Raw genomic sequence first — 72,089 nt, 5'->3', positions numbered from 1 at the left:
GTGGCATCCATTTTCTAGTTACGGAATGGTGAAGAAAACAAAGAGGAGTCAGTTGAGGGACAGTATGTCTCCCAATCATCTCCCACCGATATTTTATGTATAGAATTGTTGATTTACCTTCCACATCAAAACTAAGGGAACTGTTCCGGCTATCTCTTGCTAGGTCACAAACCATCTCTAACTCTGTAGCTAAAAATAATAATTTTTTGTTTATCATGATTTTATATTTGGCTCCCCTCCCTGCTCCCGTTTGTTTTTTTCTGGGCTCAATCACGAGCTGCATTCAGCTAAACGTTCTCCCAGGCTGGAGGTTCCCAGTGGCTTGCATCGCGTGTCTAGCAGAGTAGCTTGATTCTTCCACGTGGCCTCTTCTCCAATAAATAGACTGGCTCAGCTGCCTTACCCAGTGGGCCCAAATCAGAAGCTACAAGATCTCTTGAGACCTAGCCTAGCCCTGCGACTGGATTTGAGCAAGACAAAGCAGCAGAAGAGACAACGTACCGATTAGGGTGCGAGAGCAAGCGCGGCAAAAGGGCGAGAGGTGAAAGCAATTCTGTACGCTGTATTACCTCTTTAGCCATTGTTCTCTTTAAAATCTTTCCACTTACAGGGGTCGCCTGCTTGGCTCGTTGAGCTCCAACTTTGGTTCAGGTCATGCTCTCATGGTTGGTGGGTTGGAGCCCCACATGGGGCTCTATGCTGACAGCCCCTAGCCAGATTCAGATTCTCTGTTTGCCTCTCTCTTTGCCTCTCCCCCACTTGCATTTTTTTTCCTCTCTCAAAAATAAACAAACATTAAAATAAATAAATAAGTAAACAAAGAAAATCTTTCCATTTCCAGGGTATGCACTAACTTCAGGAAATTTATTTCCCCTACCATTTGGAAACCCTTCCTTCCTTCCTCCCTGCCTCCCTTCCTTCCTCTTTGTCTTACACTTAACTGAAACACAGGCTGGAAGGACTAATCACTTCAGCTGGCGGAGCGCAGGTCCCTCCGCAGCGAGTAAACAGGCGGCTGCACTAACCCCGGCAGCCTCCGCGGACTGCGCACCAGCGCAAAGCATTGTGGGAGGGACCGAGTGAGCTGCCCGCTGAGCTTCCGCTCTGCTGTGTGGTCCGGGCAAAGAACGCCTTCTACTCCCGTGACTCTAGTACCCTTAGAATGAGTTCGTGGCTTTAGCAATTCCTGTGTTTCCAGCTCTCTGGAAGGCATATTCCAGGACAGGAAGACAGGTAATTGAGTTTCTATTCGGAAATGAGGGGCTCCTCTCTGAGCAGGTCCGTTGTTGGGGTCAGGTATGGAATGAATGTGGTGGTCTCAAAAACCGTTCTTTGTTGGTTTCCAAAGTCCCCAGAATTGCAGTGACATTTGGCGAGCAAGAGCCTGCCCGGGTTAACCAAGCCTGAACAGGAATAACTAGTGAAGATGATTGCGTTTAAATCATCTCAAGTGAAGATGATTGCGCACACCATCCTTCGAGCCTGGGCTTTAATGAGACCCCAATCTCAAAGGTTGAGGGAAAGGCTGGCAAATGGCAGAAAATCTATTAGTTCTTCCTTAGGAAGCCAGGTGGCTGCAGGTTCGTATGCAGCTGTCATCAGTTTGTCATCCTGCTTCAAACTCCAGGGACACATAGGCAGGAGGTAACTGTACTATATTGATCTCAGAGGACTATGAAACATGGCATTTTGGTGAGCCTTCTCAGACCCCTGCAAGGGATTTGTTAGCTCTAGCATACAGGCCAGCTATCTATCTATCTTCTATTTTAATTTTTTGTATGGCATTAGAAAATGGCAAAAAAGTACCCTTTTTACTGTTGTTTTTCCACATACTTCCTGTGTGTTGGGTTGGTAAAATAGAGCTTCCAAAACGGCAGCTGTAGAATGGCATGTGGCTCATAGATTTGTTTTATCTGGCTTGCAGAAGATTTAGCATTCCTGCTGGTGGTGATGGGGTGGGAGGTTAGTTCCCAGTTACTAAGGTGGTGATGGGGTGGGAGGTTAGTTCCCAGTTACTAAGTGGGAGATTTCACATAAAAATGATTTTTAACTTTTTCTGAAAAGTCAGTTTCCTTTTGGTGAGTCAGCTACAATGGGCAATGGCTGCCTTTCTTAGATGAAGCATTTGCTCACCAGTTCGTGGATACTTCTCTGCCTCGGATTTTAGGCTGCACTTGAGCTCACCTCTAGAGAGTTCAGGGGAGGAGCAAACAACTGCCAGGCCAGACACATGTGGGTAGCGCTCAGAATGAGCATCTGTATCCGGCAGTAGTCACCCCAATAGTTATGTAGGGTCAGCATTCAGCTTCCCTACTCCTTCACTTGCAACAAAGTCTGCAGGTTAAGAAAGCACAGAACTCTTCCCCAAGAAGATAACAGGGGGCTGCTGTACAAGATCTATTACAGGGGGACACATAGGCCAGTCTCACTGAGGGATCTACTGAGATAGCAGGGGTTGCAAGGAAGACTGAAAAGTGTGGGAGCTGGGGAGGAAGGTGTATCAAGGGCTTCAAACTCAAATGTCTTCTAGGACAGTGAATAAAACTAGACAAATGCATTAATATTTTTCACAGATCTGAGTCCTTAGAACACAGTTTTGTGTGACTAGAACAGTGTACAGGAGTATAGTTTCTAAGCACTATAATAAGGAGAGGAGGAAATGGAGAAAAGTAAATAAAAATCCATACTGTATTTTCTCAGCAATTACTTTCTGTTTTAAAATTGTTCATATTCTGAGATTCTGAACTTTTAAATCTTGGCATTTCCAAAGACTATGAGTTTTGGATCAAAGTGTACCTGGATCTGAATTTCATTACTGCCACTGAGAGTTACAGTTTTGCTATTTAAATTATTTTAGGCTGACTTTTTCTTTCTAGTTATAACATGAGGTATATCAATTGAGCAATAAATGTTAAAAGCCAGGCACTCGGTATAGGTAATATATAGTTCCTGTTCTGAAAGGGCCACTCGTGTAGAGTAGGTTAACAGACAAGTCCATAGATAAATATAATATATTTCACTATTATGTGGATAAAAATGTGTACCTAGTACAGTAGGGCCACAAAATAGTAAGCAGTCACTTCCACCTGGGAATACTGATGGATTAAAAAAGGCTTGACAGATGTGGTTCTTGAATTAAATACTGCACTATAGTATATACTCCTCTGGTGGTGGGAAGAGAGAGGCACTGTAGGTTGAAAAAGAACCTAGCAAGCACAGAGATACAAAACATTCTTGCACATTTAGGAGATGCCTGTTGTTTAGCAAAAGTTGAGCTTAGAGTGGACAGGGGTCGGGGGGGGCGGTGGTGTGGAACGTGGGAACAGATTGAAGAGAAGGGTTATATTGTAAAGGATATTTTGAGTGTCATTAAAATGATTCAAATTCATTCTCTAGATTAAGGACATTATTAAAAGTATTTATCAAGGTAGTAAAATGATCAGATTTCAGTTTTTAAAAAATTATTCTGGAGCAATGTGGGGAGTAGATTATAGAAGTGATCGATTAAATGGGAGGCCAGTTATTAGACTAGTCAGGAGAGCATGTGGAAAATGCTTAGAGCTTGAACTGAGACAGTGGTAGGGAAAATTATACCACAGATGAAAAAGCAGTAAAATATCATTAATCATCTAATTGTGGTATCAATTAACAAATAACTTTAATATCCAAATATTAAGTATTTTTTTAATGTTATTCATTTTTGAGAAAGAGAGTGACCGCATGAGCGGGCTAGGGGCAGAGAGAAAGGGAGACTCGATCTGAAGCAGGTTCCAGGCTCTAAGCTGTCAGCAAGAGCCCGATGCAAGGCTTGCACTCACAAGCCATGAGATCATGACCTGAGGCTAAGTCAGATGCTTAACCAACTGAGCCACCCAGGTGCCCCACCCAAATTTAAGTATTAACATATGACATTAAAGCACTGTTCCAAATAAATAGGTTCTCTTAGTGAATTAGTGTTCCTGAAGTATCTAGAGTTTGTTTTATATTTTCCCCTATTCAACAATGAAACATCCAGTATGTTCTCATGAAAAGTGCATTCCAAGACTGGTCTCTAATTTTATACAGTTTTATAAGCTTCATGGAGTAAAGCATCAAATGACAGCAAGAAAAATCTCTATACAATTCAAAACCTACAGTGATAATTGCTAACAAAAATTCACAGCTTCCTCATCCTTTTGGAGATATACGTAAAGCCCAGCAGTGTGTATTACCGGTGAATGATAGCACTCCTACTTATTTTTACTGTCTAAATATAAATGAATTATATTATTTGAAAGACCACCATCACATGACTAACTAATGCACATCTTTTCTACTGTCTTTTTGGAAGCTATTTTTCCACAGCAGGGAATGAAAACTTGATCTGGCTAAAGCTCCAGATTATGTCCAAATGACTTGGTAGAGAAGAAAAATTCTTCAGTCTTCTATCTTTCAACAAATTCTGCTCAAGTAAGTACTATATATTTACATGTAATTAGATACACACACACACACACAATCTGTGAATACTTTAAATATTTTAGTTTACCTAGAAATAAGACACATAAAAAACTGATTCAAAGTTTATATAGCAATTCCAGAAATATAACAAAGAAGTTTCTAAATAAATGTCACAGATTTCATAAACAGAAACATCGTGATGAATTAGAATGATTATGGATACTTTTAAGAGAAGGTAACGTATAAATTGATCTCTGAAAGCTACAGAGGAATTGATTAGAGAAGAAAAGGGAAAAGGAATTCTCAGCTTCCGCAAAAGTACTTAGCTCTGAGAAGCAGGGCACGTTCTGGAGATAATTAAAAAGCTCATTATGTACATGTTCCTTCACTTATTTACAGTAATATCAAAGCTGAAATAATTCTAATACAGAGTGGTAAAAATAATAAAATATGACATAATTAAGTTCAACAAGAAGAGAACAGATGATGGATGTAACACAGACAGCTAGAAAGTAAGAAAAGAAGTGAAGGTGTCTTGGCTTAAATATAATTACCTTGTTTGGTTCAGTAAGTTTGGTGGTCATCAGACTATATTTTATGTAGGGATTCTTTATAATTTCATAAATCTCTTGTAATGGAAGAACCGAACCAAATTTGACATCTAAATTATGGTATTTCTGTTTATGTAACATGTCTAAAACATTCCAGTATTATGGTTATACTAGTGCCATAAATTATCCTCTGTTCACTAAAAATAATATATGTGTTATTCATCAGCTTGCAGAGCACTTTCAAGGATATTAATTCAAGTGATTCTCACAGTAACCGTCAGAAGCAAGTATGGTTGTATCATTATCATTATCATCATCACCACTATTTTACCGTTGAGTAAATAGCTGCTCAGAAGAGTATAATAAATTTTTCAATTCATAGAGCCAGAAATCCAGCCTAAGTTTTCATATAACAAATTTTTTGTTTTATATAATGTCTCACATCTTGACAATTTACTAAAATTTAATATAAAAACATTGGTGGAATACAAATGAATATACTGGCTATTTGGGGAGTAATTGTTTTTTCCATGTAATCATAATCAAGACTTGTGGGTAGTTGTGGATGGTAGGAAGGGCAGAAATTTATTACACAGAAAACCAAGTCAATGTTAAAAATGAACACATTCAGATTTTCTGAATGCGGTAGACTTTTAAAATTTCTCAGCATTACAGACATATGTGTTAATAATTCAGAACCTGAAAATTAGTATTTATTGACCTCTATTTTGTTATTCACTTTTTATAGTAATCTTATCTTAGTAGTCATCTTATAATTTGCGCTCAATAAGTGGTAACTATGGCATTTTATTTAACTGCATAGCTCCAAGGTTAGCACAGTGATAATCATGTTGCAAGTGTCCAATTTGATTGATAAAACTTACATATTTGATAACATTTGATGTAAAAAATTAAAGATGATGAAATTAAGAGTCAGAAATTTTAGAATATTTCTGCAAGATCTCACAGTCGGGCTTTAAAATAACTGCAGCCTTGGAAGAGACTCAAAGCCAGAGATCACATTTAATTGTGATGCCCAGATTCCTGACCCACAGTAATGGTGAGAAGATAAATGTGTTTTTAGTGACTAAGTTTTGTAGTAGTTTGTTACAAAGCAATATATGACTGATACATTTGACATAATGTAAGATTCAATCAATTTCAAATAATTGAAACCATGAAGAACATGTTCTAAGGTCAAAATGGAAACACAGCAGAAATCAATAACAGAAAGATAGCTAGAAAGATAGGTAAAGTTTGGAAAATAACCAAACACTTCTAAATAATCCTTGGGTAAGAGTAGAAATAGCAATAAAAGTTACAAACATGTTAAAAACATTAAAGGCTTGCATGGTATCAACACACCAAATTTTAATGCAAAGCTTTCCATATATAAATGACTGAACTGTACTGGTATCTGATAACACTAACACTTTACAATTTTGTGAAAAATCATATTTAAATTATTAGAAGTAGGACCTGGTCCCAGTATTGAAGTAACACTTCAATACACACCCAGCCCAACCTCTTTTTCCCTCTTTGCAAAGCAACATATTTTTGATATAACCTGCATTTCATTGTTGTTTAGTGAATAATACTTCTATGTTGCCATTTATGACAAGAAAAGAAGGTACATATAACTAATAAGATTGGAAGACAGGTCATAACTAGAGGTACACCAAGATATGAAGACTATTATTAGGATCCTATACAAATACAGCACGGATTAAAAATGTTCCCACGAAGAAAATATCATGCACAAATGGCTTTCAGTCTATGACTACAGAACTTTCACAGAAATGATTGTCTCAATATTGAAAAAACTCTTCCAATCAATAGGAAAAATGGAATATTTCCTAACTCATTCTGTGCTTCGTTCAAGAGCAAAACTAGTTAAAGACACAATAAGAATCAAAATTAAAGCCATTAAACTTATTAATATAGATACAAACATCTTTTGATAATTTGCAAACTAGTAAACTAAATAATGTACATAGCTGTATTTGTGTATAAGCCAGTATTGGGTTTATATATATATTTCCAACATCCTCACTGAGAAATAGTATTTTACATCAAAGTATAAACTGAAAATATGTATTTATAAATATCCACATTTGGCAATGTGCATACTAAACATCTATAGTTAAGTTATATACACATGTGTTTATATTTGGCAAAGTGATTGAAACTATTAGAAAAAAAAAAAGCACCGAGATTTAAATTGTGCTATAGCATTGATGGTTTAAATAAATTTGAATTTATTGTTTATAAATACATCTGTATGTGCTTAAAAGGAATACATTTTATAATTAAAAGATATATTGAGACTAAAAATTGAAACATAGTGTCAAAATCATAATCTATTAACTAGCTATAAAAAGTAAATATTACTAACAATGGAAACTACCAATGACTTAAGAAATACAAGATATATTTTGCCTCATCTCTAGACTTTGTCTCATTTTCCATTAAGAACACCTTTTGATAAGAATTATGGAAGCAATTTTTCAATACCAATAAAATGTTGGGGCGCCTGGGTGGCTTGGTCGGTTGGGCGTCCGACTTTGGCTCAGGTCATGATCTCACAGTCCGTGAGTTCGAGCCCCACGTCAGGCTCTGTGCTGACAGCTCAGAGCCTGAAGCCTGTTTCAGATTCTGTGTCTCCCTCTCTCTCTGCCCCTCCCCTGTTCATGCTCTGTCTCTCTCTGTCTCAAAAATGAATAAACATTAAAAAAAAATTTTTTAAAAATGTAATGTATGAAAACAAGTTAAAGTCCTTACATAAAATCTTAATAATTACAACTCCTGAAATAATACCCCTATATTTCCCCCCAGAAAAACCCAAAAACACATTATTATAAGACATCTTCAAATAAGGGAAAAATCATAATTAGTAAATAAATAAAGTTGAAATTTTAATCAATTGAAAAAGTATGTATATGATTATTAATATGCTAAAATTATAGGCAATAGAAGTTCCATGATAGGCACTAGAGGAACAATGCGAATTCAGTGTCTGTTATTAAGCTCTTCATATTTTTGTGGTGGTACCAACAAGAGAAGGCAACACAGCTCCTTCACTGCCACCACCCACCATCTCCCAAGAAGGAAAGGAGGTTTGTTATGGGCTTGGTAAATTTAAGGACTCTAACTGGACCTTATTGTTAAGAGCCTTGGGGTTTTAAAAAACCTATACAAGGCAAAACTCTTTGCTCCTGGCTTCCTTCTGTTGGTTTTCCCTTTGATATGATCTTCTCAGACTCTTTTCCTCCTAATCAGAATCAAAAGATGCAGAGGCCAAGATGTGGGTGAGAATTTAGAGAGAAAACATGAAAAATACTTCTTGATCTATTTTAGTTGTAGGCCTTAAGCTCACTTCTAACCCTGAGCTCAACTGAAAACGGTTCTGGGGTTTATGGAGCCAAAACAGTTACTAGTAATAATACATCCCTTTGTATAGCCTTGGTCTCTGTGCACGTATATATCCCTTTAGAGAATGTCCCGGGTCACAGGCAGACAGCCATTTAAGGAGAAGATTCAAATATTTAGGGTCTTAGGTCCCAGAAATATCTCACTCAATCTTTTCAAGTGCTATATAGCAAAAGACAAGTGTGTATAAATACAAAGTGTCTTTGAGGATAAGGTACAATATATTAACAGGAGAGATTATAAAGTTAAAAGAAGCATGAAAGAGTCAATGATCTGTACAATGCATCAGAAGCATTGAGTGTGGTGAAGTGATAGCATATCTAACAAAATTCACCTATTGGTAATCCATTTGTTTCCAAAGCCAAGTGAAATATGACTTCATGGGATAATGCGAGGAAAGAAAAAACAATATGAAAGCAGTAGAATTTGTGTGTGTGTAACTTTATGATACATTGGTATGTGAGTGAGTTTGTCTCTTACTGTATTGTCCACAATAAGAGCTAATCTACTAATCTACTTGTTTCCAAAACTGTAAATGACTTTATCTCCCATACCTGAACTCCCTGCAGGAGCTATAGGAAGCAGATGTTTGCACTGCCACCCTTCCATTACCTTGAGAGTCTATTCCAACTTGATGTTCATTCCCGACTGTTCAGTGCCTCTCCCGTGAAAGTCACCAACCATATTCATATTGCCAAATCTGATAATCGTTTCCATTTTTCTCAGTTCTTCAACAGAATTTGGCACAGTTGCTCACTTCTTAAAAATATATATCCCACTCTCCCTTCTGTTTCTCTGTAGCACATTGGCAGCTCCCTTTGAGAATCTGGTTCTAGATTCACCACTTCCCAGTAAACTCTAAGTTTCAATGTATCCCAGGCTTCTAGGATCTCTTTTTCTTTGTATCTGTAGTCACTTTTTGTTACTTTCACCCTCATCTCAAGGCCTCAGACACCACCTATATGCTGACATTTCCCAAATTAATATTTTCCCCTGACCACTTTCTCATGCTGCAGATTCAGATAGCCAATTTTGTACTTGATAATGCTCATTGGGTACGTACATCGAATCCTCATATAGCATGTCAAAGCTGATCTCATTTCTATGATATCCCCTCCCAAGAAAAAATACATTATTTATCCAGTGGTCCCCATTTTGATAAATAGTCCCACTATTCATACAGTTAGTCAGACCTAGAACTTCGATTTTTCTTGGCTCTTCTTATTACCCAAAACCTATATATACCTCCGCATAAAAGCTTATTGACTCCAATTTCAAAATACCTGAAACAATAATGTCATACAAAGCACACTGGTGTTCTCCACTGAAGCCTTTTTCTTCTTGCTCATTGATGACTTCAAAAGCCTCTAGAATGGTTTCCCTGCTTCTGTTCTTCCCATTCTATAAACTTTCTCTACATGTTAGCTACAGAGCTACTAAAAGCTATTGAAAAAATGAATCTAGACATAGAATTTCTTTTACAAAAATTAAATAAAAATGTAGCACTATAATGTAAAATGTAAAACTAATGTAATGTAATGTAAAAAAAAATGTAAAATGTAACACTATAAACCTCTTAGAAGACAACACAGGAGGAAATCTACATGACCTCAGGTTTGGCAATACATTTTTAGTGCCAAAAGTAAAATCCATGAAAGAAAATTTGATAGTTTGACCACATTAAAATTAAAAAGACACTCCTAAGAGATTAAAAGACAAGCCACAGACTAGGAGTCTGGAAGATTTACAAACAACATACCTGATGATTTAAAAAAACAAAAAAAACAAAAAAAAAAAAACTTGTATCCAGAATATACAAAGAACTCTTAAAAATCAATAATAAGTAAACAACAGACAAAAAATCTGAACAGATACCTTAACAAAGAAGATACATAGATGGCAAATAAGCATATGACAAAGTGATTACATGTGTAATCAAGGGATTGAAAATGAAAATAAGATACCACTATACAACTATTAGGCTAAATCCGAAATACCAACAACACTAACTGCTGATAAGGAAATGAAGCAATGGGGATTTTCATTCATCACTGGTGGGAATGCAAAATGGTACAGCCACTTTGAAACACTGACAATTTCTTGCAAAATAACGTAATCCTTATTGTATGATCTACCAATTGCATTCTTTGATATTTACTCAAATGAGTTGAAAACTTATGTCCACGTGAAAATACACACACAGATGTTTATAACATCTTTATTCATAATCTCCAAGTCTTGGAAGCAGCCAGAATACCATTCAGTAGATGAATGCATAAACTGTATTACATCCTACAATGGAATATTTTTCAGTGATAAAAAGAAATGAGCTATCAAGCAACAGAAACACATGGAGGAACCTTAAATGCATATCACTAAATGAAATCAACCAATCTGAAAAGGCTACATACTTTATAATTCCAACTATACATCATTCTGAAAGAGGCAAATCTGTGGAGACAGTAAAACTATGGTTGCCAGACATTCAGGGGAGGGATGTGTAAGTAAAACAGGAGATTTTAGGGCAATGAAATTATTCCATGTGATACAATAATGGTGGATACAGTTGCCAAAGCCTATAGAATGTATAACACAAAGAACGAACCCTAATATAAGCACTGGACTTAATGTATCAATATTGACTCATCAATTATAACCAATGTACCACACTAGTTCAAGATATTAATAGAGAAAACTGTGTAAGGATGGAAGGAGGGTGCATATAGGAACTGTATACATTCCACTCTATTTTTATGGAAAGTTCAAATGCTCTGTAAGATAAAAGTTTATTTTTTTAAACGCTGTTGAAATTATATAGTCTAATATATCTAGTATGTTTTCAGATTTAAAATTACTCTTAAAGACTTTAAGACTTAAAGTCTTAATCTCTAAAATAACTGTTGCCAGAATTCAGAAGAGTTTGCACAATCCATCTCCTGGCTGTCTTTCAGATATCATTTTCTATCTCTCTTCTACCCATCCTGGCTTTAATGCACCTTGAGCATTACTGGTCTTTATGCCCTTCCTACGCAAGTCAAGCATGCTTATCTTCAGCGAAGTTGCCTCTGCTACTCTTTACATGGAATCCTATCCTCCCTTTCTGCTTCATGTTTCTTTTTAATACTCCTATGTACAATATTATGTTTCATATTAATTTGTGTATTTATTGCCTATGTGGCAAGGAAGTATGAAAGATTCATGAAAGAAAAGAGTGTTTTGTTCGCTGCTGTATCTCCACTTTGTAGAATAGTGCCTGTCATAGAACAGGTGCTCCCTAAATAGTTGTAGAATTAGTGATTGAAGGACTTGCAGGGAACCATTTTTAAATATTTTGAAAACTTCTATAAATACATAACAGTTAAAAGTACAACAAATCCCCATTTACCCATGACCAGACTTGAAGAATTGTCAACATTTTGAAGAGAGTCATTAAATATGGCACATCTATTATTTTAATGACAGTTCATTTTATCAACTTCTTTTAATGTGAGCAAATGGTCTGTAAAACAGACAAAAAAATTATCATGTGGCAAAAAGGCCCACACTGCATTAATATAACAAATCTATAAACAAAATAACTCATCATTATAAAACACCATATGTGAGTATATTAAAGCATTCTTACATACTCCCATAACAACGATAAAATAGCAGATTAAACACACAGTTGAAAATATTTCTCCTGACTTGCTGCTCTTCATTTTACACATTTATTTATTCTGCTTCCTTCAGGGCAGTACTTTTATCATCATCCTTTTCAATTTCTCATATCTCTATGATGTCCTGTTCAAAGACCTCCTGGAACATGCATCTTTGGGACTATGTCTGCCTAGACTGTTTGACCTTTAGTAGCCAGCTTTTTTAGTTTATCTTATCAGCTACACTTGTGCCTCACTGAAACCCTTTCATAATTGGTGTAGAGACTATCAATTTCTATACTCACGCCATCTCGTGTTTTAAAGAATTCTCTTAGCTTCAGAATATAATGCACTGGAAGAATATGCACAGTGTATTCTCTATCTACCTGTGTGGTCATGGAAGTGTTTCAAGAATTAATTTACCCACCTAGTGCCTTGTATTTGTGTACAAAAATTATGTTGAAATAATGACCATGTATTTTATTCAGACATCCCTACCTACTTTTTCTGAATGATGTTAGACTCAGAGGCATACCTAATAGTCTTTCACTTCGGTCAACAAATATTTATTGAATTTCTATTTATGCCAAACATTGTTTTAAGCAACAGGGAGTAGTACACATGGTAAATGGGGCTCTTGCTTCAAACCATCTTACATTCTAGCAGACTACGACCTAATTTAACCGAAGTTAAGTAATTAGCCTCAACACTCTGTCATGTTATCTAAAACACTGGCCATGTATTTCTTACAGTATTTTGTTTGTCCATTCTAGGTGATAGGAATGGAGTGCAGAGTAAGAGAAACTTATTCTTTCCTCTTCACATGTCAGACTGCTATTACTTACTACAGGCCATAAGGAGTATTGTTAGAAAATCCATACCGACCCATTTTCTTTAAATTTTCTTTTTTTAACGTTTTATTTATTTTTGAGACAGAGAGAGACAGAGCATGAACGGGGGAGGGGCAGAGAGAGAGGGAGACACAGAATCGGAAGCAGGCTCCAGGCTCTGAGCCGTCAGCCCAGAGCCCGACGCGGGGCTCGAACTCACGGACCGAGAGATCATGACCTGAGCTGAAGTCAGACGCTCAACCGACTGAGCCACCCAGGCGCCCCCTGACCCATTTTCTTTAGTCCAAAACAATAAATTAGACTGGAATTCAGGAACTTAGATTTGAGTTAAACAACTGAGCACCATAGAATTTCTAGCTGTTGCAATAAGGCAAGAACAAGAAACAAAAGGTGTGTAGAGTAGAAAATAAAAAGGATTTTTTTAATTGCATGAAAAGACTATGCTAATAGAGCATCCTAAGGAACCCGTGAAAAATTGCCAGAACTAAAATTTGAATTTAAAGAGATCATAAATTATAATGTATACAAAAAGTAAGCATATTTCTTTATATATGTCATTAAATATTGAAAATTAAAACCTAAAATGCCTACAACATGGAATAATTACAAATAGCTTTAACCAGCTGTAATAAGACTTATAAAAATTAGAAAGTATTGCTAGAAGAAAGAAATTTTAAAGCCCTTATTAAGTGGAGAAATACACCATGTTCATGAACTGGAAAGCTAAATATAGTAAAATCTTGGTTTTGTGAGCATAATTCATTCCAGAAACCTGCTTATAATCGAAAGCACTTGTATATCAAAGTGAATTTCCCCATAAGAAATAGTGGAAACTCCTATGATCCACTCCACAATCTAAAAATATTCATATAAAGTAATTACAATGCTATAATTAATACAAAATAATAAAGAAAATACAAAATATTACAAAAAAATAAATTAACCTGCACTTACCGTTGAAAACCTTTATGGCTGATGTGAGAGAGACAAGAGAGAGGATGGTTATTGTGTAGGATGACTTTCATTATCACTGACAGATATTGACTATAGTACAGTATTAATAAACTCTTGTCATATTCTGTATTTAATGTAATTGGCCATAAGCAGCAGAGGAAAGGGTCTATATCTGCAGGCAGCCTGACCTAGAATGAAGCAGAGCATTCCTAAGCCTATTCTTGTATGCAAAAGCAAAGGACTGTCCATAGGTGTTTTGAAGTGACAAAAGATACACCAGTGCCAGTTGTGGGCACCTTCCAACATTGTGAAAAATCACTGATTTCCGCCGAACACTGCAGCCTGAGGTCGAGCATCCGAGCCTGGGAGACAATCACCCACAAGTCCGCAGCAAGAGAGAGAGAGAAAAACTATTGGCTCAGTTGTGACCATGTGACATTCAGTGTATACTACTCACATTGCAAGACATTGCTTGTTTAACAAGTTAACATTTATTAGAAATGCTTGCTCGTCTTGCAGAACACTCACAGAACAAGTCACTTGCAATCCAAGGTTTTACTGTATTGTTAAGATGTCAAGTTTCCCAAGGCTGACCAATAAATTCGATGCCATGTGAAGCATAATTCCAACAGGGATTTTTTGAGGGAAGGTATTTGAGAGAAGGACAATCACAATGTGATTCTAAAATGTATATGGAAATACAAAGAACAAAAATAGCCAAAGCAATTCTTAGAAGAAGAACAAATTTGGAAAACCTTTACCTGCTTTCAACTCATTATAAAAGTACTATATTCAAGACTGTGGTATTGGTGTGAAGACAGACACGTATCTGTGGAACAAAGTAGAGCAACCAAAAGTATGTCCGCTTATGGTCAGCTGTTTTCTGCCAGAAGTGCCAAGGCAGTTCCATGGCTAAAGGATGGTCTTTTATATATTTTAAATGTTGCTAGAACAACTGCATATTCCATATGCAAAAAAATAAACCTCAATCCTTACCTTGAACTATACACAGATATTATCCCAAAATAGATTATAAACCTAAATGTAAAAGCTAAAACTCTTAAAATTTCTAGAACAGTGATTCTTAGCAGGGCCAATTTTGCTTCTCAGTGGATATTTGACAATGTCTAGAGAAAATGCCAACTTAGAATATCTGGGCCAAAGTGTCAATGATACTGAAGCTGAGAAACCCTGTTCTGTAAAGAAAAATAATAGGAGAAAATATTTGTGATCTTAGACATAGGAAATGATTTTTTATAAGACAGAACATGAATCATTACAGAAAAAATGATGAATTTGACTTCATCAAAATCAAAACTTTTGGTCCTTTAAAGACACTGTTAAAGAAAATGAAAATACAAGCCAAAGAAGTATCACAGAAACATTCCCTCTAGTATATCTGTCAAAGGACATATGTCTTTGGTATGCAAATAATGTCAAAGACAAATCAATAGACAGAAGATTTGAACAGATATTTCAAAATATAAAATAAGGGGGTGCCCGGGTGGCTCAGTCATTTAAGCATCCAACTCTTGATTTTGGCTCAGGTCATGATCTCACGGTTTGTGAGTTCGAGCCCCGCATTGGGATTTTCTCCCTCTCCCTCCCTTTCTGCCCCTCCCCTTCTCATTGTCTCTTTCTCTCTCTCTCTCAAAAATAAATAAATAAACTTAAAAAAAATAAAATATGGTCAGCAACCATATTAAAATATGGTCAATAGTGTTAGCCATTAAAGAAATGTAAATTAAAAACACAATACAATATCATTAAACATCACAATATCAGAAATAAAAAACGACTAACCATATGAACTGTTAGTGAAGATATACAGCAACTAGAGTACTCATATTTTGCTAGTGGGTTGCAAAATATTGCAACCACTTTGTGAAATAGTGTGTTAGTTTCTTATGTAGTTAAACATATTCTTATCATGGGACCCCTAGATATTATGTAAGAAAAATGAAAACATATACTCACACAAAGACTATACAAAAATATGCAAAACAGCTTTATTCAAAGTAACTAAAAACCAGAAACAACCCAACTGTCTATCAACGAGAGAATGGATAAGTAATTCTGGTTTGAGTTATACAATGGATACTACCCAGCAATAAAGGAACAAATTACTGATCCATACATTAATGTGGATGAATCTTGAAAACTTTGTGTTAAGTAAATATGCTGATCTCAAAAGAATGCATAGTATATGAATATATCTACATAAAGTTTTAGAAAAAAAAACACTCATTTTTAATGAAAGATGGTAGGTCAGAATTGAACTCAGGCTAGGTTTTTAAGGAGGTTTGCTGTGTATAAGAGAGAACTTTTTGGGGTGATAGACATGTGTTCACAGTAGAAACAGGCATCAAAGTTCTCAAAAGTCTTCATGGTTATGTTTTAAATAGGTATTTTATTGTTTCTAAATGATACTTCAGTAAAATTTATTCTAAAATTCCTAAGCACTATAGATCAATCTTAGTTTATGTTGTTAAACACATGTTAATTTACGTACGTTTATATTTGTGTGTCTGCAGTGGCAATCTCATATATTCTTACAGGTTCAGTTTTCTGCAATATGATTATGACTTCAAAATCTTTACATGAGATGCAATCTCTTTGAACTGTAGTCCCACTATTCTAATTAAACAGTCTAATTAAAAATGTCTTTTTAAAAATCTTTTGTATGATTATGATTTGTACAACATGATTCTTCCCTACCCATAGCTAAGGTGACCTAAATTCTGACAATGAGCCCTCTGTTTAATTGTAGAAACGAGATCCTAGTCTTAGCCTAGCTGATCTAGCTATCATTGTATTTCCTTGTTCCATTTGCTTTATGAAACCTAGTAGGTCATACATATCCCTCTCCCCCTTCTTTATTCACATCTCCCCAGTGGCTTCTGTTACTTTTAACCAGTCTTAATCACTCCAGATAAGGTCCATGGTAATAATCAGACTACTTAAAGAATGATATGCAGCAAAGTTTCAGGGAGGTTGTGTTATGGCTTGTAAGAATGAAAATCGGCACACTCAGAAGGAATGTCATATTTATATATCTAGAATGCTGTTGATGATATGAGGAAATTTTTTCCCCAGCATTAAATTAGTTTTTTGTATGAGAAGATTGCCAAAATTATTTTGCGTAAGGGTATAAGTTAGTATATTTTTAATCAGTATGACATAGGCACATTTAACACATTTAACTTTTGGTCTATGCATTTGTCTTTTTTTTTAATTTTTTTTAACGTTTATTTATTTTTGAGACAGAGAGAGACAGAGCATGAACGGGGGAGGGGAAGAGAGAGAGGGAGACACAGAATCGGAAGCAGGCTCCAGGCTCCGAGCCGTCAGCCTAGAGCCTGACGCGGGGCTCGAACTCACAGACCACGAGATCGTGACCTGGCTGAAGTCGGACGCTTAACCGACTGAGCCACCCAGGCGCCCCTGCATTTGTCTCTTTTAATATATTTTTAGGTGAGTTTGTTCTCTTGACTTAGTGGCTTCTGGATAAAATAATAAACCTCTGTGTACTAGTAAGTTTGGGAATCAGATCCTTGATAATGTTCACAGTAAAAATACTTTGTGAGACCTTACCTTAGTTGTTTACTGCCATTCATCTCCAAAAATACTTGTTTTGTTCGAACTTCAGTAGAAAGACCTTGGTAAGGTCCCTGTAGTTTTGTGACAGGTATTTGGAGTATATCGGCCTCTGCTTTTGTTTTCTGTATCATATGCACTAATGTAAAATACATGCATTATAGGAGTAGTTTTAGGATCTGTGGCAGAAATAATTTGAGCTTGATGCAAATTCCCACATCAGGGATATTAGCAAGTGAGAAATATAAAGCATCAGAATAATTTTATAAAATTGTTAATCCTTTAATTTAAATCACACCTTATTCCCAAAATAGATTAAGAGTTTAAAAACACAAAATTATGTGTAGCAAAATAGCATAAATTAGAAGTAGGTGAGAAAGGGGGAAAAGTATGAATATAAAGCAGAGCCAAATAAAGGACAGATATAAATATGCATATCACAAAGTGTAAACTTGCTATTGGGGGAATCTACAAATTGGACTCTGATTTCCAACTCATCTAAAAAGGAAATCTTCATCAGATGCATGATTCACAGTGGCTTTGTAATAAATAGCAAACTTTGTTTTCAAAGGAAGACAATTATCTCCAAACTCCAAAGCTAGAAAGCATCTTATTAAAAGAACACTTAAACAGAGAACACTGAACTGAGTGTAATGGATAGCATCTTTACAGTAGGCCTCCTAATGCCCATTAGAAGGTTCTTTCCTAAGGTATTCCTCAATGTCTTTACACTGAAGAGCAATGTACTAACAGAAAGCATATACTAGGGGCCTAAGTGGAGTACATATTCCTCAATCCATATTCTATAGAAACTCTGAGAGACAATAACTAAAAAGATATTAGATAGTGTTGACTTTGAAGATGTGCCCCTGATCAGTAAGAACTCAGCATTTATGTACTCTAGATGCTCATGGAAGCTTATGACTCTTGTTTAACTGAGTATTCATGTGGTGTGCACACTGCTTTTTCCTTGGAAATATTGTGGGGCAATGAGCAGCAGGACTTGCTTAAAGTAGGTACTTCAAAACAAAGAATTTAATATTGACTGGTGCCAAGGCTGTGACTTATGAAGACCTAGAAATCACCTAGTTTAGAAAATAACACGGTGTCTCCAACAGAGGTGAAAGAAGAAATAGGGGATGGAATCCTGTGAAGGATCTGACCCTTAGGAAAGCATAAGCCTTCCAACACAAGCCACTTGACTTAGGGACTATGGAGGGTAAACCCTTTCAAACCTAATGTAGAGACCAAACATAATCTTGTAGATTCAGTTTTAAGGATGTAGGGGATTACTGATAACAATATGACTGTATAACTTGACTTACCTCATATCATAAATTTGTAATCTTATAAGCACTGAGTCTTATGTATTTATAATTTTATGACTGTGGAGTTCTAAAAGTAATTTTGCTAGGGTGGAATTAAGTATTATTTCTACTTAGAGAAAAAACTTTGGTTATGTCATCATATTCATAAAAACTTTATTGTTAATCTATAAATTTGTTTTACTAGTTTTTTAGTTATCATTGGCTGAACGTTGATTTTAATTGAATTCAAAATCTATACATAATTTCCCTAGATAACTCATTTATATCACTCTCTTATTTTTCTATTTTGTTAGTTTTAAAATATAAATTGATACTCTTTTCTAGTAATACATCTAATCATAGCAGCACCAACGAAAGCAACCTATTAAATATCATCAATCCTTATTATTACAAATCATAAATACCACTAGATATATGATGCTGCTTCCATAGGAAGCCAATTCTAATATTTTCTCAACTATAAAACTACTTGAGTTTATAAAATTGAATCATATATATCATAATACATAGTATTACATATAGTTATATGTTTATATGTATAGCAGTTCATTTAAAAATCACCTTACCTATAAACAACAATAATATTTGCTTATTTAGGTATTACCTTCCACTCTTAATATTAGTCATTTCACCAAAAAAAATAGGAGAAAATAAATATTAAATGATAAAGTTTCTAAGAATAAAATATCATTTTTCTAGACTTCAGTGCAAGTAGTAGCTTAGATGTAAATTAAATATATAGACCAAGTGATTTAGTTAAGAGTTGGCTAGATTCTGTGGTTTTAAATTTCTATTCCATTATTTCTCTATTAAATATTCTGTTGGAATTTATTTGTTCATTTGCTCACTGATTCATTCGTTGTCAGCCAATCAGTTGTCTTCTCAAATAACATTTACTGAGGATTTTCTTCCCCCCCTCCCCCACAAACTGTGTTGGGAACTTAACTGATGACCTGTTAAAAGTGTCAAATAAGTAGGGATGCCTCAGTGACTCAGTCGGATCAGCATCCGACTTCAGCTCAAGTCATGATCTCACAGTTCGTGGGTTCAAGCCCTGTGTCTGGTTCTGTGCTGAGAGCCCAGAGCCTGGAGCCTGCTTCAGATTCTGTGTCTCCCTCTCTCTCTGCCCCCTTCCCACTGATTCTCTCTCTCTCTCTCTCTCTCTCTCTCTCTCTCTCTCTCAATCTCTTAGAAAAGAATAAACATTAAGAAAAAAAAAAAAGAAGTGTCAAGTAAATAGGCAACCACAAGCTTCATCAAGCACAAGATTGTTGGGAGCAGTTAGGAGAGATACCTGATTTACTATGATCAATGCCCATGATAATGATACTTTCACCCTGACATGAAAAATAAAAACTGCATATGATAGGTAAGGAGTATCTTGGTACCGGGGAATGGAATGGAGGTAGGCAGGGAGAAGTTGGGTGCTTAGCACATTGTAGGCAAAGAAATGCATGGCAATTTTGAAACATGGGATGTTAAGTATGGCTGGATTAGTGATGAATTTAAGGAAGGGTAATGAGTAATGAGGGATATGAAAAAGTAAAATAAAGGATAGATCAGTTAGCAAACCTTTATGTACAGGTACATCTTAAAATAATTTTGGAAAGTTATGCACATCTCACACAGTTTTAGATAGACATTTTAAACTTTTTTAATGTTTATTTTGAGAGAGAGAGAGAGAGAGAGAAAGTGTGCATACGTGAGCAGGGGAGGGGCAGAGAAAGAGGAAGAGAGAGAATCCCAAGCAAGCTCTACACTGTCAGCACAGAACCTGACTTGGGGCTCAGTCTCACAAACCGTAAGATCATGACCTGAGCTTAAATCAAGAGTCCCATGCTTAACCGACTGAGCCACCAAGGCATCCCAGACATTTTAAACTTTTAATCAAATTGAAAAAGATACAAAGCAAAAATTTTTCCAGTATGTGTAAATATTATATTTTGAAATGAAATGGTTACATCACCTTAGTACTCAATGAAATCTAAATATTAGGGTGACTTTTCCACCAGCATTTACTTAGAAAATACATGGACAGGATCTTCTTATGAGAAACTACACATCATTATATTTTCCCCCTTAATTTTTTTAATTTTTTAATTTTACTTTGCTCACAGACTTTCTGTTTAACATAATGGTTTTATGTCTCAAAACTTTCTGTTAGTCATATATCACATTTTTCTGAAATAAGTTTGAAATCAAAAGTTATTTTAAAATTGTTCCTGTGATTATAAGACTTATATGAAATATAATTTTGGATTTATGTTTTAAATTATCACATAACATGAAGGTATTAAATATTTAATTTATTTTTTTAAATTTATTTATTTTGAGAGAGCAAGAGAGCGAGAGTGGGGAGGGGCAGAGAGAGGAGGGAAGAGAGAGAATCCCAAGTGGGCTCTGTGCCATCAGCACAGAGCCCGATGTAGGGCTCAAACCCACAAACAATGAGATCATGACCTGAGCCAAAACCAAGAGTCAGGTGCTTAGCTGACTGAGGCACCCAAGCACCCCACATTTTATTTATTTTTTAAAACTAAGTAAAATTTTGTTAAAAATTATTTTCATGTGATGAAGTTAAAATTTTTCCAATTCATTTTCTATAAATAAATTTTGTTGGATGCCAGAATGAGATATAACTTAGCATCAATTGTATCAATTAATAAAATTACCCACAGGGGCATTTTATATATCCCAATTTACTCAAAAAATATGAAAGAATAAATATTTTGTTAAATTTTATTATCTTTATCTACACAGTAGTTATTAATAAAATGCTTTAATTTTATCAAGTACCTTAAATATAATTTTGCCAACACCTGCATATTCAGCTCTTGCAACTTCCATGTAATGTCTCATATGTAAGTTAATTAGCAAAACTAGTTCTCGTATAAGGTAAATCAAACTTCTGTCAGAAAAAGCCTAACCTCATTTTTCAATTCAAGTATATGTTACATGTTTAAGGAATATTATAAAACCCAGTGAGAAATAAATTAGGGAACACCTTTTAAAGGTCTGTTGCAAAAATCAATCAAGATTAAACCAATATAAAGAGTATTATTAATTCATTTGTTTTTATAAGAAGTCATAATAATATTTATTCTAAATGCTATTTCTTATTGCTAACTTCAATAAAGCAATGCAATATATAGCTAAAACCATAAGTTGTTTACAAAATGAGAGGTTTGACCAAAGGTATAATATCATTTTAGTAAAGTGTGAATATATTGAATTCTATATATTATTTTTTAAGAATAAATAAGAATCATATATAATAAACTTCATAATTAAATTTAATTAATGCCACTGTGCATCATGACTAAACTCTCCCCGATATGGGGCTCGAACTCACAAGTTGTGAGATCATGACCTGAGCTGAAGTCAGACGCTTAATGACTGAACCACCCAGCTGTTCAGGCAGAAAGGTAATATTCTTAAAAATAATCTGTCCAACATCTAATATATAATTTTATTTGTGATAACAGGCACAAGAAATGTTAATCACTTAAGGCTAATATTAATCATCTGTTAAGGCTAGTAAACTGACAACTAATACTAGAATAGGACTTCATACTATGGTTGATAACATAGGCTTTTAGCTGACTATATCTGTGAAGGTTCCTATGGAAACCAGAGGCTCTAGAAGTAATATGAGAATGAGACAATTAGTATAGGAATTAAACCTTACATGAACGTGGGAGGGTGTTAGCAAAGTGAAGCTATGGAAGAAAAATCAAAACAGCAAGACCAGAGAAACCGTCATTAACCAGTCTTCTTGAAACACTGAAGTGAGTGGACAGGTCTAAGCATTCTAAGACAAGATTTTCTTAGAAAAAATGTAAGAACTTGAGATATCTGACCACGTAAGTGAGATTGAAAGGGGCAACCCATGGAGAGGTCCATGGAAACTGCCCCCTCAGGAAGCTGTTGCCTCCTTGCAGTAGCTGCTTATGGGCTGCTAGGTCCAAACAGCTTGGGATAGACCAGGCTGCTGGTATTCAGTAAAGCCAGCCGTAGAGATGCAGAGCAGAGCAGAGTGAGGACAAGTTGGGGTTCCAGGCATCTTTCTGTCACCTTGTCAGACTAACAGCTTCCCAAGAGCAATAGTGTCTGCTTTACTTCATCCTTCAAAATTGTGCACAGATTTCTGCTTTTAAGAGACCGCTCTTACCTTGGACCATGCCAGGAAGTAATTTCTTGGAAACCTAGTTCTAAGACTTACCCAGGTAGGCATCACGTGATTTAGCACATGGACAGTTGTAAAATATGCCCTGAGTTGACAAGAAACTATGTAACATTTTAATCTGTGGATCTTTTCCTATATAACTTTCTGGTAGTCCCTGAAAACCTTTCAGCTATTTTGAAGTATATCAATATCAATAGCATGGGCCTCTTAATCACTTAAAAATACTTTCCTTTTCCAACTAATGCACATCTTAGGAACGTGAATACATCCAAAATAAACTGCATACTTAGGTGGGAGAAAAGGCCATTTTTTTTTCATTATTTTTTGGAGCAATTATTCCTTTTGATTCACCTCATCATACTCTCCCATAAAATCTTTGCCTTGTTTGACACTCATGGATGAAAGATGTAGGATTCTTAAAAGAAAATTACCATAATTCTCCCTGCCCACACATTCTACCATTACGTGTGGAGTCAGAGAATCCACACAATTGCCAGAACAACTCATTTTTAAAGTCATGCTTCATGTGTAATAACAATATGTTCAAAATAAAAAGAGTCAGTAAGACTTCTGATGCAATAAATCTTCCATTTTTAGTTACCCTAAAGCACTTTACATAACTAAGGAATGTACCATAATAAAATTTTGGATGAGTGAATTATGTGCATTTTTTTCCCTCTGAAGTAAGGAATGAGAAATTGTGACATGGAAGGTGAAGAAGGAAACTACATAAAGTTAGGAAGGAATGCATATGGAATTTGAGGGTCAGGAAATTGATTTTTTTAACTGTTAATGGTAAACATACCTCTTGAAAATCTCTTAAGTACTCACAAAGGAACTTCATTCTACTACTGAAATCATTAAACCATTAGAGGTCTTTTGAAAATTTTGGGATTATATCTTGAGACAACGGGGATATATGGACCCATTAATCAAGGGATTGCCAGTATCACCCCAGAGTGGGAGAATGAAGTGGAGTGAGCAAATGCATAAGAATGGGGATGATTTAGTGACACATTTATGCAGTCCAAATGAGAAATAATGGTGAGTAAATTTGAGAAATCATAAAGGGGAAAGAATGGATTGAATAGAATACATGTTAGAAACAAGAAAGTTAGGATAAGATTTAGTAGTTGATTTGATGTGTAAATGAAATATCATAGATAATTCTAATTTTGTCTTAGGCCACTGGATAAATAATGCCAACTACCATTCAGTCATACTGAAACACAGAAAAAATGAGTGAGATAGCACTAAGATAGAGATTAGTGAGCCATGTGGAGTGGCATACATTGGTCTCTGCCACCCAGCCGCATGATGTTTGCAAGATCTCAAGAGAATATGTCCCAGGCACAACAATGTAAACATATGTTGAGTAAAATGATTGCCAAAGAAATATTGAAGGACAAGCATCATCAGAAATCCCAAAGGAACCTGTTCTTAAGTAGAGATTTTTTGTTATCCTTCTTCTAGACTTTTGTGTTCAATAAATCTGCCATGGACACCAGGAAGCTCACCGGGTATTTTCTAAACAGAACTTGGTTTGGAAACTATGGTTTTAGAAACCAACCATCTTGGTTTGTATGAGATACATGTCTAAACCAATTGTAAGAGTTTCCTGCCAGTGCAGTTAATGCTTTCTTTTGCAACCTTTGTTTATTAAATGGGAATTCAGGATGATCAACCTCATAGAAAGCCTCTTAATGAAAATCAACTTGGTCTATGCACAGAAATTATTAGAGAAATAAAAGACTGCTCCCATCATCACCCATAGCCACCGAAGGATTATACTTTACCTCAGGTGTCAGTTATTTTCCTGGACAGTGTAGAAAGCAATCAACTTGGTCACTTTTGTTTCGTTTTGTTTTACTAGATAAAAGAAGATTAATTAATTGGAACTAAAAGTATTATAAATAGTAATTCAATATATCTGGTGAAAATAAGGCCAGAGTTTTTTTCTAGTTCAGTGTGTAGTTCTCTCTTTAGATGAATCATATTGGAATCCAAATCATAATGAGGTCAGGTCAAGTTTTGTCTCTTTTTTTGGAAATTATTTCATTAAAAAAGTTGCTGAGATTCTACTTATTTTGTCATATCTGCACTAATATTTTAGATCTTATACCTCAATGCAAAGTTTTCTTATAAACTATTTATATAATTTGACACTAATGTTCAAGATGGTGCTGCTATGACTTCCTGTGAGAGATTGAGCCAGATACCGTTATCTCTTCTCTTGATGTGAGTAGAGACACCAGTGAATTTCATTATTGGTAGGACGTTAGATCATTTAGAAACTAGAATGAAAACTAGTGGAAAATTGCAAAAGTTAATATATTGGACCTCCTTATGCTCAGACTAAGCTATGTCCCAATTATTTCTAGTTCTTCCACAAAGAAAGCTTTGCGGGCAGGTCAAGCAGGTGAACATATGGATCTGTTGCTGAAAGGCAAGGTTTAATATTTAGCTATAAACATGATTTCACAAAATGTGAAATCCTGGGATTTCAAGGGGCAGTGCGACAGAATGAATGTTTGTGCTCCCCAAATTTGTATGTTGAAATTCTACCCCCAGGGTGATGATATGATGATGTGGAGTCTTTGGGAGATTATTAGGTCCTGAGACAGAGCTTCAGGAATGGGATTAGGACCTTTATAAGAAGCCTAAATGATCCCTTGCACTTGTTCCATATTAGGACACAGTGAAAAATGGCCATCTAGGAAATGAGTTCTCGCCAACACACCAAATCTACCAGCACCATGCTCTTGGACTTCACAGCCTCCTGAACTACAAGCCATCCAGTTAATGATACTTCTGTTATAGCAAAATCGGTTGGGATTTTTCTTATGGACTGGAGTAATGGTGAGACACCACCACTCTTACACATGAGGAGACTCAAGAGAACAAGATCTAGCATAAGAGTGGAGACTGCAGGTTTACAGAAAAGGCATAGAAAACCTTAGGACACCAGTAGATAGAACATCAATGTTTTTAAAAATTTTTTATTGTTTTATTATTTATTTTTGAGAGAGAGAGAGACTAAATGCGAGTGGTGGAGGGGCAGAGAGAGAGAGACAGAGACAGAGACAGAGACAGAATCTGAAATAGGCTCCAGGCTCCAAATTGTCAGCACAGAGCCCAGTGCGGGGCTCAAACTCTGGAACAGCAAGATCATGGAACGGCAAGATCACGATCGGACGCCCAACCAACTGAGCCACCCAGGTGCCCCAAGACATCAATATTTTTAAATTTTATATTTCAAGTAGAAATAGAAGACTTTCTGAACAGCATTGAGGGCCTAAATATGATTCAATACCATGAAGCACCGGGACACTAACGATATGTATGGTTACATTCAGCAGTATGGTAGTGCGGGAGAAAAGGAAGTACTGGGGTAATTCAGTGTTGTGGTACCCCACCTTTACTTGACCCAAATAAATCCTCATTAAACTAATCCAAATCCAATCACATTGCCTCATTCCTTTTGTTATAAATTGGCTTAGAGTTGCTCAAAGAGATGTGAAAGGCCTGAAGGGATGTGGAGCTTCTGGGAAGGTTTCACAATTCTTAAGAAGAAATAAACAGAGAAAGCTAATGCTTTTTTGCCTCCTCTGTTTTGCTTAATCTGCCAGTGATACTTAAAACCTCAGCCATTATTTTGTAACTAGAAGAATATGCTGAGGATGGCAAAGAGAGAGGATGATGGAGCCATATCTTTGATGACATCATTACATCTCTGAATAAACCAGTCCTCCAACCACTCTGTTCACACAGCTAGTAATGTGAGATAACAAATTCTCATTTATTAAGTCATTTAGGCTTTTCATTTACTTATAGATGAAGGCATCCTAAAGAAAGTCGTCATTTTTCTAACAATTATTTTATCATGGTTTCTAAACATTGTGAGTGAAAACACTACTCTTAAACGAAGAGATTAAAACAATTATCTCTGTGTATGATTTAGCGCTCGACATTTTAGAGAACTTTACTGTGAATTTATTAGCGATTCTTCCCAACTGTTATGTACAATAAGGTCAGTGTTCTCATAATTTTAACTTCTAAGAAGTCAAGATAAAAAGGGTCAAGTGGTTTACCTGAAGTGGCCTAGCACACCTGTTGAGTAATTTCTAACTCCTAGGCAAGAACTCTTAGATCAGAACTGCCCTGCCTCTGCTTCCTGTTCTGGTTTTCTCAGCGTTAATGGCTGACTGCCTGGCAGAGGCTTCTCTTACTACAGCTAGTAGTTTGGGTTAAAATCAAAAAGGTGCTGAAATAACTTCTATAATTTAGTTTTCTCTAGGTTGAACACCCTCAGGAATCACCCAGTGGCATAGTCTTAATGAGTTTAATGCCTCTGTTTAACATTTATATAGGATTCTGAGTACTGGAAAAAAACACTTCTGATGACATTTTGACGTGGGTTTAAGCAGTTATGTGAGGGATTATTTCAGCTCTGCCAAAATGACAAAGAATTCTGCTAATTGTAGAGGAATCTTGACATACTTTCAGCATTGTGCTCTCTTAGTACTTTCAGTGCTTTCATTCAAAAAAATTCCAAAAACAGATTACTTAATATTGAATAAAAACACAGGTTCAACAATTCTATCCTTAGATTATCCCCGCATTAGGTTATTACTCCTTTTAGTTCTCTAATATTTGATATTTCTTTCATTCTATGACATTTTCAATTCTGTGCTACTCTAAATGAATTCAACTAATTCAAATATTAGGTTTAATTCTAAATTATGAAAACTCTATTAGAAGTCATGCTAGTTAATATTTATTTTCATTTGCAAGCATTTTAAAGGAAAAACAAATGGTAAACATTTTTATTTAAATAAGTGTTAGCAAAAAATTAAATTACTTTTCACTGACTAAGAAAATGGGATAGAGATGATTAATTCTGAGACGGATTGGGCTAACTATGTCAATATAGTGCTGCAGAAATATAATTGCATCAAAAATATCTAAAAGGATAAGTGTACAAGCCAACTTCTAGAGTCTAGACTTGTTATTAGGAGAAACAGTGAAAGTATTTATTATTAAGTTGAGTCCACATCTGTTTTTTAAAGCAAAATGGACCCAAATAACCCAGTAGAAGTTTGTTTTATCTTTTTTTCTGAAATAATTCAGGTAATGGTGAGGGGATTCCACAAATATATAGTGAGATACTTTGATTATTTCTCTTTGTCTACTGATAGGAAAAATATCTACAGCCAGTTTAAGTCACTTAATGCAGGATTTTGATTCATGCCTAAATCTCTTCTTCCTTCTGTGGTTTTACATGTGTTTTTAAATTTCATATAGGTTATTATATATACATTATACTTTTTACTACATTTTTTGTAAGCAACTTAATTTTCTTTTGAAACATGGAGATTTTAATCCATAAAGTATAGCTATAATTTAATTTACAAATAATATTTTTCATAAGATGTATCATGACGTTTTGAAAATTATAATTTGAGGATATTATTATATGTTTTTCTATTCTTATAAGCTCAGATTGTGGCCCAATGTTTTACGTGAAAGTGGTGCTCAAAAAATGCTTATTGAACAGATTCAAAAATAATAATTACAGGTCTTTTTAATAAAATAAAATGTGCGCATCAGGACAATTAGCTTTTGAACAGGAACACATTAGGAAATGTTTTTGAACTCAGACAAACCTTTATAGAATCTTAGGTCTGCCAGTTGTTATCTCTGTGACTTTAGGCAAATCACATCATCTCTATGAACTCTGTTCCCTCATAAAATGGGGATGCTTAACCTCCAGTGTTGTGAAAGTACTAATGGCAATATATGTAAGGTATCTAACAAATTTTTGGCACACAGTATACATTCATTAAATGGTAGCAATTATATTTATTGCTTATTATTTCTACTTTTTAATTTTCCACAAATATACGATGTTATACTGATGAGGGAGCATAAGGCAAGCTTAGAGCAAAGCACAAGCTGGGAATACCCCCAGCCCAGGTGGGATACGTATGACATTCCTCAGGCATTCCTGGCTGCCCAAGAACAAAGGAAAGGGGAAAACAAGTGGTTAACTGATAGGGGTGCCTGGGTAGCTCAGTGTTGATTAAGTGTCTTGATGAAGTTTTGGGGTGATGGGGGTTCATGGGGTCCAGAGCCAATGTCCAAGAAAGAATTCTTGACCTCTTTGGTGCAAAAAGGTGATTTTATTAAAACACAAGGACAGGACCCATGGGCAAGAAGAGCTGCACTGCAAATGTGGGGGGGGGGGGGGGTGGCGGTGACCCTTTTATGGAGTCTGGGGAGATAAAGTCAAGAGGCAGTTTCCAAAGAGACTTTCACATGCTAAAGACTTACTGGAGGCCTAGCTAATTGTCAAGCTAAGGTTGTTTTTCCCTTTAAAGCATTAACTTGAAGACCGTAGAGAGTTCCTGGACTTCAGGCTGTTGAAGGGATTGCCTTTTTCTGGTAAACTGGTAGAGACTCTTACCAGTATAACCATTTGTTTTTTGTCCTTTTTTGTTTGAGGGTAGCAGGGAGTGTCCAAGGAATATCACACATATCCCACAAACTCCCCCATCACCCCAAAACTTCATTGATATGACAAGCAAATTTTCATACACCTTTCATACGCTCTACTTTCTTCTGCCAGTAATCAGTTCCCTGATAGCTTCTTATTAGCAGTGTGACTACTCTAATATGAATGGGGATTCCCAGTCCCTATGACAGAAATTATCCTATGTTGTCCATATTTATTTTTCATCTCCTACCTCCTTCAAGGTGGGTCCAAACTCAAGAGATTATTCATTTCTAAGGCATCATAGGGAAATTGGAACATCTGCTTCTTTATTTGTCCTTGCTGGTATCCAATGAAATATCTAGTTTGTTTTTTTGGTTTTTTTTTTTTTTTTTTTTTGGTCTCATCTTTTGAAACTAAAAGCTAATTAGAAAATTACCTTTTCATTGCTTTCTGTTGCTGTGACACAGTTTTCCTAGAGCAGTGACTACAAAAGAGCCTGGCTAGAATGAAAGTGTATATGTGCAGGGAAAAAAATCTGAAAAAACAACAACAATTAACAGTTCAAACATATTAAACTCCCATATACAAAAATTCAAGGAATATTCAAACAGTAATGAAAAATCTGTTGTTATTAGCTGAAGGGGAATTTTAGAGGGAGAAGAGTATCCTGCTAGTAGAGAAACTAAAATCAGATTTAGATACATCAAAGTCAAGTCAGTAAAGAACTCAGTTTCTAGGAGTGGACTGTGTCATTGCTGCCTGCTAACCAAGGGCAAGAATCAGGTTACATATAATACTCTAACCAGGCAGCATCTGTTACAAGGTGACAGACAAGTTTTCTCTTTATTTCAGCAGCCATACTGGCTGAGGGAAAAAGAGAGAAGAAAAGCTCTTCCTAATGTTTTCTTGGGAAAAACATTGCCTGAAAGTTACATAATTTTTACTTGCTGGATTGCTCACCTATTATTTGTAGCTTGGTAAAGTTACATTGGCTCATAAGTAAATATTATATAGTTTATTCTATCTGGGGCTTATATTATTCCTAAATGATACTTTTTTTCTTTATAAAACTCTAAGATAAGTTAACTGTAGAACTTCAGAAGACACTCAGAAGCAGAAGCTAATTGAATTTAAATAAATATTTTAATAAACCAACTATAGACAGTAAAAGTAAATGGAATGCTATTTATTTTTATACAGTTCTGACAAAAAAAAAGTGATAATTCATTACTGATTGTCCTACTGTAACATGAAACATGGATCATTGGCAAGCTTAGGTATCTAGAGGGAAAAAATGCAGAACCAGGAAGAGGTATGAAGAAGATGTCTCAGGATAGACATTTCCACACAAATCTTGTCTAAGCCACTCCCAGTAATCTGATGAGGACTATGTATTAGAGTTCTATCAGAGAAGCAAACATAGTACAAGTGATCTAGAATGCTGATACATTATAGGAGTTGGACCTCAAACCATTGTGAATGGGTAGATCAACCTATGTAGGTATTGTCTGTTGTTCTGTCTCTAGCTTGGCCAGATTAGTAGTTGGGAAATAAAGTGGAAAAACTGAGACCTGCACAGATTGGAATCCATGAGAAGGTGACTACTGGAATCCATAAGGACAGAGTGGAATTTGTGTTTGTCTGTCACTAGCTACAATCATGATGCCATGATGGCTTTAGGAGAAGGAGTCACTCTTGGCCATATTGCTACACTAAACTTGGCCCAAAACTTGAAGAAACAGGATGGTTCTCTGGTGCTCCACTCTATTGAAATGAGTTAGTAGGTCAGTAATGAGGTAAATAAGCTTCCACAGTACCTGGTGATCTGCACCAGTATTCAGAATTTAAGATCTGCCTTCCAGATCTTGCACAAAATATCCTGTGGCCAGGGAAGGGAATTCTGGAAAACATGGTTTCACTTTAGGTAAATAGACACAGTACAAAGTTCTCACGAATAGTTAATACTAAACATTTAATTATGAATGAGCATGACTTATAGCTTGTTCTTAGTTATTTTTATTTATATTTGTAAACTACTTAATAAGTAGTTTACTGCTTATTTTGTAATGAGAATAATACTCATGATGGATTATATGATAGCAAAATATATGTTTAGGACACCAGCAAAGTAGAGGGACCAAAATTATTTATTTTGAACAAAGTTTAAATTTCCAAAAGTGTGACAAGAAATTATTTTTGGTGTTTCTATTGATATTTTATAGTTTGGTGTTTCTTTATGTTGAATTGTGTATTATTAGATGGGCAGTAGGTAAAGCTATAACCATAATCTTAGTTCTGAAGATATCCAAAGGGCTTAAACTAGCCCTGAATTCTACAGTTATCAAAGAATAACTGAATTGTTTACACAAAAATCTCAAAACAAAACAAAACTCTTTCAGGAGTTAAAAGTAAAATCTTATAGACTAAGTCCAGTCAACTTTTAAAGTCACTTTCTTTGGTAGGAGGGCTTATTCCTTTTAAGATAAAGCCTCAGTGGGGTCCATTTTCTAGGTGTGCTGAATTTTGTGTATGCAATAGAACAAGGGATTTGCTTTATGTTATCAGCCAGGAACTTTAAATATATCAAGACTAATGATCATATGGAACTACAGAAAAGGTGAAGCCTGTATATATCTCTCAATCGATTAATAAATAAAACCTAGTAGTAAGATGCCATCTCTCACAACTCTATTCAGGCACCAAAACTGATTTGTGAAAATTTAGACAGATTTTGAATCCCTTCTATATTTCCTCTCCTATTGTATATTGTGTTTACTCACAGAAATATGTGTTAATTCTACATAAATAATTGAAAGAGCTCCTGGATTAAGGTTGCAAGATAAGATACAGGACATCAAGTTCAATTTAATTTCAGATAACACTTATTTTTTTTTAGTATAAGGATTGCATGGGGCATATATAGATAGATATTATATATCTATATATGCATCTGTTATCTGAAATTCAAATTTAACTAGTTGCCCCTTACTTATATTTGATTTATCTGGCAACTCTACCTTGAGCATATGGTAGAAAATTAATATAAAAATGCTCACCTGGACTGTATGAATAATCACCACATGGAAATATTAGAACAGGGTATGAGAATGATGGAAAGAAATCTTCTTGAGATCATGTGCAAATTTTCATGATGTTCCCAGGAAAAATCCCCTCCCTACCTCCTTATCCCCATTTCTACTCCATCTCAGGAGCCATGTAATCTTCTAGCCATTTTAGCCTCAAGGGTCTGCCTGTGTCACTAAGAATGAATTAAATTGGCTGTGTATCCCCCTCATTCTCCAAGTAACTGTTTATCATTGTTGTCATGTTCCCTTTTCTCTCAATGCTTCTTCATAACAATCTCAGCTGCTAAAGTCAAAAAGGAACAAAAAAGATTCTGTTGTCATAAAAGTGCCTCTAGCATTTTTTTTTATTATACACTGTGGTAATATAACTAGCTTAAAAAGTAATCTTCGAAACCATCAAGAGAGGAAGGAAGGGCTGTTGAAACCCAAAAAGACAAAAATAGAAAGAGTATTAAAACTGCAACTGATCCCATTCTGATGCATTCAACGGCTTCTTTCCTCTTTCAGAGTTGTGAGAGCTTAACATTTAAAGAAGTATTGGGAAAAGCAGTGGAAAAGAATTACAAACAAATAAAGTCTAAATCTACAAAGCAGATGAATAAAAAGTCTAAGTCTACAAAGCAGATATCAGTCAAATAAATGAATTACTTTTAAGCATTATACCTTTTCCATGCCCTATAAACAAATCATAAAATATATGAAACAAAAGTTATCTGTGTTACTGAAAAAGGCTTATTGTCAATGGTTCTTTAGTGCTTTTTCCAACTAACTAATTTGTACTAGCACCAGTAGTTTTAATTATAGCAAGATGATACAAGGAGATTTTAGGATAAAGTAAGTATAATGTGGCTCTTAGGAGACAAGGATTTGTAATTAGCTTGGAATTAAATATGGATTCTGTCTCTTTCTAGCTAGAGGATCTCGGTCAGATAAGCTGCTTAACCTTCTGAAGCTTTCGTTTGGTTTCTCCATTTACGAATTGGTATTATTAATGGCACCTCTTTTATGGGGTTTTGTTATGATTAGGTGAGGTCATGTTTGTAAAGGTTTTGGAATAGAACCCACCAAATAATTTACTCTAACATAATTATTATTTATGATGCAGCTTTTTTTTCTAAAAGTTTTATTTCATAAATTGTCGCATAGAAATGTGAGGTTTTGTCTTGAGTCAGGTAAGAAAAATTGAAGTAATATTGAACATATGGGAGCACAAAGAGGAAAGAGATGTGTTCATTCATTGATTTATTCAGCATATTTATACTGAGTATCTACCATGTACCAAGCACTATGGGAAACTAACTTTCAAGGCTAAACAAAACATCCTCTGTCCTCTAATACCATATAATCTAATAAGGGAGATGGCTAGGGTACAAGACACTCTTTTACAGTGTGTTGAGTGCAGTGATGCAAATACTTACAGGGTAAAAGGCACTTACCGGCACCTAGAGCAGACAGAGAAGGAGGCATCCTTGAGTATACATGTCTTTGTTCAGTCTTGAAAAATGCACATGAATTATTCAGATAAAGAAAGGATAATTTAAGGGTGGATTTTACAACGTAACTACAGCTTGAAGTTTCATTGTGGCATAGTATAAGATATACAAGAGCTACAGGGAACTACAACGTAAAGTTTAATACAGGACTGGCAGGATATTAATCTGTAGTGGAAGCCACAGCCAGATAGTGGAAGGTCTTAGCAAAGTTAGGTGTTCAGATTTTATCATGAAGGCACTAAAGGGCTACAGGAGGATTTTAATCAAGGGAGAGATCAGACTTTTCCTATTTAAAAGATCACTCTGGAGGCATAAAAAGATTTTACTGGAGGGAGGTGTGTACAAAAGCAAGAAGATCACATCTGTTGCAGTAATCAAGGTGAGATTCTGATTAAGAAAATGGAAATGGCAACAGAGACAGGGAGGAAGGAAATGTATCAAGAAACACTTAAGACTAGAATTAGAAGGGTTGAAGTGTGAGGGTTGGGGGGAAAGGATAATCGATGGGGATGCGCAAATATCTGGTTTACAACACAAGTTAGAGTATGGAGGGTGGGAGAAGGGCAGGGCATTGAGCTTCTGTAAGTCATTAAGTAATTGGCAGCATTGTAACTAACTGTGAGGCATTTAATTGGTATAAAAAAACCCACTATTTTAACATGTTCTCACCTGTTGGGCTTTTAATTTTTCCAAAAATCTAAAAGTAGTATATTCTGGTTTTAAAATTCTTGGCAGATACATTACACATACTTAATTAGCTCTTCTTCAATTCTAAGGGTAGTTTCAAGTGGAAATATGCTCCTTTCTCTGGTAAATAGAAGAAAAGGAGAAGAAAGCAGTCAGGAGTAGGAGACTTTAGTTAACAATTTTGCCTTTAGTGGACAGCAAGACATATGCCATAAATTCATCCATATATGGAGTTGCTTAAAAGAACACCTAGATATTTCTAAAGTATTTCACCTAAAAATGAAATGAAAGCAAGAATACTAGTAAAACTAGATTTAAACATGGAAATGGGGTCAAAACAAAGATGAAAAAAGCTGCATATAAAGAAAGAAACAATAAAAAACAAAATATAAATGGAATATCTAATGAATCTCCAAAGAATTACACTTCAGAGTCATTTTTTCTGGGAAGTCCAGCACGTAGCATACCACATAAGTTTTATAATAACATCAACATTACTTATTAGAATAAGAAATTTTATGAGACATTGGTATAGTATATTGAAATCACAGATTAATGTGAAGTCCCAATTTTCAGTAGCTTATAACTTTGGCAGAACATTTAATTTCAAACGGAACTTGGCATGAGTTTACTCTCTGTCAGACTTCAGTCCTTGCCAAGTTTGACAAAAATCCAGTTCAGCTGTTTTAGGCTAATGTGAATGCCAAAGTAAAGACTTTTTTTTTCATTTAGTTGAACATTTTTCATTATAAAAAGCAAAAATGAGTAAATGAGTGTTTATTGTCAGGCTCTTTAATTAATGTAAAACAATCCTCACACACAAAGCAGAAACGCAAAGTGATTCAGTGAACGAAGTAATGGAGTGGGGACTCCGTAATTCCAGTTTTGCTACCAATTCAGTTTATAAATTTGGAAAAGTAACTTAGCCTCTTAGTGTCTCAGCTTATTCAACAGTAAAATTAGGAGATTAATAGAAACTTGCATAATCATAATACTGAAATGGCAATAAAGTAATTTTCAAATTTAAGCCTATAATAATTTCTCTTTTCAGTGTACTTGCATTATAATACAGATCCTCGCATTTTTATGTAGATAGATAAATTTTGCCATTCAATCATGAACTATCTAAAGTTATATAAAAAGATCATCTATTAATATATAAACTATACCCTGACAATTAGGATCTTTGAGAAGCTATGTTTATTCTTTTGACTCATTGGATATCATTTAGTCATTTAATTATTTGGTTCACCATTTTTTAAATTACTACTTCATTATATAAAACAACACCCTCATGGCTTAAAAAGGTTAGTAAGTCTACTCCAAAGTTTTTTTTTTTTTTCTATTAGAAGGTAGGCAAAAAATCCAACTAGTTAAAAGGTCATTGCAAACACTATAGGCCCTTTCTATGTGTAATGAGTGAAATTACTATTTTTCTGGTCACATTAGAAATCAGTAAGCTCTTTTACATAGCACAGTCAATTGAATGGCAGTTTGAATTGCCCCTTGGGGCATCCTCAGAACACCAGAATAATCCAATAATTTTAATTCCATAGACATAGCAACAAATTGTATGCAAAAGTTTTCCCATCTATGCAGGTCTAGACTTCATAGAACCACACCTAAGAAAAAAATTCAATGGCATTTAGTTATAAAGTTATCTACAAACCCCCAGGTATTTGTTACTATGTAATAATAAACACAAAGAGTGATATTGCTAAGATGGCAAAGTGGGAGACCTTAGCCTCCATCCCTGACAAAGATCAACAATTAGACAACTATCCCAAAACAAAAACAGATCTGGGAGAGCCCACTTAAGAAACTTCAATCATTCAGTGGAACAAAAAATTGAGAATAACTGCACAAAAGGAAAGGAGAACAGCTTCACTTTACCTACATCATCTCATCCCATAAACTGGCATTTCTCAGTGCCAAGAAGAAACAACCCAGCTAGAAAGAGTTCTCCTCACAGGGAAAAGAAGAATGGGGTAAGTGAACAGCTTCCCTAGCCTTTTAGAGCACTGAAGGAGGGTCCTGTTTTGGTTTCATCCCACTCAGAGATTGCCAAAGCTGAGATGTATAGAGATGGTTATGGACAAGGAAGAGGCCAAATAAGTATTTTAAGATGCTCAGAGAGCTGCAAAAGAATACCAAGAATTAATTGAATAATATCAAGAAAACAATACAAAAACAAAAGAGAAGTTCAACAAGATAGAAAACATATAGAGAACCAAACAGGAGCACCTGGGTGGCTCAGGAGATTAAGTGTCTGACTCTGGATTTTGGCTCAGGTCATGATCTCATGGCTTTGTTGGTTTGAGCCCCACATCAGGCTCTGCACTGACAGCACAGAGCCTAGTTGGGATTGTCTCTCTCTCCCTCTCTCTGTCCCCCCCGCCCCCATACTCATGCTGTCTCTGTCTCTCTCAAAATAAATAAACTTAAAATAAATAAATAAATAAACAAACAAACAAACCAAACAAATTTTGGAGCTGAAGAAACCATGATAAATTTGAAGAATTCAACAGAGAGCTTCAATATCAGACTAGACCATCAAGAAGAAAGAATCAGTAAACTTGAAGACAGATTACTGGAAAATATCCTGTTAGAGGAGAAAAAAGAAAAAAAGTGAAAAGGAATGAAAAAGTTTACAGGTCTTATAGGATACCATTTAAACAAACAATCTTTATATCATTAGGCTGTGAGGAATAAATGAGGTAGAAAGTTTATTAATATAAATAATAGCTGAAGATTTCCCAACCTAGGAAGAGATCTGGACATCCAAGTTCATGAAGCTAATACGTCACCTCAAAATTCCAATCCAAATGAACTTCCCCAAAACACATTATGCTAAAACCCTCAGAAATCAAAGATGACAAGAGAACTTTAAATGCAGCAAGAAAAAAAAATAACTCTCTAATACAAGAGAATTCTCATAAAGCTATCTGTGAATTTCTCAGCAGAGATCTTGCAGGCCAGGAGAGAATAGAATGATACATTTGGAGTTCTGATAGAAAGAAACCCAACCAAGAATATTTTGTTGAGCAAAATTGTCCTTCAGAAATGAAAGTAAGATAAAGACTCTCCCAAATGAACAAAAGCTAATGGAGTTCATTACCATTAGACCTGCCCTATAAGAAAGGCTGGGAAGGGGTTCTTCAAGCTGAAATAAAAGGTTGCTAACTAGTAGCATGAAAACATATGAAAATAAATAAACACTGGTAGACACAAGTATATAGTCAGATCACAATACTCGAATGCTTGTGATGTGTTAGCCACTTAAGTCTAGCATAAAGGTTAAAGGAAGAGAGTATTTAAAATAACTATAGCAACAAGAAAATGTTAATGGATACACAATATAAAAAGATGCAGAATGTGATAGCAAAAACAAAAATGTGTGAGAAGAAAAAATAGCCCCTGCATTGGGCTCCAGCTCAGAACCTGGAGCCTGCTTCAGATTCTGTGTCTCCTTCTCTCTCTGCCTCTCCCCACCTTGCTCTCTGTCTCTCTCTCAATAAATAAATAAATATTTAAAAAAAAAATTTTAACTTGCCACAGTCTGGCCAATGACCAAAAACTGCCCACTGTAGGCACAGAGTCCTCTGCAGAGGACTGGCCTGAAGGACAGAGCAGCCAAAATGCACACAGCAGAGTGCACACAACACACACTGTAGACATTCCCTGAAGCACCAGTCCTTGGTCACCATATGACCTCTTCTTCATAAAATTACTCTGAGGATCAGGAAACAAAATAGGCTTTTCTGACATGGAGAAGAAGACAGAGACCTAGACAAAATGCCAAGATGTTTAATTCATCCCAAATTAAACAAAAAGATAAGGTCATGGCCAGAGATTCTAAGGAAAACAAATATAGGTAATATACCTGAAGGATAATTTAAAACAACAATCACGTGGATATTCACTGGGCTTGAGAAAATAAAGGAAGGCTTCAGGAAGGCCCTTACCACAGAGAAAAAAGAGTTAAAAAACAGAAATGAAAAATACATAACAGATTAGAGACAGACTGTGTGCAATGAACACAAAGATGGAAGGAGGAGAGGAATGAATAAGTGATATAGAAGATAAATTAATGGAAAATAATGAAGTTGAACAAAAGAGAGAAAGAAGAATTATGGAACATGAGAATAGACTTAGGGAGCTCTGTGACTCCATCAAACATAATAATATTTGTATTATAGGAGTCCCGGAAGAGAGTCCCAGGAGAAGAACAGAGAGAAAAGGGAGCAGAAAATTCATTTGAGGAAATCATAGCTGAAAACTTCCCTAATCTGAGGAAAGAAACAGTCATCCAAATCCAGGAGTTACAGAGAACTCCCATAAAAATCTAGAGTAGGCCAATACCAAGACCTATTACAAATAAATTTGAAAACTATAGTGATAAATCCTAACAGCAGAAAGTCAAAAGAAGTCCCTAATTTACAAGGGAAGCCCCATAAGGTTAGCTGCATATCTCTCAACAGAAACTTGGCAAGCCAGAGGGAGTGGCATGATATATTGAATGTGCTGAATGGGAAAAATCTGCAGCCAAGAATACTCTATCCAGCAAGGCTATTATTCACAATAGAAGGAGAGATAAAGAGTTTCCCAGACAAACAAAAACTAAAGGAGTTTGTGACCACTATACCAGCCCTGTAAGAAATATTAAAGAGGACTCTATGAGTGGAAAGGAAATACCAAAATTGACAAAGACAAGAAAGGGAGAGAGAAAATCTCCAGAAATGACAAAAGAAGTAATAAAATGGCACTAAATTCATATCTGTCAATAATTACTCTGAATGTAAGTGGCTAAATGCTCTAATAAAAAAATGTAGGCTGTCAAAATGGATTAAAAAAACAAGACCCATCTATATGCTGCCTATAAGAGACTCATTTTAGACCTAAAGACACCTGCAGATTGAAAAAGAGGGGCTGGAGAATGCTTATCATGTGAATAGATGTCAAGAGAAAACTGGAATAGCAATACTTTTATCAGACAAACTAGATATTTTTATTTTATTTATTTTATTTTCAAATTTTTATTTAAATTTTAGTTAACATACAGTGAAATATTGGTTCCAGAAGTAGAATTCACTGATTCCTCACTTACATACAACACCCAGTGCTCATCATAACAAGTGCCCTCCTTAATCTTATCACCCATCTAGCTCATTGCATCCCCATATCCCTCCATCAACCCTCAGTTTGTTCTCTAAGAATTTCTCATGGTTTGTTTCTCTGCCCCCCCTTGCCTCACCATATATTGTTTCTTAAATTCCACATATGAGTGAAATCATGTGGTATCAGACAAGCTAGATTTTTTACCAAAGATTGTAATAAGAGATGAAGAAGGTCACTATACATAATAAAGGGGACTATCCAACAATATCTAACAATTGTAAATATTAATGTCCCCAATATGGAGACAACCACATATATGGAAAAGTTAACAACAGACATAAAGGAACTCATTGATAATAATACAGTAATAGCAGGGGACTTTGACACCCCACTTACATCAGTGGGCACTTACATCACTCATCTAGGCAGAAAACAAGGAAACAATGGTTTTGAATGACACAATGGACTAGATGAACTTACCAGATATATTCAGAACATTTCTTCCTAAAAGAGTAGAATACACATTTTTTTCAAGTGCACGTGAAACATTCTCCAGAATAGATCACATATGAGGTCACAAATCAGGCCTCAACAAGTACCAAGAGATTGAGATCATACCATGCATCTTTTCTGACTACAAAAGTATGAAACTTGAAGTGAACCACAAAAAAAAAAAATGGAAAGACCATAAATGCATGGAGGTTAAAGAATATCCTACTAAAGAATGAATGAGTCAAACAGGAAATTAAAGAAGAAATAAAAAAATACATGGAAACAAATGAAAATGAAAACCTGATGGTCCAAAACCTTTGGGATGCAGCAAAGGCAGTCCTAAGATAGAAATATATAGCATTACAGGTGTACCTCAAGAAGCAAGAAAAATCTGAAGTAAACAAGCTAAACTTACACCTAAAGGAGCTGGAAAAAGAGCAACAAATGAAGCCTAAAGCCAGAAAAAAAGGTAAATAATTAATATTAGAGCAGAAATAAGTGACATATAAGCTAAAAACAAAAACAAAATAAAACAAAACAAACAAAAAAAAACCCAATAGAACAGATCAGTGAAACCAAGAGATGGTTCTTTGAAAAAAATTAATAAAATTGATGAAACCCTAGCCAGATTTGTCAAAAAGAAAAGAGAAAGGACCCAAATGAATAAAATCACAAATGAGAGAGGAGAAATAACAACCAACATAACAGAAATGCAAATAGTTCTAAGAGAATATTATGAAAAACTATATGCCAACAAATTGGACAACCTAGAAGAAATGGATAAATTCCTAGAAACATATAAACTACCAAAACTGAAAAAAGAAGAAATAGAAAACTTGAACAAATCAATAACCAAAGAAATTGGATCAGTAATCAAAAATTTCCCAACAAACAAAAGTCCAGGACCAGATAGCTTACAGGTGAATTCTACCAAACATTTAAAGAAGGGTTAATAACTTACTCTTTTCAAATTGTCCCAATAAAGAGAAAAAGAAGGAAAACTTCCAAATTCATTCTATAAGGCCAGCATTACCCTGATTCCAAAACCAGACAAGACTCCACTAAAAAAGAAAACTCCTGGCCAGTATCCCTAATGAACATGGATGCAAAAATTCTCAACAAAATACTACCAAATCAAATAAAATAGTACATTAAAAGAATCATTCACCATGATCAAGTGGGATTTACTCCAGGGCTGCAAGGATGATTCAATATTTGCAAGTCAATCAACGTGATATACCACATTAATAAAAGAAAGAATAAAAACAACATGATCCTGTCAATAGATGCAGAAAAAGCATTTAACTAAGCACAGCATCCATTCTCAATAAAAACCCTCAACAATGTAGAGATAGAGGGAACATACCTCAACATCATAAAAGCCATATACAAAAGACCCACAGCTAATAACATCCTGAATGGGGGAAAACTGAGAGCTTTTCCTCTATGGTCAGAAACAAGACAGGATTGTCCGCTGTCACCATTGTTATTTAACATAGTACTGGAAGTTGTGGCCTCAGCAATCAGAAAACAAAAAGAAATCAAAGGCATCCAAATTGGCAAAGAAGAAGTCAGACTTTCAGTATTCACAAATGACATGACAATACTCTATGTAGAAAATCCAAAAAAACTCCACCAAAAAATTGCTAGACCCAATTTATGAATTCACCAGAGTCACAGGATATAAAATCAATGTAGATAAATCTGTTGAATTTCTATACATGAATAATGAAGCAGCAGAAAGAGAAATCAAGGAATCGATCCCACCAAAATCCATAAGATACCTAGGAATAAACCTAACCAGAGGCAAAAGATCTGTATTCTGAAAACTATAAAACACTGATGAAAGAAATTGAAGATAATGGAAAAACATTCCATGCTCATGAATTAGAAGAAAAAATATTGTTAAAATGTCTATATTACCCAAAGCAATCTATACATTTAATGCATTCCCTGTTGAAATACCACCAGGATTTTTCACAGATCTAGAACAAACAGTCCTAAAAGTTGTATGAAACCACAAAAGACCCTGGAAAGCCAAATCAATCTTGAAAAAGACAAGCAAATCTGGAGACATCACAATTCCAGGCTTCAAGTTGTATTACAAAGCTGTAGTGATGAAGACAGAATGGTAGTAGCACAAAAACAGACACATAGATCAATAGTACAGACTAGAAAATCTAGAAATGGACCCACAACTATATGGTCAACTAATCTTTGACAAAGCAGGAAAGAATATCCGATGGAGAAAACAGTCTCTTCAACAAATGGTGTTGGGAGAATTGGACAACAACATGCAAACGAATGAAAACTGGACCACTTCCTTACACCATATACAGAAATAAATTCAAAATGGATGAAAGATCTAAATGTGAGACAGGAAACCATTAAAATCCTAGAGGAGAACACAGGCAGTAACGTCTGACACTGGACATAGCAACTTCTTACTAGGTATGTCCCCAAAGATAAGGGAAACAAAAGCAAAAATAAATTATTGGGACTTCATCAAAATAAAAAACTTCTGCACAGGGAGAGAAATAATCAACAAAACTAAAAGGCAATGTATGGAATGGGAGAAGATATTTACAAGTGACATATCTGATAAAGGGTTAGTATCCAATATATATAAAGAACCCATAAAACTCAGCACCCAAAAAATGAACAATTCAGTTAAAAATGGGCAGAAGACATGAAGACACAATTTTCCAGAGAAGACACAGACATGGCAAACAGACACATATAAAGATGCTCAATATCACCCCTCATCAGGTAAATACACATCAAAACACACTAAGATATCGCCTCACTCTAGTCAGAATGGCTAAAATTCTGAAACATAAGTGTTGGTGAGGATGTGGAGGAAGGGGAACCCTCTTACACTTTTGGTGGGAATGCAAACTGGTGCAGCTACTCTGCAAGACAATGTGGAAATTCCTCAAAAAGTTAAAAATAGTACTACCCTACAATCCAGCAAGTGCACTGGTAGATATTTGCCCAAAGGAGATAAAAATACTCATCAAAGGCATGCATGCATCCCCATATTCACAGAAGCATTATCAACAGTAGCCATATTATGGAAAGAGGCCAAATGATGGATGGATAAAGGTGTTTTATATATATATATATATATATATATATATATATATATATATATATATACACACACACACATACATATATACACATATATGTGTGTGTATATATATACACACAATATATACAATATAAAAGGTGTGTATATATATATACACAATATATATATACAATAGAATATTACTCAGCCATTAAAAAGAATGCAATCTTGCCATTTGCAATGACATGGATGGAACTAGAAAGTATTATGCTAAGTGAAATAAGTCAGAGAAATACAAATACCATATGATTTCACTAATATGTGGAATTTAAAAAACAAAACAAACTTAAGGGGGGGGGGCAAACCAAAAAACATACTCATAGAGAACAAACTGAGGGTTACCAGAGGGAAGGTGGATGAAGGGAATGAGTTAGATAGGTGATGATGATTAAGAAAGGCACTTGTGATGAGCACCAGGTGTTGTATGTAAGTGTTGAATCACTAAATTCTACAATGTTGTACAATGGCAAAATAATTTTAGAACTACAGGCAACAGATAAGTAGGAGACTAGGAGTTCCCCTAAAATAACAGGGGTGGGTGTTGGAGAATGACAGTGAGTAACTGGTATTTGTGGTCTATGTAAATACTTCAAGAAGATCACTTTCACTATTTTGTGTCCTAGATACTATATTTCCATATTAGATTTCATTTGAAGAAATATTTTGTTGGTTAACATTTCAAGACTACTTGAATTCAGCATATCCATATATGGAATTCAGCATATATGACTTAACTTGGCTGGTAATAGTAAACATATGTGAAGATCTGTATGTTTATATTATATAGTGACATCTTGATTATCACAGAAATTAGTTTGATAATGTAATATCGTTAGTAATCAATAGGCATAGATTTTGTTTAAAACTCTCTTTCTAACTTAGCTTGAGATGATAATTAACGATTATTTGAGGAAGATGGTATGGCATTGATGTATAGCTTCTCTCCAGCCAGGAGATAAACTCAACTTCAGCATTGATGTTTTCAGTTCAAAAACCAAATTCTTCTCAAGTCAGCTAATATACACTGATGTACTAAATATTCTACCCTAAGCTGACCATATACCCCAATGCTACATTTCTTAAACACAGTATAATACATATACATGTATCTTTACATCCTGTCCTTATATCCTTAACCTGTTATCTCAAAAGGTAGGTAGCAATCCATCCCAATGTATCCATCATGTACTATATACATAGTATGCTTTTTGTTACTGTCTTATTCCATTGTTTAATCACTTCACTTAGGTATAATTCCTATAACATACAGAGAACAAGTACCTGTACATGACCCAACAATCAGTGTCCATATGCACAAAAGTGTCTGAACAGATACTAATATTATGTGTATTTCCTCTGAAAGTACTATTAAACACTACAAACATAAAAGTTTGTTAAGAGGAAGCTGGGTGCCTCAGTTGGTTGAGCATCTGACTTCAGCTCAGGTCATGATATCACAGTTCATGAGTTTGAGCCTCTCATGGGCTCACTGCTGTCAGTGCAGAGCACACTTTGGATTCTCTGTTCCCCTTTCTCTGCCCCACACCAGCTCATGCACTCTCTCCCTCAAAAAACGTTAAAAAAAGAAATTTAGGGGCGCTTGGGTGGCTCAGTCAGTTAAGCATCCAACACTTGGTTTCAGCTCAGGTCATGATCTCACGGTTTTGTGAGCTGAGGCCCCTTGTCAGGCTCTGTGCTGGCAGCACAGAGCCTGTTTGGGATTCTCTCTCTCCCTCTCTCTCCCTCTGCCCCTCCCACACTTGCACTGTCTCTGTCTCTCTCAAAATAAACAAACTTAAAATAAAAGAAATGTATATTAAAAAAGGTATTTTGTTAAGCCTGGTGTTTTTTGCAATGACATAAACATAAAAGAGTGGAGTGTTTGTTTCTAGCACAATATTATCAGTATGGAAAATAAAGCTAACCCTAAATTTTTAACTAAGCCATTTGATTTTGTTTATGATGTTTAAGAAAATATGCTGTAAAAAGCATTGTGAATATCTTACTATTACAATAATATTTTTTAAATGTTCTTAAATAAATTTAGGACTCAGAAGATGTCACACTAGTACTTTTAGGTTTTCTCCCTGCAACAGATGACACAGGAAGCAAAAATTTTAAGACTAGTTGTGAAGTATAATCACATAAAAGATTAGCATTGTAGTTTACTTTTTCTCCATGGATGCTGACATCTTTCATAGTTTAACCTATTAGACTCTTTCCTTTTTTGGCTTGAAAAATGTATTCTGTGTTTTAAAGAAAAGTTCTATAATGATAATCTATTTGGAATCTTTTCCAGTTCCCCTCCTAGTAAAAACTGTAATCATCTAGAATAAGTCCATATTGATCACTCCCTTCTCTGACCATATACTTCAGGCTGTGATGACTCTTAGCTTGAATATCTTGATGAACATCCGTTATGGAAATTAGATACAACCCTCAAATTTGTTTCTTCCCTGTTGTTAGAGCAACTTGAACCAGAGTCCTGGAGAACCTGTCAAGAATACCTTAAGGAGGGCTATCGACTTAGCATATCCCCATCATAACTCTTGCCAACTCCTGCTTTACATACTTTTTGATATTTTCTTTTACATCTTCCTCACTCTCTTTGTGACTCTTTCCCTAGTTATAGATTCCTGCTTAGTGCTATGAGACATCTATTCTTAATGGTTAGCTACCTGTTTCCCAATTTACCGGTATTCTTATCATTCTGCAAGCACGTATTTATATCCCTAATAATACCCATATAAATATTTGTGAGTATAGATTGGGAGATGACACTGGAGTTAATTATATTCATCAGGGACTGAAAACCTGTTTTTATTTCACTTGTAATCTTCTAGCATGAAAATACAGTAGAGAATGTCTCAGCTGTATTCATAGGTGATCAATTTACAATAACCAAACTTGTAATAGAAAAACTCATTAAGCTATACAGTAAGAACCCTTGTTAATAAGAAAGGAAAAGAAAGAAAGAAAGAAAGAAAGAAAGAAAGAAAGAAAGAAAGAAAGAAAGAAAGAAAAAGAACGAACATCTCTCAGAATACTAAGCATCTCCTTTTGTTTAGTAATTATAAAATTAGGAGAGAAAATCAATCCAGAAATGTATTGTATCAGAATAAATGAAGTTGATGATGTTGTACAATGTGGGAATATTAGCTTAATGAATTATCCTTCTCTATTTCAAGGATATTCCTACATTGTGGAGTAGTGATTAGCAAAAGCAGTAATACCCCAGTTTTGAGTAAAGAACACCTCTGAGTTGTTTGTCATTCTTTTGTTTTCCTTTTTACTAAACTCTAATGTAACTCCCAACCTTCCCTTAATATGATTTTGACATTTTGCAGTTACCAGTTAACTCCCATCAGCTATGTTTTGACTCATTTTTGAGAACTGGCAGAGACTTTGTCTGCATAAGCATAACATTTATCAAGTTAATTTTTGTTGTCATTTTTATCTTACTCATTTTATGTTGATTTTTCATCAATTTACATTATAGAGAATGACTTTTAGTGAGTTTACAAAATCTGAAATTGTAGCTTGTTTAGAGCCAGTAGCTCTCTATTCACAGATTATGGTGACACATTAAGTTTTTTGTACATTTAAAATGCCTCCCTCTGCTTTGCCTAGAAATACCACCTTAGGAAAGTTTGCCTAAGATAGGTATCATGGAGGTGAGTAATAGGATAGCGATGATGTAAGATTGTCTGTGCAATCCCAATACTTGTCTGAAACATAAAACCATTTCTTTTTTTCTTTTATAAATGTTCTCAAAGTGAAAAGTGATATTTGGGCAAGCAAATTATTAACTTTGAAAACAGAACTTTAAAAATAAACAAAATTAAGGACCTTGATGTTTATTGCTTCAACTTTAAATATTATCATGAGAGAAATGATTGGCTTTGAGGATAAATGTTAAATGGAAATAGTTTATTTTTAAGCATTATAAAGTTGCAAATTATCTCCAATAAAATATATTGAATTTCATAATGTTTACATTTTTAAGTGAGGGAAGAAACCAAATTGGCATAGCATAAATTAAAACTTAAAATATAACCATATTATTAAAAAAATAAACTCCTAGAGTTGATAATCTAACAACAAAGCATTTTTGCATATGTTTATACTTCTTTCAATTCCAAGAACAGAGTCAGCACCTTAAAACAATTCAAAAGCCCTTAAACATATCTTTTAGATTCTCAGCATTTAAATTTTGGACTCAACGTATTGCTACAAGGCTTTGCTGTTTATCTCTTAATCCTTTATTGTTTAATAATCTTTCTTCACAGATGGTGACATGCAAATTATATTTTCCCAATGTAAATAGTGCTGGGAATGCAGATTTAAACCTGAATAAATCAGATTTGTCTTAGGTGGCATTGACAATGAAGAGAAGGACACATGGAGGTGCCAAACAAACTTCTTGTTTCATTCCATTCCTTATGGCCTTTTGATTCCTAAGCAGGTGGGAAATCATCCAAACAGATTGTATCTCAGTATTAACTCAATCTTATCAACTGTTTACATTGAATTAAGAGTGAGTACTTGTCAATTCATATAATTACTTGAAGATGTTTATGCCTGCATTGCCATCAGTGAAAGGAAAACTGTCTGAACTTTGGCACAGTTATATCCTGTGTTCAATAAAACCCCTCTTTATGAACTGTCAGCCTCTTTCCACTTCCAGGTGACAAATGTGATTCCCCACCATAATCTAGAATTCCTCCTCCTAAATGATAGTACCACCAAAGAAAGCTATTCTCATTTAATTCAGTGGTCATATCCAAATTAAGCATATAATGCAATGCTAGGATACTAAATACCAATTTAAAAAATTAAGAAATAAGAGGAGGTTTTGGTAAACCCTTACAACCAATGCCATTATTAAAACAAAACAAAACTTCTGAAAGCAGTTACTGTGTAAATAGCCTAAACAGTATTTAAAAAGAATAGACTTGGCACTTCAACTCACATTTCCATTCAACTGACTCTTTCAAATATGGTTTTGGCTTACTGAGCATTGGCAGGTGATTTTAAAGCTGATTTGGACGTGTGTTATGAGTGAGAAGCAGAAAACTATTTTTTCCCTTAATTTCCCAAACATATTTTCTGCATAATGATGATGATACTTTTTCTCCACAGTATCTTTGGTTTTCAAGGAGCACAGGGTAAATATAAGCAAAAAGAGGTCCAGATAAAATATTTGACGCTGGTTTCCAAGACAGCTTAACATTCAAAGAATTTGTTTTCTGTAGAATCAGCAGGTGTCAAACCAGGAAACCACCAGCAATAGAGCCTCAGTGATTCCAGTTAGCTGGGCATAGGCAGAAAAAAACCAACAGGTATGAAGACTCAGTAATTAGAAAGAAAGACATAGGCTACAATTTGCCTAGGTCTGCAACAGCTATAACTTAAGTAAATAATTATCAACAAACAGGCAGAATGGCAGAAGTCAGAGATAGAACAAATTTGTATACAGAGAATAGAGGAAAAAGGGGTATGATATCAGATCAACATTCAAAGCCATGATACTAAAATCTGTCTTCAATTTAGTACATTTGGCAAAAGAGAGAGGTCATTTGAAAGATACCAGCTCTTAAATTTAACTACTGTAGATTTTGATTAACTGTTCCAGGGCAGTCTTGGATTTTGGTATGTTTTTGAAGATCCTTGGGTGATTTAAATTGCAGCCAGAGTTAAAAAGCACTTGTCTAGAAAAACATAATAAGCAAATCTGAATGAAAAATAGCCAAAATTGTATGCAGATTGGTTATGGCTTTTTACATAAAAAGACACTAATGGATCCTTACTGAGATATTTAAGATCTTTCCTGGCAGTCCAACTTGTTGGAGTCTATGTATTGTAAATCTTAATAAGAAATATGAATTTTGTCTCCAAATATGTATTTTGCTCAGAGTTCTTAAAAGCTTAGAATTACCTAAGGGATAAGAGTGATAAAGTTGTCTTTTGTTATTCATAACAAGCCCCTTTCAACCATATCAGAGTTAATTGTTAACTTTTGGAAAGCCCCTAAAGATAGAGGCTGGTTGCCAGGGAAACCAATGGACCATTAGAGGGCTGGAACTTTCAGTCTTACTCTACTCTCACCAGATCTCTGGGAAGAGGAGAGGGACTGGAGATTGAAACAGTCATCAATAGCCATTGATGTAGTCAATCATGCTTATGTAATGAAACCTCCAAAAGGAGGGGATTTGGACAGTTTGGGGATTGGTAATATGAAAGTAAGCAGATTAGGCCCACAATGGAGTCATTCATTGCTAAACCCTTATCAGCACACCAAAATTTACCTGAGTTTCTGTGCTTTGCTTTCCAAGAAAAAGAAGCTCTGGTTCAACCAGTCAGTGCTTGCCGACTCAGGACAGGCCACCTGACCCAGTTCCAAGACTTTCTTTTGCTCCATATGAAGAAGGCAACCTTGCTTTAACAAGTCAGCAATTGCTCAGTATAACTTTCTTGTTCCCACTCACTTTAATCTGTAAAACTCTCTTTCTTGCATTGTATAGCTCTTCGGACCTCCTTGCTGCTAGATTAGATGCTACTTGATTCATGAATTGCCAAATAAAAGCTTAGATTAGTAAATTGTCTGTGGGAAAAGAAATTTAACAGTGCACATGTAGAGGTGCTGGGAAGGTGGTATGCCTAGAAAGGAAATGGAAGCTCGGTACTCCTCCCTCATATCTTGCCCTGTGTTTGTCTTCCATCTGGCTATTTCTGAGTTATTTTCTGTTATAATAAGCCAATAGTCTAATTAAAGTAACTGTTTCCTGAGTCCTGTGAGCTACTCTAGAAAATTTATTGAATATAAGGAGGAGGGTCTTAGGGAATCTCTGATTTGTAGCCAGTTGTTCAGAAGTATAGGCAATAACTGGTACTTTTGATTAACATCTGAAGTGGTAGTGGGAGGGGACTGGTTTGTGGAATTGAGTCTTTAACCTGTGGGGAATGACAGTATTTCCAGGCAGGTAGTCTGAGAACTAAATTGTAAGATACCGAGTTGTTGTCCACAGAGTTGGGGAATTGCTTGGTATTAGGGAAAAACCGACACACATCTGATCACAGAGGTGTCAGAAGTAAAGTATTGAGAATGAATAAGAAACACAGAAGTGTTTTTCCTTTACAGGGTTCCTAAAATTATACACTCTCTTTTTCTCCTCTGTCTGCCACACCCATTTCAGGTTCTCCCAATTAGGCCTATGGGTGAGAGGATGTACATCATCAAACTTGGAGTCCCCTTAAGGAACTGGGTTTTGTTTGTTTGTTTGTTTTTTAATGTTTTTATTAAGTTTATTTATTTATTTTGAGAGAGAGAGAGGCAGACAGAGAGAATCCTAAGCAGTCTCCCTCCACACCCAAAGTGAGGAGCCTGACACAGGGTTGAACCTCAAACCGTGAGATCATGACATGAGCCAAAACCAAGAGTCACGCTTAACCAACTGAACCACCCAGGTGCCCCCCTCTTAAGGAACTGTTAACCAGTGTTGACCAATGATTGTGGCTTTTGAGTTCTTTATGGAATCATTGAATTCTTCTAGTATTTCAGCTATACTCTAATGTTATACAAAATGTTTGATGTTTATTAATGAAATCAAATTTATATATGTGAGAGGCACAGATCTTAATTCTATAAACAGTTTGAAGAGATATGATGAATGTGCATACCAGTGATCATCAACCCAATCAATATATAGCACATTTCCATAATCTCAGATTTGATCACCTTATATCAACTTCTATTTAGTCAACATGCTCCAGGTGCAGCTCACCTATTTCTATCCCCATAGATTAGTTTTGCTTTTTCTTTAAGACTACATAACAGCAACTATACAGTATATGCTCAATGTCTGACTTCTTTCACTCACCTTCATGGTTTTCAAAATCATCCTTGTTGTGTGGGTATCAGTAGTTCTTTCTTTCTGTAAGTAATGTTTCATTGTATGAATATACCACAGTGTATTCATCCATTGTCTTATTGATGGACCTTTGACTAGTTTACAGTTTGGGGCTATTAGGAACAAAGCTGGTATAAACATTCTTGGAAAAGTCATGTTGGGGAAGTGTGTTTAAAATTCTCCTGAGTAAAGGGAAAAAGAGTGAAATTGCTGAGTATGGGTAGGTGTATGTTGAACTAAATAAGAAATTTCCAAATATTTTTCCAAAGAGTTTTACCACTTGGTACCCAGTGATGGTGGAGAAGGATCCTAGTTGCTCCATATCATCATTAGTGTCTGCTGCTATCAGTCTTTTAAAATTTTTTTTGATGTTTTATTTTATTTTTGAGACAGAGAGAGACAGAGCATGAACGGGGGAGGGTCAGAGAGAGGGAGACACAGAATCTGAAGCAGGCTACAGGCTCCAAGCTGTCAGCACAGAGCCCGACGCGGGGCTCAAGATCACAGACTATGAAATCATGAACTGAGCCGAAGTCAGATGCTTAACAGACTGAGCCACCCAGGTGCCCTGGTGCTATCAGTCTTTTTAATTTTAGCCATTCTCGTCAGTGAATATAGTATTTAATTGTGGTTTGAATTTGTTTTTCCTTGATGACCAATGATGAAGAGCAGAGCTTCTGAAAATATGGTTTCTGGACAAGCAGCATCATTAGGAAAGTTGCTGGAAATGCAAAATGTGTACCCCACCCTAGGCTTAATGAATCAGAAACCCTGGAGTTGGAGCTTAGCAATCTGTGTTTTAACAAGCCCTGATTCATGATTAAATGAACTCACTTAATCATGTGATTTTTCATCTCTTAAATTCTATAGCAAAAAATATAGGTAAAAGTTAGATATCATAATTTGTATTTAATAGGGATTATTTTGCACAATAGAAAATAATTATGCTTATATAGATAATTTTCTTGGTTATTCCTACAAACAAAACTAGAACTCAACCAAAATGCAGACACACACACACACACACACACACACACACACAACACACACAACACACATACACAACACCCAAGCAAACAAAAGCAAACAAACAAAAAAATAAAATAAACTAGAACTCAGCCAATTTGAATGTCTTCAAACATTTAGTGCCCATATATGTAGGTACCTGTTTGACTTTCTGAACAGTAAAGCTTAAATAATTCCTTTGAATTCAAGGAATAAATTAAGAATGGGATTTTAAGGAAGAATACTATAGCATCTCAGACATGTAGAGCCCTGTAAATACTATTATTTCCTCCAATTTAATATTATTATCCCCAATTAAAACCATATTATGCTATACAACATGTAGCAACTTTTCAATTAGCACCTACATTAATGTTCAACGTTTCTAATATATATGAGAACATGGCACAATAGTGGGCATATTACAATCTTTATCATTAATTTAAACCACTGTTAATCATCATAGAGAAAGTTTCCCTTGTACTTTAAGATTTCAATAAAAGTAGGAAAAAGTTATTTAACTCGGGTTTGTGCAAAGTCACATTTCTTTACAGTTTTCCAAAATTCACACGGTCTTAGGTACTTAATGTTCAGTGGTATTCCAGATTATTTTATCCACCCTATTTTTGATTTCATTTTTGTCCTACATATTCTCCTCACCTTACACACATGCCAATCCACTTATAGAATTCATTTAACTCTGAATTTCCTAAAAAATATTTACAGTTGGGATTTATGTGTATGACAAGTTTAGAGTAACATTGTAGTAATGAGTTGATCTTTCAACAAAGTATCATAGTCGTCCTAGATAATAGGCATTCTCATTCTTGGAAGTCTTTCACCCATGCCCAAACCGGAAATTTCTCAGCAACTACAGTTCTCCACAAATCCAGTCTTTCATTTTGTTTCTTGGACTTTGGTTCCCCTTTTCACCTTTTCCAACAAATCTCCCACTCATATTATCTCCTTTTCTCTCCCCTACTCTTCAATTTCTCAGTATTCTTTACTGTCACAGTATAGCCATGTTTTTATTCCATTGTTCTGTTCAACCCATGCCTTTGAAGATCACAGATGTCAACCCCAAAGAGCATGTGAAACTATCAAACTGCTTTAGAAACCACCTACAAAATAAATGTTATATCAGCTATTAAAGTTTATATGTATCTGTACAATATATAATTACATATATGTATATGTAAGTATTGAATGTGGTACATTAGCAGCTTATTCTTATTTGACAGATGAGGAAACTAAGGATTAGAGAAGTAAAATCATTTGTCTAAAATTTTCATACAGTAAGTAGCAAAGCTAGAATTTGAACCCCGAACCCCCTACATTCTATTGCAGCAAACTGCACTTCCAAAGATGGTGGTAGGTAGCCTAGATGGAAATTGCCCCCTCCACCAACACCAAACACACTCACCCATAGGACCAGCTACATAATTGTCAAGACTTAGTGCTAGATGAAATGAGGGACCCTTGTTCAAAAATGAACAATTTCAAGAAAACAAAAGTAGATCATCAAATGAAGTGCAGGCTCTTCTTAGCATGGAATCTTATGTAACTGAAGTTGGTCCTGCTCTCACATTATCCATTTAGTAATCCACTCATTTTCTACTATAGGATACCAGTTTTCCATGCAATTTCAACTCCCTCATTAGACATTTTCCATTTCCTTATGTTAGTTTCTCTTATTTACTAATTTTCTATGTGCTTCCTGTGTTAGGTTCAGCACAGGGTTCTGTTAAGTTGATATAATTTCCTATCTTGTTTGCCTCATGAATTCCCAATAATATTCTCTCTTTTTTCAAATAACCATATATTTGAAGTCCTCACAGCCCACTACTTCAAGAAAATAAATTTTTTAGCTTGGCTGTATTTCACATAAAGTGAACTGGGCCCATCCAACTCTGGAGCTGTTACACAAGACTTGCTCCATGTAATGGATCCATATAAAACTATACATTAAAATGCAAATAGTAGTTTATTGCAAACTCCTGCTAATTCTGTGGAATGTATCTCTCAATAACTTCATGTAAATTTAATAAGAGTTTTTCTGAGGGGGGGAAACACTTTTTTTTTCATTTTTGGCAATCAGTAATTACATACATTTTAATCATATGATGATATACTACTTTTCCCTTTTACCATCACAATGGAAATTTAAACCTAAGACATTTTAACATTTTAGAACTTAAGCATTCAGCTATATCACTATGAGGCTCAGTGGTTTTGCATTGCATAATTTTGAAAAGCGGCTTTTCATAAAGTGCGTGCATGATATTGAATAGTTTAGCTGCTTTAGGATTGACTGTATAATTCTGAGGCATAAAAATAAAAATAGGGTTTTATCTGAATTTCCTCCTTAGCTAAATTTATAGTTTCATGCTTTTTCCTTTAATTTACATTGTTAAAATCTTTAAGGAGATCTCCAATACATAGCACTCCTTTTCCCTGCCTGAGTTCTGATCCAATTGAGAAAAAAGAGAATATATGTTTTTAAATGTTTATTTATTTATTTTTGAGAGGAAGAGCACAAGTTGGGGAGGGGGAGAGAGAGAGGGACACAGAGAATCCCAAGCAGGCTCTGTGCTGTGAGTGCAGAGCCTGATGCAGAGCTCAAATTTATGAACTGCAAGATCATGACCTGAGCTGAAACTAAGAGTCAGATGCTTAACCAACTGAGCCACCTAGGCTCCCCAAGAATATTGTTAAAATGGGACACAAGATAACCCTTTATAATGGAAAAAGTGTAGGCTACAGCATATGACTTACAATTCTGAATCTCAGATTTATACAGATTACTCAATGCATCTCCAGGGCAGCCTCTGACATGGAGGTTTTTAGTTATCTAATGCTATACAAGAATGTTACACCCAAAACTTTGTAAAGTAAAACAATCAATTAGTATGGTCACAAATAATGGGAGACAGATTTGGCTCTCGTAACCTAACAGACCTATTCATCTAGAGCTGGGCTGTACACTCCCACGATCTGGGGAAGGAGATAAACAGTTTTGTTGCAAAGTCCTGTCCCGATGTTATGACTAGCTCCTCAATGCCAATCTTTTGTTTTTCTTTGGGATTCTCCTGAGACTACTGATGGACAAATCACATTTACTGTTAGAAATCTCTGAAATAAGTCGGAATAGAATTAAAAAAAATACAAAACTCCAAACCACATTACTTATTCCACATTTTGATATTATGTCTAGTCCAATATAATCTAGCATACATTCTGCAGTGAAATCAAATGGCAAGATCAAAATACTCCAGTAATAAAATATCACCCTGATAGAGATGATCAAAATTTACATATAAACCTACTTTCATTATCAAATTCCATTATCTCTAATTTTTGCCTTTCCTAGCCCTTACTTCGTCCTAGAGGTGGAGAAAGGAAAATCCACCAATCAAACTTCTTTATAAGTTGGATTCTAAAATAATTAGTAAAATCAAAATCCCTTTCCCCCATGAGTTAAGTGTCCAAAGAAATTAAAGCCAACAATACTCTCTTCAAATTCATACGTTGTTCAAACTTAGCCAGAAGACTCTCAATGCTTGTGTAGATTTTTTAGGCTACCTCTCACTGGAATAAGATTTATTATGAAATTTTTATGGCCTCACAAATGGAATTAATTTCATGTCAAGTTTCTGATGTTCGTCACTTTTAAAGAACACTTAAAGATGATAACATATGCAAAATTAATGTAGAATTAGTCCCACGCTCACCAAATTTAAAAGCGAGCCAACGTTTCCCAAAAGCGGTTCCTCAGGCAAAATTATGTTCCTGTAATCTGGTACTTAGTATTGCCAAAAACAATGGCAGAAACTCAGTTGTTTCTGAGGAAAAGAGGCTTGGAAGAATAAGTATCAGATCAATCCTCCAGGATGTTTTCAGACTATAATACTTGTGAACATAAATTCAACAGAGAGAAATATCCTAGCAGAATTTTAATTTTGCCAAAATGCAATAACCATTTCTGGGAGAAAACTCTAATCTGCATAATGTTTAAAGTCTTCTCTCCAAATGATTGAGTATTGCTGACTTCTTGCAAAGTTTAAAAATATAGAGTAATGGAAGTCTGTGTTGTCAGGTCTTAGGTCAGTTTCCCTGTAACCAGAGCCTGTGGATTCTTGTTCCAGGGATTTATTGAGGGTATGCTTTCTGGTAAAACCTATACAGAAATGAAGACAGCAGAATAAATCAAGAGATGATGCTAGACAAAGTTGTGGGTTTACCTGAAGTTTAGATTTAGCTTGACCCAGTGGAGAGCTCTGTAGAGTAATGGCACAGAGGATACAACTGGGAGTTATAATAGGACTCTCAGCAGCAAGGGAATCTGACAAAATAGATCTGCATGAGGCACCAAAAGCATCCACTAACAAAGGGTAAATAAAAGTAGTAAGTTTGAAAGAACAGAGTTTCTTCTGATTATTAAAGCCATATTCCATAAACAATTCTCCCTGAAGTGGGTGATAATTTTGAGTTTGCAAATCTGTGAAAAGCTGTCACTGAACACCTTAAAAATTTGATACTGTATTTTGAATTTTATTTTCAATCAAATGAAGATACATGAATAGGAAATTAATGAATCCAGAATCTATTTCTTCTGCCAGGAGATAATTTAAATGTAACAATAACTTTACAGAACAAATTGTTGGACCTGGCTACTAGAAAAGGTTTGGACATGAATTTTGAAAGTATAACATATCTTGGTTCTTTCTGAATAAAACCTAAAATGAATATTCAAGCTTTCAGAAACTGCTTTAAAATTTTTTCTCTTGTTCCTATTAACTACTTTTGTCAGACTGAGATCTACACTGTCGGAGTCGAAAGCAAAGAGAATGAAAAACAAAATAAAACATTGAATCAGTTTAGATATCATTTTCCCGTATAAGTAGCATTCATTCAACCTATATTAAATAAGTTAACAAGCAAAGAGAAAAAGAAGTTCATTTGTCACTATAAAACTTTTTAATACCAATGTATATAGAGTTGCTCCAAGAGTGACATCAGGTGCCTAACTTAGGGAATCACCACTTCATGTGTGAGTTCTGTTGAATCACAACTGAGGGACAAGTTATGACCATAAGAGAGATTCTCTATGTTAATCATGTGTACAAGTAATTTCAAAGGATGTCTTAAAATTTGTGTGTAATTCTTTATTTTTTTACTGTTTTATGTTCTGGTTATAGCTATTGGAGAATGCATATATTTTGTTATCTGTTGAATAGAATGACAGAAACACCGAGGCTTATATCTTTGTATGAATTTCCATTCAGTTTTTTAAATAATTAATCAATATTATATTTTACAACAGTGTTGGTCCAAGATGAATTTAAAGTTTGAAAAAATAACAGAAGAAAATAATTTCTTTCACCAAAGCTAGTTTGAGAAGCACTGCTCTATAGGGTATGTGAGAATCAACCACCTTGAAGTTAAAAAACTAGCTCCTTGCTCTACCTGTGCCTATAAAGTTCAAGACTGAGCAGCAGCAAACTTGTACTCTGGAGCTGTCCAAACCTGACTAAAATAAAATAAAATAAAATAAAATAAAATAAAATAAAATAAAACTATGCTTTTGCTAGGTCAGCGCCCCAGGCTAAGCACCTCCCACTCCTTGTGGTAAGCAACCAGATAAGGTGCATCCAACACTACTGCCAAGGTCTACACCTTTCCTGATGCCTCATTGACCTTTAAGCTTCTGCTAAGACAACAGTTCACAGGGTCAGTACTGAGAATGGTGTAATCTTTTCTGAGGAGAATGTTTTTCCTTTTCCTCTCATCTCAAATGCCCACTCCTCACCCTAAAATCGTTATCGTACTTTCTTTTTCTTAGGAAAAAAAATTAAAGAATCAGGAAAGAACATCTTTATTTCATCTACTACATATCCAAAAACCCAACTTTTTTATTTCAAAAAGGATGGATTCTCTCTGAGACTGGCTCTCCTTGTATGTACAAAAATTCTATCCCTTCTCTCCTCAACAACAAAATGTTTAATGATTATTCTTTTTTTCTCGTCTCTTTGATTTTCCTCTTTCTACTGAATTATTTACAAATATGATGTCATACTTCACTCCTTAATATGGCTCATCTCCTCCAGCAAATGCACTATTTTTCTGTTCAGTTTTCTCTAAAACCAGGTTAGATCCATCTATTCCCCCGATCATTCCAAAGTCTTTGCTTCTGTTGAGGTTACCGATGGCCTTCATTGAACCAAATCCACTGGTTTACTCTCATCTTATCTGACCTGGGAGACTATTGATTCTTTTTCTTTCTTTCTTTCTTTCTTGAAACATTTACTTTTTTTGGAATTCAGGACTTGATGACCTACCAATTTTCCTTCTACCTCATTGACAAGTCCTTCTTAGATTCCTTTGTCCAATTCTCCAGACTACTTTCTAAATGTTGGAATGCCCTAGATTTCTGACCTTGGCCCCTTTCTCTTCCCTGGATGTATGCAATGCCTGAGTGAATTCATCTGGTCCTGTAGCTTTACACCTTCTATTTTTTGATATCTCCTAAATTTATATCACCAATACTGGCATTAACACTAAAATTTTCAACCAACTATCTAATTAACATCTCCACTTGAATGTCTTTAAGCATCTGTCACCTTAATATGTGCAAACTGAACACTTGGATCCTCACTCTCCAGACTCTCAGCCAGTGTTTCCCATTTCACTAAATGGTGCCAGGATTTGCACAGTTGTTCAAGACAAGAACTTTGGCATTACATTTAACTGCTCCCTTTGTCTCACAACCCAGAGAAATGTAGGTAGAAGCCATTGACATTACCTGCAGGTCTAGACCATTAAAAACAGCAGCAGATTTCCATTCTCTTTCTCTTTTACCTTCTTAGCTAAGCTGGAGGCAATGTGTACTGAGGCCTTAGAGGGTAACAGAGACAACATTTGCAGGCACCTGGATCCGTGAATCATCAGATTGGAGAAAAATCTTCCATGTGGGTCATCCAGTAAAACAAACATTAGACTCTTGTGTAAATGAAAAATGAGCATTTGTCAGGTTAAATTACTGAAATTTTAGAGTTGTTTGTCAGAGCAGTGTGGCCTGTCCTTACTAATATAAAAGTTCCTACTCAGAAGGATGGTATTACTTTTCAACAAAAACAAAATTGATCATGTGCTATTGGTTTTGTGGTGACACAGCAGGAAGCAAAGGAACTGAAAAAAAAAATAAGCTTGAAGGCTGGTGAGCCATATTATTTTGTGGCAAAATATTTAATAGAAATTTACCTGCAATAACTTGAAATGAACACTATATACTTACTGAGCCTATAATCTTATAACAGTGCCTAGAAAGTGCCAGAATGATATTATCCATCAGCTATTATGAGTTCCTTTTTAGAAGTCCTTATAAAAGAGAGAGCTGCCCATAAAAGAAGTAGCTCATTTTCAGGGAAAGATCAAAGGGAATGGAGAAATTTCACCAATCAAGGGTATTAAAGTTTTGGAAAAATCACTACTCTGGACCCTAAATAGTTAAGAGATAAGACAAAACAGGAAAAAAGAAAAAGAAAAAAAGCTTTGAGCAACAAAAATCCAAGAAAGCTTTTAAACTAGGTGACTTAGTTTTGCAGGCAAAGTCAGATCAAGAATATTACTCAAGACCCTTAGTCTCTATAGCCTCAAGGTGGCTGTCATTAATCGGAGAGGAGGTAGGTGGAGATAATAAAGGAAAAAGTCAAGCATGGGAAATAATTTTAGGTACAAATTTGTGTTTATTGCCAAATAGATCTGTCTGGAAGCCAATAGATAAAAAGCTTCCTAAGTTTTCAAGAAAATTGTATTACCAAAGAAACTGCAAGCCTAGTTTAAAAAAATAGTCTATGGCTGTCTACTATGTTCTAAACCTCTACTGTAATAACCTAACAGTAACCTGACAAGCAGGTGCCACATCTGTGTTTCTCTAAAGAAGACATACTTCCCATCATCTCTGTTAGCTGTGGCCATGGTGAATAGTAGACAAAAATAAAATAAAAAAATAAAAAGAAATTTTTAAAAAGTACTTTCTAAAGAGAGAGGAAGGAACCATGAAAAATATTGTTTTACAGGAATGTTATCAGAGAACAAAACCAGAATCTACATGACATTTTCCTTACCCCAGGTTAGGTTTTCATAATGCACATCCAGCAGATTCTGATAACTTTTGTGAAGCTATGACTGCTCTGAATAGCCCATTCTGCCCATTCTGAGCCAATTTTATTATAGTTGTTCCATCCTCAGTTTATCATTATATATTGGGTGTGGAGATGCATATATTTTTAAATAACATACATTATCAGTTCATAACACAAACAATATCTAGGCCAAATAAAAATAACTGCTCATCACCTGGAGAACATGGGCTAGTAGTTAAATGGAGTTATTAGAATAGGGTCAACTAGTAGCTAGATAAGATTTTTTAGTTACCTCACATAGGAAGGAGGTGATGTGTCCTGTGTATTGGGCAATGGTGAAATGAATATTTGGTGGCCAAATGCATATTGTGGCAGAGACTGGCTAGATTTGAAATATTTTACCTTTTTCTTCTGCACACATAACTTGATTATATTTCATAGTTTTGCTTGCTGGAGTGATGAGATAGAGTACTGACCAATTGAATAATGGTGGAAGGTATCTACAGTTGACCATTGACCAACACAAGTTTGAGCTACTTGGGTCCACTTATAATGGATAATTTTCAATAATTATATATACTTACAATATTGATACAGTAGAGTACTGTTAAGTATATTTTCTTTTCCTTATGACTTTCTTAATAACAGTTTCTTTTCTCTAGCTTATTTTATTATAAGAACACAGTATATAATACATGTACAAAAATATGTCTTAATTGACTGTTTACATTATCAGTAAGGCTTTGGTCAACAGTAAAATTATTAGTAGTTAAGTTTTGGGGGAGTCAAAATTATATGCCCATTTTTTTACTGCATAGGAGGTTGGTATGCCTAACATTTGCATTGTTCTAGGGTCAGCTGTATAGTCTACTAAGCCAGACTCAAATAAACAAACAAACAGACAAACAACCCTATGAGATCCTCCATTCTTTCTTTCTCTGATAGGGATTGTTTTGACAGAGTCAAAAGAAGCAAGAAGCCTAAAATACTGCTTGACAAATAGAAAAGGAAGCAAAAAAGCTGTACATATCCAGGAGACTTGCCTAACTAGAAACTGGGCTAGTATTGGAATGATAAATAACGTTTTATTATGTTTGCCCTGAAAATGCTTTATTTGTTATAGTTATCTTTTTCTGCTAATAGAGTAGGTGGTATTATTTATGTTATTATTTTATACTTTTTAAATTATATTTTCAACCAATAGTTGACTAGGAGTTACTTGAGGGCAAGACAAAGCCTTAGTTTTTATTCTAATCACTTATTAAAATATCTTTCAAAACACATTCATTGGGATGTAACCTGTTCAAATAATAGTATATGCTATACCCCATTACACTGTAGTGGTAACTTCAGAAGCATTAGAAGGTTAATATGAGGTATCTCATTTATTAATATCTAAATATATATTAGCATATATTAGTATAAGATGCTATATATCATATGAGATATATTAACGAAATATGATATGGGAGAACATGTATTTCTTTACAGATTTTTGAAATGTGCTAAAATAAATACTATCTGTCCAATATTTGGGCAAAACTTACTAGCTTTGGTGTGACAAAACCTGGAAAAAAAAACCCTCAAGCTCAAGATAATATTAATTCAAGTGAAACAGAGATAAAGCTACCCTGAAATTGATTTCATTGAAATCTTCAGCAAAATTCTTATTCCACTAAGGAAAAAAAACCACACTAAGTCCTAATTATAAACCCTGGATTTAGCTGTTAAGACTAAAATTAAAGTTAAATTCTCCAATGATACATTCACTGCAGTAATCCTTATTTTTAGTGCCATAAGATACATGACAGATTCCTATGTATCACACCTAATCATGAATATATTTCGGATTAAGGTATCTAATTCCTATAGAAGAAGACGAATAGTAACTTACCTCTATGTTTAAAGGACTATCCTATATTTTCCAAACTTACATACCCATTAAAATTTTGTGTTATTTCTTAAAATATCCTGTCCTCTGCAGTTTTTTTTTTTTTTTTTTTGGTAACAATCTGCAGGTTTAAGTCAGCCTATTAAATATCTTCTATGAAAAAAATTTCAGTTTATTTCAAATGATTTACCACTAATAATACATATACTTTAACCCAAACTTACCTAGAATAATGTAATATTTTATTGAAGTAGAAATAGAAGCTTGAAAACAAAGGGCAATTCCTGAGTCCATTTTTCTGAACTATAAGCTTTCTTTTCAGTGTTTCTTATAATTTTTCATTTATCACAAGTGTCTGATAAGATAATTTTCAAATTCTTTCATGTCATTTACTTCTATAAGGTGAGTTTTGGTGATAGATAATGCAGGTGATCTTTGTTTAAGTTTGGTTTGAAAAATAAGTGTCTAGAAATGTAGTGGGCAGATTTTGAAGGCAGCAGAGATGTAGTCTATGTGGTCACTGAAACTGGTGACTGTTATGAGGAAGATGTCTACACGGGCCACTTGAGATCATGTCATTCAGCTCCCATAATGTCTAATTCTCACCGAGACAATTGGGAAGCAATGAGCTTCATTTCACATATACTTCCTCTGGCCTCTCTAAGACCCTCTGAAAATTGGAAGCTGGTCAAATTCTTATTCTGAAAAGTAGATAATGGGAGAAAACTGTCAGTTATAAGAAAGTCAAGTAGAATTGTAGGTATAAGTTTTCTGTCTCTTAAAATAACTTAAAAATTTGAATCAATAAAGTCAGTATCTACTCTTGAAGAACCCAATGACTGACTTTGAGGGTTTTATTCTATTCTACTGGCAGCTATGGCCATTCAAATCTGGTTTAAAAATTTTTTTAACGTTTTATTTATTTTTGAGACAGAGAGAGACAGAGCATGAACGGGGGAGGGGCAGAGAGAGAGGGAGACACAGAATCGGAAGCAGGCTCCAGGCTCTGAGCCATCAGCCCAGAGCCCGACGCGGGGCTCGAACTCACGGACCGCGAGATCGTGACCTGAGATCGTGACCTGAGCTGAAGTCGGACGCTTAACCGACTGAGCCACCCAGGCGCCCCCAAATCTGGTTTTAAAAACTAAGAAATAAGCAATAAATGCACTGTTTAATTTATCCAGGCACAGGAGATGCTGGGCATGGTCAGAAACAATAGCCAAAAATCAACTCTGAGAGCAGAGCCCAGTTCTGCTTCATCTTTATGTTCCCAGCGCATTATAAATTGTAAATATTCCTGTGAATATATTAAGAAAAAAGAATTGGTATATTGGTCTAAAGGAGAAAGATGCACAGATGGAACATTTAGGGTTGGACTTTCAATGACAGTCTCACTCTGGTGGGAAGTTCACATTGATCTTCAAAAGACCTCTCCTGATAGCCGAATTTTGGTTTTAATGGAGTAGAATCTATACTTCATTCTCTGAAACCCAGTATTTATTTATTATGGAAAAGTAAAGTTATCATGGGTCAGAGGAAGTATTTACATTTAAGGAAAATAATGCCATGTAATGTTTTAAATAAAGATGTGACAAAGCCAAAGTAGTAATTACACAAGGGATTTACAGGAATAACACAGAAAGCAATGTTTCTATAACCCCTGGCTCTTCTTTCTCCCTCTTGCTGAACTTGAACTTGTGTCTGTGTATAAACATGTTTGCTTCTTTGTTGTACAGAAGATTGGGTGAGAAAATAAAGCAAACTTTATTAACTCAACTAAAAAGATAGGTGGGTCTGTTCAGGAAACAAGTTTGGATTATTGTCTGGAGGTAAATTTTCTTAAGGGAATCTACAAATAAATTATGCTAACGTTGAAATTCTTTAAATGTATTTTTTTCCTGCAGAATCTTTAAAGGATATATCAGGTAAGAAACAAGTAAGGGAGACAAATAATAAAACAGTCTTTATGATGCATAAAAATTACCTGATTATGCTAAGGTAATACTAAATAAATTTAGTAAAATATGAACTGAATTTATAGACAAAAAATTACATTCACAAAAGCAAACAAAATGTCTCCCATGATAAAATATGTGTTTTTCTTTGAAGAATGAGTTATGGGATAGTAGTATAGGATAGTAGGTTATTATGTATCATAGGATAGTAGTATATAGTAGGATGTAGTATAGTAGTATATTGTTACATGATAAGCTAAAATGGAAAAGATAGTAGTAAGTTGAATAAAAAATTATTGAAGTTACATTGGAACCAGCCATATAGAAGATTGATGTGCAGTGGATGAATATCATCTAATTCATTATCAGGTCCACAAGAAAAAATAAATCAGTCCGTTTATGTATTTATAATTTATTAATTTTAAATAAAATGATGCTTTAAGTTAAGCAATTTAATTGAAACATCTGATACCTTTATAAATTTAATTAATTAGCTAATTAATTTTTATTTAAAAGATTGATCTAATAATCCTGTACAATCACAACAGGAAAATGCAGTCTAAACTGTACTTTCTACTCCAAATAATATACAATAAAACCAAATAAAATGAGAGAACAGATAGCCAATAATTATTATAAGGACTATTCTTCTGTCACATGTGCACACATATAGCAATATTATTTAGTATCATCCTTTGAAAATATAAACCATTAAATAAATTTTGTTACTTTAATCTAGTTTGCTAAATAAACATTGCCTGGTAGTCAATGTATAATTCACTTTCCAAAAACTTCTCAAACTGATGTTTAAGCCACATCTTCAATTCCAACTAAAGTAAAGTGAGCTTAAAGTTGCCCTTTGTTTTTTACCTAGTTAAAACTGGAATAAAATTAGTAGGTAAATTAAAGCAACAAATAGTTGCTGAGATATATTTTTTATTAGTAGAAGTAGAAGATGAATAGACGTTCCTGGGTGGCTCAGTTGGTTAAGTGTCCAACTTCAATTCAGGTCATGATCTCATGGTTCGTGGGCTTGAGCCCCCCATCAGTCACTGTGCTGACAACTCAAAGTCTGGAGCCTGCTTTGGATTCTGTGTCTCCCTCCCTGTCTCTCTGCCCCTCCCATACTTGAACGCGCTCTCCCTCTCTCTCTCCCTCTCTCACAAATAAACAAACATTAAAAAAAATTTTTTTAAAAGATGCATGGACATTTCTAAATTCAGAGCTAACAAAATTAAATTTTAAAAATTAACTTTGCTTAATTCTTGCATATTTACCTGGGTAAGTAGAATTTTCATCTCTGAAAATATACTTTTATGGTTTATATAAATGTAGCAAAATATCTGGATGAAGAGTAAAAAATAGTATGGCCAATCATCCACTTATTCTAGTCACTCACATAAATCATACTATATGCTAAAATTCATGTATTAAAAAAAAACAAGGTAGACATAAGAGCATTCTAATGTTTTATACTAGCTGCATCAAACATTTAGTTTCAGATACATAGATTTGTAAATTTCAAAATGGAATTCCTTCCTTTCCTCCAGTATTTAGACATTAGTTGAAATTTATGAATTCTGAAAAACACATAACAAGATAATCTATAAAGTCAGAAATTTTCCTCCTCATTAGTGAAAACGGCCTTACTGTGTAAAAGTATTATTATTTCTCTCTTTCAGAAAACATTCTGAAGTTTTAATTTGTTTGCTGTTTATTAAACAAGCTCTCTCAGCTTCCATTATATCATAGTCTTTTTCCTTGTATGCTACTTTTTGTTGCATTGCCTGTTTTTTCTCTGCTTAATTTGTTTTTCCTCACATTTTACTCATGACCACATGTTTTTCTCCCACTGTACGTCATTCAGTAAGTCATTCCCGATATACATGGTACATTTTGGAAATTTTCTGGAGTATTATTGGTTATCACAATCAGGAGCATGTTTAGTGGGAAGGGAATAATTAATTATGCTGGATGTCCTGCTCTCTGTGGGATAATTTTATGAAATGAGAAGTGACTCACAGCCTGAACAACTTTAAAAAGTTTCACCAGACATTCATGGTAGTAAACGTGATGAAATATTTCGAAGTGAGCATCTAACTCCAATTCACATGAAATTCAACTGATGTTTAACCAAGGGTACTATTGTAATTTTTTTTCTATTTGGCCTTTACCAATTACCAAGTCTAGCTTCCTTTGACCTAAAATGCCTAAAGTCTCCCTACCTCTCCTCTTTGCTCCCAGCAATTCAGTTCTGACACTACCCAGAGTTGGGACAAACTTTACAAGATAAGGGCATAGGCCTCCAAAAAACTGTCCTCACTTTAGATACCAACCTTGAGCCCAGGAGTTCCCAGGACACCAGCCCTCTTGACAAACTGGCAACATATTTGGGGGTTTCCACTACTCCCTCAGTTTGAATAATTCACTGGAAAAAGTCACAGGACTCAGGAAATGTGCTATACTTACAGGGTTTTTGTTATTTTTGTTTTTGTTTTTAATAGAAGAAAAGGATACAAAACAGGACCAAAGAAGAGATGACTAGGGTGAGACCTGGGGGGGGGGTTCTGAATGCTAAGTTCTTCATCAAGTCAAGATACATCACTCTCCTGTCACACTGTTGTGTAACAATACACACAGAATGCTGTTAACCAGGGAAGCTCACCCAAGCCTCCGTGTCTAGAGATTTATTGGAATATCATTACACAAGCTAATTGATTGAATTATTGGTCTGGCAGTTGAACTCAATCTTTTGGCCCCCTGTCCTCCCCAAAAGTCAGTCAGATACCAGTTGGATCAAAGCCCCAACCCTCTAATGACATGGTTGGTCTTTCTGGTGTGGCCAGCCCTGATCCTGGTTTTCCTCATCAGCAGAAACCCAGCTATGGTCACAGGGGACTACCTTGCATAACAACGGTACACCTGTCACTTATGAAATTTCAAGGATTTGGAAGCTGCCTCCTAGGAACCAGGGATAAAAGCCAGCCAAACTCTTTATTACACAACACTCCCTATTACCTTTCCTTATTTCAGATTCTCATCATCTTTCCAAAGACTTGTGTTATCATCTAAGTTATGTTCCTACTTCCTACAATGGTTCTGCTTCAGATCCATTGTCTGTAATCTTATAGGAATAATCTAGCTAAAATGCAATTTGAGCAGTCTCAGTCCTTTGTTTGAGTCCTTTAGCAATGCTCTGAATTAAGCAAATCTCGGTTCCTTAGCATAATGTACAACTCTCCGAAAGCTTCACCTGCCTAGTTCTCTAGTCATATTCATACCCCAAATTACTTTTTTCCATTTGAAAAAAAAATGTAGTTGTATATCCCTCCTAAAGTGACTGATATTTCTCTTTTGGGTGCGATTGCTCATTCTAATTTCTTTTTTAGAAGACCTTTCCCTCCCATAACTGCATAACTCTTTATAATTCAAGATTCAGATTAGGCAAAATTAAATCTTTCTTGCTCTACTCAGGTTGGGTGGGGTTCCATTTTTTTTGTGTGTGTTCTTTTGGTACTCTGTACACTATTTTTGGGAAGTCATTTATTTTCTATTAAAAATTTTATTTATGTAAATGTCTACATTGTAAAATTATCCCTGATACTTGTTTTCTTCTTTTTAATTTGTAAGAGAGACCCGAGTTTTTATATGGCTCTTAAGATTTCCCACAAGAAAGACTACATTTTCCAGCTTACATCATGGGTAGTGTGTCATGTGATTAAGTTCTGATTTAAGGGATATAAGTGTGATGTAAGACTTCCAAGAAGTGCCCTAAAAGGGAAGAATTGGTCCTGTCTTTTATGTTTTTTTCTGCGTGCTAAAGTGAAAATATTCAGAATGGAATCATATAGTGTCATAAGGTGGAAGCCATGTGTATTGGAAGCTGGTATGAACTGTTTCCTGAATAATTGTTGTCTTTATCATTCTTAGACTATCTTGATTTTTTTTTTTCCACAAGAGAGGAATAATGTCTGTCTTATTTAAGTAGCTATTGTCTTGGTCACTCTGGCCAAAATCCAGTACTGATTGCTATTCTTCTCACAAAGTGTAAGCTCTTATTATCTTCTTAATTTCCAAGAACAAGAACAATAGCTAGAACTGTATGTACTCAGTCATTGTTCATTGAATTGAAATAAAATATAGATGAAAGAGCAATTGATTTCTATTTATAAGGAGATAACGAAGTATTTGTTCAACAGTTTTAATACATTTATTCCACTGAAATAAGTTTTTGGATAACGATAATTTAAAGTTTTAAATATATGAAATAATTACATGAAATTGGTCAAGTGAGTAAATATCTGTTAGATAAAAGAGACACATTTTGGAAAGACACATTTGGCCAAATTACCCAAATGGCAAAATCTATTATAAAAATAGATTGTATATTTCAAATAGATTGTATATTTCAATATTATAAATTGCTTATTTACTTTAGTATTGAAAAGCTTAAGGTAAAAACATAATTATCAATATACAAATTAATGGGAAAATATTTTGGTTTATTTATTTGGTTTGCTTTCAACAGAGTATATCTTTATCAATGTCAAACACAATGTTCCCACTTTTGGGCTTTTATTACATCACTTCTTCCTTGTTTTCCTCTACTTCATACTTTCCTCTCTTCTTAGGCTTATTGGCTGACTCTTCTATTTCTGTTCAAACCCTATGTGTTGCAGTAGCCCAGGTCCTGTCTATCAGCCCCTCACTCCCTGGGAATCTCATTGAATCCATAGCTTTAGTTACCATCTATAAGCCTGTATATCCCAAATCTGTGTTTTCTGTCTGTACCTCTCCTTGAAATCTCGATTTGTATATCCAAATATTTACTTAAACTTTACATTTTGATGCCCAGTAGTCATCTAAGACAACATATTCAAAACAGAATTATTGAAATACCACATAAACTACCTTCCCAAAAACAAACCTGCTTTTTTTTAAAGCAGTTTTTTAACATTTATTTATTTTTCAGACAGAGAGAGACAGAGTGTGAGTGGGGAAGGGGCAGGGAGAGAGAGAGGGAGACATAGAATCCTAAGCAGGCTCCAGGTTCGGAGCTGTCAGCACAGAGGCCAATGCGAGCTCAAGCTCACAAGCGGTGAGATCATGACCTGAGCTGAAGTCGGACACCCAACCGACTGAGCCACCCAGGCGCCCCAACAAACCTGCTTTTATACCTGTCTCCTATCAATGAAGTCCATTCAGTAGCTCGTATCAAAACCTTAGATCATGTTTTTGATGTGCCTTATTTATCATATCCATTTGTATTCAATGACAGATTCAACTCTAAAAGATATCCACATCTCTTGGAATATATCCAACTCTTTCTATCAAATCTACAACTCTCCTATATCAAACATCCATCTCATTCATTTGAATCACTACCATAAGATCTTAGATAGTCTCCTCTTTTTGTCTTGTTCCTGGGCTCCTAGTTTCCCTCAGAAACTATTCTCCACATATGGAGAAAGTCCTTTTACATGTGAGAAGGAACATGCCATTTCTCTACTTAAAATAAGACATTTAATATATGTTTCAAAAGAGTAAACACATTCTTATAAATGGATTGATTATTCTAGTCTTAATAATAGGAAGATGATACTTCTAATACAATTGAGTTAAAAAACACTAAAAGTCCCTTATACAAGATGTGGAATAGAATAATATTCAGCCATAAAAAAAGAACGAAATCTAGCCATTTGCAACAATGTGGATGGATCTAGAGGGTATTATACTAAGTGAAATATATCAGGGAAAGGAAAATACTGTGTAATTTGTCATATATGTGGAATCTAAAAAACAAAACAAAACAGAAACAGACTCAAAAAATACAGAGAACAAACTGGTGCTTCCCAGGGGGGATGGAGTGGGAGGGATGGGTAAAATAGGTAAATGAAATTAACAGATTCAAACTTTAGGTTGTAAAATAAATGTCATGGGGATGTAAAATACAACACAGAGAATATAGTCAATAATATTGGAAAAACTTTATATGGTGATAGATGATAACTATACTTAGTGGTGAGCATTTTGTAATATATGTAGATATTGAATCATTATGTTGTACACCTAAAACTAATATAACATTGTATGTCAACTACACTTCAATTTAAAAAATTCCTTTATGTGTCATTCACCTATATATCTATAAAATACTATTTCAATGTCAGCAGTAAAGTCATATGTTTTACAATCTGTAGAGTAAAGTTGGTGAATTGTGGTACATTATCACACACAAATGATCCATCACATAAAGGTGTATTAACAGAACAATAATAATTTGAATCATATGCTAAAAATAAATGAAATTGGTGATTTGGTTTCTTGTTTATTGTTTCCTTATTAACATTTCTCATTCAAATCTGGTGATAGAAATTACTCTACTTGGATTGTTTTCCAGTGAAAAGATGGAATAAATAAAAAGAATTTCTTAAATACAGAACAATGAAAATTTCATTTTCATTTTGTTTCATTTTGTTTTAGAGATCAGCTTCCCCTAGAGGCAAAGTGTTTTCCCTTCCCATATTATCACATTATACCTTGATCAAAGTATCTCAGTAAACAAAGTTATCTAGCCCTCTATTACTAGGTAAACTCCCTATTACTGAATTTTCTTTTGTTCCCCACTGAATTAGTGTCCATTTGCTACTGTAACTTTTTATCACAAACTTATTGGCTTAGAATAACAGAAATTTTTTTTTTCTTTTTTTGCATGTAACAGTAGTTCATTCCTTTATATTTATTATTTTTTCAAGTTTTTATTTAAATTACAGTTAATATAATGTTACAGTATAACATTAGTTTCAGATGTAGAGTCTAGTGATTGATCACTTACATACAATACCCAGTGCTCATCACAGCAAGTGCCCTCCTTAATGTGATCATTCTGTAGCTCAAACGTTTAAAACCATCTTATTGGGCTAAAAACAAGGTGTCAGCATGGCTGCATTACTTATGCAAACTACAGGGGTCTGTTTGCTTGCCTTTTCCAGCTCTGAGAACACCTGCTTCCCTTGGGTCAGGACCATCATTTTTTATCTTCAAAGCCAGTACTGTCCAGTCAAGAGCTTCTAAGGCTGCCACCTCCCTGGTTCTCTCTTGTGTTTCCCCCTTTCACTTTTAAGAACCCTGTGATTGTATTGAGCCTGTCTTAGTCTGTTTAGGCTGCTGAAACAAAATATCAGAGTGAGTAGCTTATAAACAACAGTAGTCTATTTCTCACAGTTCTGGAGACTTGGGAAGTCCAGTATCAAGGCACTGGTGGACCTGTGAACTTCTCACTGTTAATTTCACATGGCAGAAGGGGAAGGGAGCTCTTTTGGGCACCAATCCCAATTAAAAGGACTTTGCCCTTATGCCCTACTTACATCCCAAAAGCTCCACCTTGAACACTATCACACTGAGCGTTAGGATTCAACATATAGGGGTGCTTGGTGGCTCAGTCATTTGTGTCCAACTCTTGATTTCAGCTCATGTCATGATCTCATGTTTCATGAGTTCAAGCCCCATATCAGGCTCTACGCTGACAGTGTGGAGCCTGCTTGGGATTCTGTTTCTCAAAATAAATAAATAAACTTTTTTAAAAAAGGAATCAACATATAAATTTGGAGGGAGTATTACAAACATTCAGTCCACAGCAGGGAACAATAGTAATAATCCAAGATAATCACTGTATTGTAAGGTCAGCTGAATGGCAATTTTAATT

This window comes from Neofelis nebulosa, chromosome 15 (assembly GCF_028018385.1).
Source record: "Neofelis nebulosa isolate mNeoNeb1 chromosome 15, mNeoNeb1.pri, whole genome shotgun sequence".
Lineage (NCBI taxonomy): Eukaryota > Metazoa > Chordata > Mammalia > Carnivora > Felidae > Neofelis > Neofelis nebulosa.
The sequence above is the reverse complement of the archived record's forward strand: the minus strand, read 5'-3'. Positions refer to the sequence as shown.